Source organism: Gossypium hirsutum, chromosome D09 (genome assembly GCF_007990345.1).
Source record: "Gossypium hirsutum isolate 1008001.06 chromosome D09, Gossypium_hirsutum_v2.1, whole genome shotgun sequence".
Classification (NCBI taxonomy): Eukaryota; Viridiplantae; Streptophyta; class Magnoliopsida; order Malvales; family Malvaceae; genus Gossypium; species Gossypium hirsutum.
In genome coordinates, this window is record NC_053445.1 from 6478485 (window position 1) to 6550573 (window position 72089).

The following is a 72089-nucleotide window of genomic DNA, read 5'->3' on the forward strand; positions in this document are numbered from 1 at the left end:
GTCTAATAATATAATAAAATACTTATTTATTTTATATATATATTACAATAGTTAGATATATAATCTAGAAAAATGAGGAAAAGTTCATGTAAACATTTTCAAAATAAGTAAAAAAAAAAAAAATTCTTTCTCTTTTCCTAAAACGAGTCATGTGAGTAATTAAAAATTATCGATTGAAATTAATTTGTTACTAACTCATATACTAAAATAAATAATACTCTTACTAAACGTAGCATAAGTATATTTATATGCTTTCATATTTTTTAATAATTAATATTTTATTGATTTGATTGTTAAAGTTATTTATATGATTGTATTTATCATATATGTAAATTTTTTACTTGATACGATATCTATGTCATCCGTTCAAAATACTATTTTTAATATATATTTAATAGTTGAAATTATTTTTATGTATCTTTCAAAAAAGAGTATTTTTATGGGAAACAAATAAATAAATATGTTTAATTTGAGAAAATGTTTGGTACACTATCAGTAGAATTTAAAAATTATAAAGATATAGATTGTTAAAATAGTGAAATTACATTTTTACTATCATAAAAATATATAATTTAATTTCGCCCCCAAATTTTCTAACTCTGCCACAGCATGAATATGACATCAAATATGATGACTGACTCTTTAAAATATTAATCAAAAGTTATAGAAGTAAAGTTATGAAAGTGTATGTTTCAAATATATATATATATAATTCAATGAACAAAATATATGCAACTAGTTTTTTTTTCATTCGATACACGAATTAATTGTATGTATTAATTAATTATTTTTTATTTTTAAAAAATTAAAACACAATAATACATATATTTAAGGGTTAATATTTGATACACTGGCAGTATGCTTTTTTTTTATTTCACAAACAACCTTAAAAAATTAACACGTGTCTATTTTTTAAAATATTAATTTTTAATATTTTAGTTAAGTAAAAAAAAAAGATAGTACAGCTAATATTAAAAACCTGGAAAGTAGAAAAGTTGTAAGTGAAAATGAAAGATACATTTAACCTAATGGCTAATAAGAAGATTGAAAACTTTGCAATCACTTTTAATAGGTAATCATTTATTAAATTTAATGATAATAATAAACATTAATAGCACCAATGTCGTATGATTTAATTAACAAACATTAAACAAAATCAATCTAAAATATAAGACAATTTTACTAAAAAAAATGAAATTTCAACTCCCCATATTATAATAGTTTATATTAAATCAATTTCCATGATTTTTCGATACAATATTAAGGGTGGGATGGAGGTAATTAGGGATGAGCAAAACTTAATTCGATTCGAAAAAATCGAAAAAGATTTCGAATTTCGAGTTAATCGAATCAAATTATTCTAATTATTTGAGTCAACTCGAATAAGAAATTCGAGTTTCGAGTTCGAATCGAGTTAAATTTTACAATTCGAATAACTCGAATAATTCGAATAACAGATTGGTGTAAATACCCTTTTGATCTCTGTCAAGTTTGAAGATGAGCAAATCGGATTCTTTCTCAACAAAAATTACAAAAAAAATTCAAAATAAATTTTATAAAAATTCTAAAACTTATTTTTTTTAAAAAAAATTATAAAAATTTCAAAAAATATATAAAGAAAGTTAAAAAATTAAAAATTTTCTAGAATAATAATTTTGGGACCTAAATAAGTTAATTAATTATTCAAGTTTATCATACTAAAGTATTTTTTATTATTTTGCTTTGATTTTTTTAAAAATATATATGGTTTCAAATTTATATGCTTTAACATGGAATTAATTATCCTGTAACAAGATTTTAATTTGACATGTTTAATATTTTAATTTAACTTGAACAATTTCACTCGACTCGATTTGAAAAAAAATTCAAATCAAGTTAAGATGATAAAATAGTATTCGTCAATTTGATTAACTCGAAATTTTTTTACTCGATCCGATTGAACGCTCACCCTTAAAGGTAACACAATTCCAGTTCATGTCAAATAAATATCTGACAAAAACTTTAATCCCCACTCTATTTAAATCAAGATTAATATTGCTATTCTTAAAAAAGGGAAAGCAAAGTTGGAAATGAGAATCACCTTAATGCGGATTTCATATAAATATAAATTCAACACCTATAATTTAATATTTCTAAATACTATAAGAAAAAACTATTAATTATTAAGTTATACTTATTAATAATTTGATAACTAAAATATTTGATAAATTGGAAAAATAAATAGAATTCAATTTAATAACTAAAAATAAATATTTGATAAATAAAATTAATTATTAATATTTTTATAAAATACATAGATAGAATTCAAAAAATGCGAAGAAAAATTGAACTCAAAATTAAATTGGAAAAACAGAAAAAAAAAACTATTTTAAAATTGTTCTATAAACCACTGTTTTAAATTGTAAAAACAAATTGTTTTACACATATTTTCTTTTAAATAAATATTAAACATTATCTTAGTTGTAAAAGTGTATTAAACTAAAAAAAAATTGACAATACACGTGACATTTATTTAGAGCCTCAAATGTCGTTATTTTAAATTATGCACGTCAGCATTGATCCTAGATCTTGTAATATATAATATATTAATTTACATATTCGTACGATGCACGAGTTAATTGTATGTATTAATTGAATTGCACTTAATTATTTTTATGAACTTATTTAATTTTTCATAATGATTCACTAATAATTTAATTACGAAATTAAACTATGTTGATGTGTCAGCATATAATAGGTTAGAATCGATTTAGAACTAATTGTAATTAAATCATATATTTATAATGGTTTAGAACTTTTTAATTGTTTTTTTTATCAAATAAGTCACATTTCTTCTTTAATCTTGTTGAGATTTGACAAAAAAAAAAACAATTTGGTTCTTTCTTAATCATGTTGTTTTCTATTTGTTTAAAATGTCATTTTTCGAATCCAAGAAAACTCATCATAATTATTTATTCTTCTTGACTTAAAAAGGTAATTTTCTCCATTATAAAATTGAAGAAAAAAGAGAGAAAAAAAAAACACGAGTCAATGGACGAAGTTGTCGTTAGAATTAAAGAGAAAAAAAGAAAAAGGGAAAAAAATAAACTAAAAATTTACCCAGCCCCACACGCCCAGAAGTCGCAAAAAGTTAAATGCAGAGTAGTAAATAGCACACCTACACCGATCGTACATCTCGTACCTATAATAAAACGAAAAATTGATGTATCGGCAGAAAATGATGTGGTAAATTTTAATAATATGTAAATTTTAAAAGTTATTTACGATTTTAGGTTTTTTTAACATTTAGAGAAATAAATCAATCTTACATAAAGAAACAGAAAACATATCTTGTAAAATGTGTTTTCAGCTGACGTTGCAGGGAAAGTAGGATATGTTTTTTTTAACACATTAGCTTTTTTTTTGTAACGAAGTAGTACCGTGAAGGAAGGGTGAAAAGAACCCCCGTCGAATAGTGAAATAGAATATTAAACCGTAAGCTCCCAAGTAGTGGAAGGAGCCCAGGGTTCTGCCCGCGTGCCTGTTGAAGAATGAGCCGATGACTCATAGGTAGTGACTTGGTTAAGGGAATCCATCGGAGCCGTTGCGAAAGTGAGTCTTCATAGGACAATTGTCACTGCTTATGGACCTGAACCTGGGTGATCTATCCATGACCAGGATGAAGCTTGGGTGAAACTAAGTGAAGGTCCGAATTGACTGATGTTGAAGAATCAACGGATGAGTTGTGGTTAAGGGTGAAATGCCACTCGAACCCAGAGCTAGCTGGTTCTCCTCGAAATGCGTTGAGGCGTAGCAGTTGACTAGACATCTACGGGTAAAAGCACTGTTTCAGTGCGGGCCGCGAGAGTGGTACCAAATCGAGGTAAACTCTGAATACTAGATATGACCTCAAAATAACAGGGTCGAGGTCGGCCAGTGAGACAATGGGGGATAAGCTTCATCATGAGAGATGGTTAAATGTTAGTAGTTTTTATCTTTAGAATCCAAATTTGATTCCTCTTCTACCCACATATGTATTTTTTTTATTCCATATTGTTTTAAACTTTTTTAAAATTTTAATTAATTATTTTAATTCGTTAATTTTTTTGGTTAGATAGTTAAATAATAGTGATTTTATCATTGGGTTCCAAGTTCAATTCCTCTTCTAAGAAAATTTGTATTTTTTTTATTCTATATTGTTTCAAGCCTTCTTTTATTTTTAATTAATGTTTTTAATTAATAAATATATTGTTTTCAAGTTTTTTATTTTTAATTCATCTTTTTAATTAATAAATATTTTATTTATAAAATCAAATAATTATTAAAAATATCATTACTTTTAGTAAATATAATTTTTATATGTGCAATATTTATTTTTCAATCCATATCATGAGCGTAGTAAATTTTAGTATTATATATTTTTGTATGTGTATTTCAAATATTTCACATATAAAAATATTTAAAATATCATACCCACAATTTAGATGAAAAAATAATGATATTTGATATATTTTACATATAAAAATAATTATTTCATTTTATAATATTAGAAATCACCACACCCACAATATACATGGAGAAAATAAATATTTGACATATAAATATTATATATAAAGAAAAATATATCAAAAAATTAGTTGATGTTTTAAAAAATAAAATATATTTAACATAATGATAAATATATAAAAATATTTTTTTATTATATAATTATTAATTTATTTATATATATAAAACAGCTTAGCTATAGCAGACCGGAGTTGTTCGGTTACCGACCCACAGCTCCCAGATCTATAATGGGGTCCAGTGACCCTATCCTCAACATGGCTTGGGATAGCGCATCGTCCCCAGCCAAACGACTTTGAGACTCAGTCTCAGTAGAAGGCAAAACCGGCGTCTCACTTGTATCTAAGTTTGGCATACTGCCCAGAGAGGAAGACTTAGCTCAAGCCCCCTACAGCCTCTACCACAGCCACGAATACCACGTCCGCGAATTCCACGAGTGCTCATTGTATAATTTGAATTTTATCTACATTATAAAATTTTATCTATCAGTTCTAGTATTTATTAGCAGATATTTTATCCATAAATTATCAGAAGTTCAAAGATGTTTTCACAAGTTTCAGTATCTAACTATTTCAGAAAGTACTAACTACAGTGTTTTCAGAGTTTTCTAGCTAAGTTCAGAAATACTTACAAGATTGGCGTCAGAGACTCGGTGTACCACATACTTCTTCAAATTATTCAAATTATTTGAAAACCAATTCTTTTTTAAATATAATTTTGGAACCCAAAATCCACAGCTGAGTTTTGTAATCTGACTCTGATACCACTAAATGTAACGTCTCAAACCCAGCCTAGACGCTATGGTCGAATTCGGAGATGTCACAAAGAATGTGTTTTAAAAACAGAGTCGTTACGTAAAATCAATTCAACTTAATAACTCATATTCGTTTATATTCATTGTCGAAAACATTAATTAATTGGTTTATTTGTAAAAGCACTAGTTACAGCGGAAGTCTAACGAAATCATTATGTTTTTAAAACTCCAGTTCACATTTTCAGAAAATCCTTGTTTGAGTAAAACTGTCGTTTTCCTAAAACGTTTTGTCAGACCATGCAAATAAGCAAGCAAACAAAACCAAAACCAACAGGTAAAAACCATACAGTCCAGAGAGTCCCAGAATTTACAAACTCTCAAATAAAACTGGAATTAAAAATAAAAACTATAAATTTACTAAGTAGAATAGTTCTCGATCAAGTGGTCACCGCTGAGCCTAGAGAAATTTTCAGAATTTTAGACCCATATGCCAATGTGGGCCCACACGCCCAGATTAGCCTTGCCCGTGTGGCCCACACGGCCTAGACCAAAACACATACGCGTAATTTGGCCTAGCCCGTGTGGCCCACACGGCCACACTCACACCACCACACGGCTATGTCTTGCACATGGCTGCACTTTCGTCAGACACACGGCTGTGTCTCGTACACAACAGGTCACAGACCCATGTGGCGTCGACAGTGAGTACTTTTAGCCTTCACCAAAACTTAGTTTTTTGAATTTTGGGAACACACCTGTTACAGTTTTGATGCAAAATCACTCCCGAGTCACACAGCACCTGAAATTAACCAATAAACCATCGAATTAGTCACTTAAATCGACACAACCGAACTACATCCAAAATAACAACATTTTAATCCACCAAAGTTCTTACCTTCGAACGAGTAACAGAGATTTCGCACAATTAAAACACTGATTGGAAACCCTCAGCCCCTTAATATTCTCCTAAACACCAAACGTACTCTATTAACCAAAGATTCACTAACAACAACAGTAATCGCACCTACCAAACTTACCAGAAACGTATACTGAGCACCGAAATAGCAAGATATGGAAATTCAATAACATATATTAAAATAACACAAAATCACCGGCAAGAAAAGGGAGGAGAAAACGGTAGAAAGCAAAAAAGAAAAGAAATTAACGTCAGATTCTTTTTGGGGATTTTAGAAGGGAGAGGAATTTTTTTGAAAAAAAAATAAAATTAAAGATAATCATGAATCCATTAAATTCCTCCCCACTATCCCACTAACAACAACTTTCTCAGAATCCCAACTCCACCGAAATTCCATCAATCGACAGAGCAAAAATTAACATCCATGCTAATATAAGGATTTGAACACAGGACCCCCAACACACTAGCTCCCTTATCACTCGAACCAACAGGCTCATTCTAAGATTAGTTTAAAGGTAATTTAATATAAGCCCACTCTACAAGGGTAAGGTTTGGATAAAAAATAACAAAATATGCCAAAAGTGGGATTTGAACCCAATACCTCATACACACACCCAAAACACTAAGCCACTAAAGCAAATACATATTTATCAAATATTTACAGAAATAGAAATAAATTTAACAGGGCGTTAGAGAAAAAACTGCAAATATCAATCCACGTGGCGGTGCGCGAATGGCTGGCGTTGTCATGTTAGTAAAAAAAGTAATGACATTAAGCTCGGATACCAATATAGTGGATGAAAAAAATTTCAGGTTCCAATCCAGGACAAAAAAACCATAATTACCAATATGGGCGAAGTGTACAAGTTCGAATACCAATTTTATATTTAACCCCATTGTATACTACTATAGATTTAATTTTTATGTGTTATAAATTACATAATATAAATAAAAATAACATAACATAAAACATTACTAACTTAAAAATGGGTTTGGGTAGGGTTTGGCTTGAGGCCTTAAATGTTTAAGCTTGAGCCCGACCCATACTTTAAACGGGCCTAATTTTTTTCCCAAGTTCAATTTTTGGGCCTAATATTTTTGCTCAAATCCTACTAAGTTTTGGGTGGGTAGTTCGACGTATGAATAAGTCTATTCGTTGGGTTATCCCTCTTTAATATTTAATATATGCTCTTTATCATCATTTGTTGGTTATTGGTCGAGTTCATCATCATCATCATCTAAATTTGAATTTGCATCATTAAGATTATCAAGATCTTCTTCTTCCATGTGCATTTCAAAGTATAGATCATCTCAACTCCCCATATGATGAAGTTATGAAAGATATAATATGCTAGTTCGATCCAACCTTTTTTTTTATGTTATACTAAGGTGATGTTTTTAATATGAGAAATATTTTTTAGAACAACAAATGTCTTTTCAATCGCATTATTGAAGCCTTGAATATTTCAAATTAAAGAGTTTGTGAGTTGTCTATGTTTCTTGTGTTTGGCACCGTTCTCTCATATGGTATTATACTCCGTGATATGGTGCAATAAAACCTTTCGTCTTTGCATAATTGGTATCGACCTTATAATATTTAGATTCACAATCTAAATAGTCTATGACTTTAATTATAAAAACTTATATAAGCTTAATTTGGAAAAGTCTTATGTTAGATTATATCTATTTTTATAATACTTAATTTAAGTAAAAAATAATATAAATTTTATAATATATACCATTTATAAATAAGTTCTTATAAATTGCCCAATAACTTTCATAGAACTTCTTATAAGTAGTATAATTTTACATTTAGAAAATTATTTTTTTATAAATAAGTTATAATAAAAAAAATTATGGTATTTTTTATAATAAATATATTATTTTTATAATATATAGCATGAACTCGTAAATAAGTTATGCTCATACTTTTTGGTCATATTTTTTTAAATAAATATAATATAACACTTTTTAACATGTAAATGATTTTATATAATAAACATTTTTGCCATAAGTTTAGAAAATTTTTTAAGATTTAAATAATATAATTTTTTGTTATGACTTTATAAAATACATAAAATAATTTTATAAGATAAATTTTTAAAGATTTATAATATAAATTTTTTGTTATAATCATTTCAAACACTCATGCGTGTTTATGCTTATAATATAATAACTTGTATAAAAATAAATTTTTAAAATTAGATTTAAGTGTAATTACATACGTAGTTACTTCAATTCTCATCTTCTTGTAAGAATTGGAAAGTGTAATTGGGCCACTTAATTACACCCAACTCAGTGAGACCCACCAATTACAATGATTACACAAACATGTTATCATTGTATAATTACAAACAATTACTAAGTGATTTTTCAAACACTACCTTATTATTTGTTTACTAAATATTAACTTTTCTCAAGTCTAAACACTCAACATTGCACTCCCAAGTGAAAACCATTTACCACTTATTTTGGATGTAATTTTTTTATTTTGAATTTGTTAAATAATAAATTATATTTGTGAAGTTTATTAGGAAATATTGTATATATTTGACGAGTATATTATATAATTAAGGGTTAAATAATATTTTGGGGTTTGAACTTAGCAAAATTTTCCATATTGAAGTTTGAGCTTTTTTTTATCCAAGATAAGCTCTAGACTTGGCAATTAACTTGACAATTTTTTTCACATTGGGGCGCGATCTTTTTTATTATTATCTAAGTTAAACCTTGAACTTAGCAATTGTTTTCACATTGAGACTTGAACTTTTTATTATTATCTAAGTTAGCCATTGAAAACCCTAAAGTTTATGCTTCAATATGGGAACAATTGCTAGATCCAGACTCTAATGTGGGAACAATTGTCAAGTTCAAGAACTAACTTAGACAAAAAATATTTGAGATCCAATGTGGCAATAGTTGTCTAGTCCAGGCGTCAATGTAGTAAAAATTATTAAATATAAGGCCTACAAATAATTCAAGTTTCAATGTGAAAAAAATTACCAAATTAATACAATAAATAGTGATTTAATCTTGTAATTAATGAGTATTTTATATTTGAAATTAATCAATCTATTCATACCTATGTTAATAGAAAAATGATTATGATACTAACTATCTTGGTTTGATGAATTCCTAATGGCCAGAAAATGTTTCCATGGTGAAATCAGTCCAAGGAAGAGGGCACCACTACAGATGTTGCTTTATCTATTTTAGTTATTGCTTTTTTAAAGAGGATAATGATTAGGTTCTATGTTGAAGAAGAAGAGGACGAGTTTAAAGTTTCAAATCTAGAACAAAGTAATTTTTTTATTAACAATAATATTTTCCTTTTTAAATTTTGAAGAAGAAATTAAGCATATATTCTTATTTAATATATATTTATTATTGAATTAGAATACATTTATTAACTCCTCACGTTGCTTGTAGAGTCTAAAAATTTTGTTGGTAATGTACGAAGTATTTTTCCTTTTATCATTTATAGTTTTTATATTTTTATGCTTTTAGTAATTTTTTAAATATTTTTATAAATTTAACTTTTTATTTCTTAGATTTTTTTGTAAAATTAAATAGTTTTTTTTAGATTTTATATAAATTTTATTTTTTAATTTTTTAGATTTTATTCAAAAAAAGAAAATTAGAATGAGTAAATCCGTATATATTCTTTATTTATTTGGTATTTTGTGTGATCAAATTAATTAATTAATTAATTGATGGTTACATTATTTACACGATTATTTAAAATATAAAATAAATGTGAATATGTAATATTAGTTTAATTGTAAATTTAATTTTCACGAATATATATCAGATGGAATTAAATTGGAAAAAATGATCTTGAAAAAAAATAAAATTAAAAAGATTAAATTCAGTAAAAACGGAGCCTTAATTTGGAAGCGAAACGTGTGGGGCTCTCTTTAAATTCTTTCACCCATTTTACGTTAGAATTCAATTACAACATGTTTATCATTTGGTCAACCTTCAAAATCTTGACGAGTGGAGGCTTAGATGGTCAATTACAACCATTCCCCTTTTCACATCAACTTTCATATCTACCCTTCTATCAAAATCTTTTTTCTTATCCATAATTAAATTTTTTAAAAATATTATACACGTTAATGTCACTTTAATAAAATTAACGTTTCATTCAGACAAAAAATATAAGTTCGAGAATTAAAAAAACAAAAATATAATATTTCTTTTAAAATTAACAAAATAAAAATTTGCTTTGTAATTTAAGTATTGTACAAAAATTTTATAAAAATAGTGTCATGGTCATCTAAAAGAAGGCAAACTTTTTCATATATTCTCTTCACTAATATACACTCCAACAATAACCCATCAATGAACCACATTAAAAGTAAGCAATTACATGTGAGCTGGAGCTGTGAGTTGTAACATGTGACATGTTCATGAAATCAATAAAAAAAAACTATTTATTCATTTATTTATCTACTTGTATTTATAATTTAATTTTGATCCATGTGAAATTCGACCCCTTTTATTTAATATCCTCTATCATCACTATAAATACTTTTATAACCTCAATCTCAAAAAAGGAAAATACAAATTATTTTAAAATATTTCTGAAATAAGGCAGAATTAGGAGTTCAATTAAGTTTTTAGGTTAATTTTTTAAAAAAAATTAAAGAAATAGATCATTTTTAGAGAGAAGGTAAGGAAACACATTTATTTCCTTAATAAAAAAATCAGCATTAACCCACCTTTTTGGAGGGCGCAATTGAGAGTAGGGCCTTGAGGGGTCTTTGCAACCCTAAGGACAGGCGAAGTTTTGATTTTAGATAAAACGAGGAAATGGGTTACACCCATTGGCCCTGCAACATTCAAAAAGTCTTTCAAATTGTTCCTTTTCTTCTCCTGCAACCATTAAACAACGACAAACAATAAATCTAGTTAAAGGGACAACTTATAAAACAACAAAATTTCATTTTTTTTAAACAAAAAAGAGGGAAATGAATTACCTTGAGTTTGAGAGCAGTATAAGGAAGCATCAATTTCTCAAATCCATTTGAAGTTGCCTAAGAGGACCAGGAAGCTTCCCCCTCGAAAACATAAAACTATTCCGGATTTTATTCCCTGTGATATGGTCTACATTCGGTTGCTGTTGCCACAACCTGTTCGAATGGAGTATTGAAAGAGGAGAAGGATTTAGGGCTGGGTTTTTTAAGAAAGGGCAATTTTCTCTGGCAACTGTTGTTGGGATTACTCACAGGCGATCTGAGACGGTGGAGATTTGGTTCGAAGAAAACTGCTGTTGATGTTGGGAGGGAGAGGGTGGGGTGGAGCAGCAGGCTGGGGAGGGTAAAACAGAAACGATTAGCTAATCTTTACTTTTGGAACGGAATGGCTAATCGTTGTTGAAGCAGAGAAAATGAGTATTACATCCGTGTTGTAATAGGCCTGTAATAGGCAAAACATCAAACTAAACACGAGATTAAGTGGGGATTAGTGGGGCCCACGGATTAGGGGTGTATTGGCTAATCCAATACACCCAACCAAACATGCTCTTAGATTTTTGTTAGGTCACCCACTTGTCGAAAGATTTGAAGTTGCGCCAACCATTTTTTAAGGATAATGTTTTGGGTAGTAATAAAATAGTAGTTTATGGAAAATGACACACACAGCACCAAATTTGTTACTTGTCAGCTGATGTGTAAAAAATAAATTTCCAGAACTAAAATCTCCAATATAAAAGCATGGAATCAATAAAAAACAAAAAACCTTTTAACTTTACACGTCCCCTTCAGTTTCCTAAAGCAAAATCATGATCCACTTGCATATTCCAGAATCCAAAATCTCTTGTTCCCAAACATCCCCCAATAACATATATATTTTTTAATTTAAATAAATAAATAAAACAAATATGGAAAATAAAATCCGCTGATTTTTATTCATGTTTGGCTCCAAAACCGTTCCATTTCGTTTTCATCTCTAGTATTTCTCGTGACTCATACTCACCGCCTTGTTTGCTTTCTTCTTAGCTGAACCGCGTTCTCTGTTTTTTTTTGGTTAAAAAAAAGCCTTCTAGCTCTTGCATACGTATTCGTATACGTATTTCGTATAGAATACACGTATCTGGAGAAACTTCCGGTTCCGGTTGGAGTTGTGGCGGTGATTGGAAGCTGAGGATATTCGTTTGGTGTTTTCGCATCGTTTTCTGAGCGAAAAAGAAAAAAAAAAGAAGAAAGGGAAGAGATGGGAGGAGGAGATGAAGAAGAAATTAGAGGAAATAAGAAGATTACTGTTGGAGTTTGCGTCATGGAAAAGAAGGTGAAATGCGGAAGCGAGGTTTTTTAACCATCTTTTGTTCGCTCAAGTTTTCTACTAAATATATGAAAACTATACTTTTTTTAATGAAAACTTATTAAGAGAATGTATGATTTATTTAGTATTGCTCTGTTTTACTGCTTAAATTTAGAGCTTTTGAAAGTTTTCGTGTTTCTATTTGCAGGTTTTTTCTGCTCCAATGGGACAGATTCTGGACAGGCTTAAGGCTTTTGGCGAATTTGAGGTAGATCGTATATATTTTTTAAAGCCTAAATTTAAATGCATCTGCTTTATTTTATTTTATTTTTAAAATGAGGTAAATTTATGGAATTTGAATTAGTTGAGGAGAAATATAACTGCTGACTTGTGCGATATATGTATTTTTAGTTTTTATGAGGATAATCATGATTTATTGAAAAAAAAATTTAGTGTAAATTCTCTAGTTTTTCTTGAATACTATGGGGGGGGGGAATTTGTTAGTCCGTGTAGGCATGGAAGTGCGCGCGTTAAATGTTATGTTGTTTTATTCCTATAGATTCCTTGCACTGCAATGTTTCTTTTCTTTTTGTTGTAGGTTATATATTTTGGCGATAAAGTTATTCTTGAAGAACCAATAGAAAGGTACGTTTTCAGAAAATTAGTTGAAACACAATGACCCTGATTTACATTATGGTATTGCTGATAATATTGGTTATAATTAGTATTATCTTTGTTATTGGGACTCTTTACTTTCCCTAAATCATTCCTGTTCGGCACCTGTGTGTCTGACTTTGAGACATGATTTTAAGGGGTATGATCTCCAAACTGTGTGGATATATACTTGTATCCAAACTTCTCTAGACTTCAAGTCCGGTAACATATGTATTTTTAATTTTCTTGTGAATTTCAATAATTTGAACGTTAATGTTGATAAAAAAGAAGGAAAATATAGAAGAGGTGTGGAGGAGGGCCAACATTTGCAAATTAAATGTCCTGTTGAAGTCAGCACAAACTGGTTGCATTTATCTTGAAAATTTTGAAGTCTTCCGTTTAGCAGTTCCATCTCCCCATTGATTAACTGTTTTGACATTTGTTATTCTTTCAAAGAGTTTGAGTGGAGCAACTATGTCACTGAACATTAGTCCCTTGTTTGACATTTTACCTTCTCCCCCCCCCCACTCTCTCTCGTCTTCTAGGAGGACTGTCTGAGTTTTAGGAGGGAATTAAGGTAGAGGATTAGACAGAGAACCATGTATATTTGCATAACTGATGAATATAATTCTTGATATTATGGTTGCAATTCATGTTACTTCTCTGCCGTATTTGGGTTGAGAGGTTCTTTGTCATTAAATTGTCTAATGTATGATAGTTTTGCATATTTCAGCTGGCCAATCTGTGATTGTTTGATTGCATTCTACTCCTCTGGGTACCCCCTTGAGAAAGCTGAAGCATATGCTGCTTTAAGGAAGTAAGTTCTTTTAATATATATATTGTTTATTTTTATGCATGTATTCTATTTGCAAGTTCAAAATGAGTTATCATTCCATTTCAAATTGCAGGAAATTTTACCTAAATTTATATTTTAATATGATTACTTATTCTAATTCTTAACATGGAAAACTTGATATAATGATTTCAAAACTTTGGGATCAAACCTTCTGAGTAGACTTTATGGATATTTGAGCTGTTAATTAGGCCTCCTTATTAACAAGGAACATGCTAAATGTTCACCAAATTAAAATTGAAAAGTTAGGGAAGATTTCTGAGACAGGATACTAGGGGGAATATCTGGTAATTTGTTTTAAAAGCTTAATACAGGTCTTAAATGAGAATCTGTAATTAATGTAAGAAAAGAAATTATTTATAATAATTCTGATTGGATCTTGGATCTAAATTGCCAAGCATCAGCATGCAAAGTTTGCCTCATCAGTCCATCCATATGGAGAAGATTTAGGTCTTTGCAGTTGTAATATATTTTGGACTCTAAGGAGATTGACAATTAGAGGATGCTCAAGAGCAGCGGATAGGTGATGATTCAGTTATTTTCTCTCTAATTGAGGTAGGAAAATTAAAATTTGGGTCATGCATGACTGCAACAGGAACCACCTTTATATATTTAGTGGCATGTTTTCTACTAGTATACTATCATTTGAGTCGTCAGTTAGAGTGTAGACCTGCACTAAGTTTGGCCTTCTTATATTGAAGTATAATCTAAATGGTGTCTTCATCTGATTGTTCATCTTAAATATGTTCAACCAATATTTTGAAGATTGTAGAAATTTGATTTCTATTATAGTTTCTAATTAATTATTTTTGCAACTGTTTCTTCTCTATGATTCAGACCATTCCTTGTGAATGAGTTGGATCCACAACACCTTCTCCATGATCGACGGAAGGTTTATGAGGTATACATTCTAAACTTCCATCTTCACGTCAAGGTTTTTGATCCATAATCAAGTTCAGAAAACCAAGACCACTTTCCACCTTAGTTAGGGACATCAGGGCAGTTACTTTTACATAGCCCTTGACCTTTGGGAGAGGAGACCTTAATAGGGGGTTTCTTCTTCTGCCCCTTCTGTAATATCTTAACTTTGGAACCAAATGACAGTGTGGTTAAGTCTTGTACCATAGTTGGTCAAAACTTATATTCTTTGAGGGGGAAAAAAATTGTCCTTCCAGCTCTGCTGAGAACTAATTATATATATGGTTGAAATGTATAATGTTAATATAGCAATTGATTGACTAAAACTAACCTATTTATTTTTGGATTCTAGCGACTAGAAGAATTTGGAATTCCTGTTCCTAGATATGCCCTTGTAAATAGAGAAGAACCATACCAAGACCTGGATTATTTTATTGAAGAAGAAGATTATGTTGAGGTCCATGGAAATCGATTTTGGAAGCCATTTGTGGAGAAGCCTGTTGATGGTGAGTTTGGTCTTTATATTTCCTTTATCTTCTTGCATATATTTACTTCTCGCCAATATCCAGAGAATGAATTTAATATGGTTCTGTCATTCTTCTTGTTTCCATAAAGCTTGAACTTCCTTGCAAAGCATGTTAAAACATCTTTTCTTTTTGGTCGTGAAAAAGATAAACTAGTGGACATTTCATATATTGCTCATTTCTGCAAGCAGTTGAGTTTGAAACCTAATTCATGGTGCTCAGGAAGGATTCTTGTTCTTTTGTACTTCATAATTGCATCAGCAACAACTGCAGCTCTAGTTTGATTGGTTGACCCTTTTTCCAGTTTACACATAAGCTAACAACTTTATTTTGTTCTTCTTTGAAGGGGATAATCATAGTATAATGATATATTACCCAAGCTCAGCAGGTGGAGGCATGAAGAAATTGTTTAGGAAGGTCTGAATACCTACTTGAACTTATGGCTACAATTTTTCTGTAATTTTTCAGCTCTGATATGAGTTTTATAGCATCAGGGTTATTTTGGAAAATGCTTTTTTTGCTCATTTTCTTTTCAAATGCGGCTGCCAATATCCAAATAGCTGTCCCATGATCAATTTAATATTTAAATTGTAATATGGTATTATTTTTTTCTTTATTTTTTTTATTATCGTTTTTTAGGTTGGGAACAGATCAAGTGAGTTCCATCCTGAAGTTAGAAGAGTAAGACGTGAAGGTTCTTACATATATGAGGAGTTTATGCCGACCGGAGGAACAGATGTCAAGGTTGTGCATTTTGGTGAAAAGAAATTTCTAGTTAATTTATTGTTTTTTAAAATTATACTTGTATGAAACTAAATTCTTGTAAACTTTTTGCACTAAAGAAGAATACTATTTATGCTGAGCTGTGTTTGATTGGGAGAGAGTGGAGGGAAATAGATTATCAAGGGTACCTCACATTTGCAGTTTCTTTGAATTTGATACTATTAATTCAGAACTTAATTTGGCATTGACTTTTGTATCAATAAGAAATAGCTATCCTACTTGCAAGTTGCAATCACATATTGGTTTCTTGTGTTGTTGCTGGTTTTGTTTTGTTTCGGTTTTTTTTTTTGAGGTTTTGTTTAAGCATTAGCCAATACTCTTGCCTCTGCTTTCCCTCTCTTTTGCAAGTTTGTCTGATTATCTTGTCAAATGAATGTAGGTCTATACGGTTGGCCCTGAATATGCTCATGCAGAGGCTAGGAAATCTCCTGTCGTTGATGGTGTTGTTATGAGAAACACTGATGGCAAAGAAGTAAGTATTTGGTAATATATTATCCAAAGCATTTTCTTTATTTCTTTTCTTTGATGCATGCATATGAGTGCACATCAGAAATCCCTATATTTGTATCTTTTCAACACTTGATTCCAAACAATCTTTATCAATTATCAGGAGATTGTACCAATTAGATTGTTATGTGAAAGAAATTAAAGTCAGGTCATTAACTTTTAAGTTGAAACTCGGTATACATAAGGCATATGCCAGAGGAGGTAAACATGTCGTGCTCTATGATGCGCATATTGCTTTAGATGTTTTAATCGTTTGAATGACTTAAACCATTGCCCATACCTTCACAGTCCTGCATGGTGGAAAATGGCCAATAGGATACATTGTTAAATCAATAGTTTAGCAGAAAATCATATTTAAAATGATAGTTTGCAGGATATCAAATGCAAAAGCCTCTAATTTGGTTGTATCTTACTCAAGTAATGGTTTAAATTATTTGCTTGGATTTGTGGCTAATCATTTGCCATTAAATGCACGGTGAAAATTTATGGAAAGGTTAGTTATAATTGATGAAACATGTAGTACTAGTTTCTAATCACTTAGCGCTTTTGCTCCCATAATTGATTCAGTGCTATTACACTTGCACATGAAGGTTGGAAATACATGATGTTTGAAACATATCTTTATTACCTATATGACAGGTGAGGTATCCTGTGCTGCTGACACCTAATGAGAAGCAAATGGCAAGGGATGTCTGCATTGCATTTAGGCAAGCGGTACGTTGATTGAATCTCCTTTGCAACAGATGCCTTAGTGTTTGACCATTGTGGATACATGACCACATATGTTCTGCAAATATTACTTGAAAAGACTCACATTTGTTTTTCTTTCCACTATGCCTTTTCTTCCCTCCTCATTCTAACTTCTGATCCTTTGAAATGTGAAGTTTGCTATAATTATGTTCTCATAGTAATTTCTTTTGCACTGAGAGCGCGCCTTTTCTGAAAAGATTGATCACAAGCTCATATTAGCTTCTTGAGATGTTATTTGCACTTCTTGAGGTCTGTTTTAGGAGTTAGTCTCATAAGGCAATAAAGATCTTTGTATCGTGTTGGAGTTACTATCAATTTGGTTTACAAAGAATGGTTTTGTTCAATGGAAGAAAATTAATGTATATCTTTTTTCGAGGTTGTCTACGTGTTGCAGCAATATTTGCACATATCTTCTTTTATAATCGAACATAGAAAGGGTATACTAAGAAGTATGTGCTTTCCTTATTTTGACAGAACTGTCCATTTGATAACAACTTTGTTTTCTTGCAGGTTTGTGGGTTTGATCTTTTGCGTTCTGATGGGTGTTCGTATGTTTGTGATGTGAATGGATGGAGTTTTGTTAAAAATTCTCACAAGTAATGCTAATAAACTTCTCTTTGCTCTCGTGATTATTCATGGTGTTTTTAGCATGGGTCTTTTTCATTTGACTATACTACATATTGTCTTGAGTTGATGTGTTTATTTTCCCCTGTTCTAAACTGGTCATATTTTGTCTTGTTTAATTGTTTTGAAAAGACTTACAGGCTCTATTGTTATACAGGTACTACGATGATGCTGCTTGTGTTCTAAGGAAAATGTTCTTAGATGCAAAAGCGCCTCATCTTTCCTCAGCAATACCACCAACTTTACCATGGAAGGTAAACGAACCAGTGCAGCCTTCTGAAGGACTTACTCGTCAAGGAAGTGGAATCATTGGCACATTCGGGCAGTCTGAGGAGCTACGATGTGTTATAGTTGTTATTCGCCAGTATGTTACTCCATTTTCCTTACTGTTTTCCCTTAGTTTGTTGGAAATCCCTGCATTTTATTCATAAACTATCCTGAATGTGCAGTGGTGATAGAACTCCCAAGCAGAAGGTGAAATTGAAGGTTACTGAGGAAAAATTGCTAAACCTGATGCTAAAGTACAATGGGGGAAGACCCAGATCTGAGGTGATTGTTTCACTTCTTTATTGCGTACTTCTTTTCTACAAATAGATTCTGTTGCCTAAGCAACTGTTTGTTGTTTATACCACATATTAGACAAAACTTAAGAGTGCTGTTCAATTGCAAGATTTGTTGGATGCAACAAGAATGCTTGTACCCCGTTACAGGTAGCTCTTCGTTTTTCGTAAATTTTCTTATCTAGCAAAAACAATTTATAACATCCCCTTCATGACAACTTAAAACATCAAAAGGAATGAAAGCAAAAGTTTGTAACAGCGGATGTTATCGGACAGGAAAAAGGAATTGCAAAAAAATTAGTAGGATAGGAATTGAGATTTGTTTTAATGAGGCTATATTGTAATCACTAGTTGGTTAGTTGAATGAGAGAAGCTAAGAAGGTACCTAATGCTTGTTGGTTAGTTTACAAGAGGAAAGATGTGATTTTGACAGCTGAAGCAAAAGGAAAAAAAAGGGGGGGGGAATTTGAGCTGCCTTCTGGTACTTAACAGAACTTTGAAGGCCATTTTTCTTTCTTTATTTTCTTTTAATTATTTTTTGGGGGGTGGGGATGGGAGGGTGTTTACTACCTGTAGCCATATCTGCATATGATTTTTAGTTTTCCTTTCCCTATAAAGTACTTTATCACTTGGAATTTTGAATTTATTGAAAGATCAATAATGATTTATCTTTTGAATATTTATGTGATATAGACCAGGTCGTGGCAGTGACAGTGAAGCAGAAGATATTGAGCATGCTGAAAAGCTTCGTCAAGTTAAGGCAGTACTTGAGGAGGTAATATATCTTATCTTGAAATGACTTGCTTTTTCAGTCTACTAGTTTTGCTGCATTCATTGTACCATCGCACTCGGGAGACCTCTTTGTGTGGATGTAGAAGTTCATGATTCCTCATTCCTCCTTTATCATAAATTATCATTTCTTGATTATATAATATCCTTTTTTTAATTGTTAATGTGGGCTGGCTGTCTCATACTAAATGCTTTTGATTCCAGGGAGGGCATTTTTCTGGTATTTATAGAAAGGTTCAGTTAAAGCCTCTTAAGTGGGTTAAAGTTCCAAAAAGTAATGGTGAAGGTGAAGAAGAACGGCCTGTTGAAGCACTAATGGTTCTTAAATATGGGGGTGTCCTTACACATGCTGGGAGGAAGCAGGTAATAAATATGAACCTCCCTTTCTTAATTCCTACATTACTAGTTCAAGTACTTGTTCAATTAGCCGATAGTTTGTAAAGAGAATCACTTTTCACTTGAGAAGCCAAGCCATTCCATAAATTTAGAAAACTATTTGAATTTGAATTAAAAGTAAGGGATAGCATTGAAAAGTTAAACATGAGAAGGGTTTATTGAATTTAAAGTGGAAATTCACTTCAAGACATCTAAGGTTGGAACTTGGAAGGAAAGAAATTCATTTTGGACACAGCAATAAAAATTTAGCTAAATACCCGTTGCTTCATTTGTTTGTTTTCCTTTTTCTTTTCTCTTCCTTGATTTTTGTCTCTCAATCTCATGCAGGCAGAAGAACTGGGTAGATATTTCCGAAATAACATGTATCCAGGTTTCCAACAATAGACCCTTTTATCTTTGTTAGCAGTCTTCACCTTGTATGGCAGGAATGTGCTCGTTATAGATATGTTGACATTTTTTGTAGTTGTTCAAGTTAATCTTGACTCTTAAGATTTATTTTTATTTGTTTGGTAGATAAAATAGTGATGAATTCAGGCGTATGCAGCTTTTTCTTGATGGATTTTTATAAAATTACAGGTGAAGGTACTGGCCTGCTTCGCCTTCATAGTACATATCGTCATGATCTAAAAATTTACAGTTCTGATGAGGGCCGTGTGCAGGTATGCCTTAAGTCATAGATGAATGAGTATAGATTTTGATCTTTACCTGTTTGTGATTCATATCTGAACTAAGTTGCTATAACCTTATTGTCATTGTTGTTTGGCATTATTAATAGGTTTGTAAATTAAATCATTTAACAGATGTCTGCTGCTGCTTTCGCTAAAGGCCTGCTTGACCTTGAAGGGCAACTAACACCAATCCTGGTATGTAATGTTCCCTTAATGAGTGCATTCTTCCTTTTAACATTGAATTTGCTTGACTGAGTTGGTTATCCTTTTAGGTCTCCCTTGTTAGCAAGGACTCCTCAATGTTGGACGGACTTGACAATGCCAGCATTGAGATGGAAGAAGCCAAGGTTTATATCTCTTCTTGCCCTTGATTTTGCAAGCTGTTTTTGCATCATTCGGCAACTCATTAAACTAGAATTCTTGGCTTGGTAATTGATTTGATTTATCTATCCATTGGTGTGCTTTATGAAATTTTGACTACAAATGGCTTGATTATTTAATTGGGCCAAGAGCGGAGCTCTGAAAATGCTTATTTATGACCTTGAATGACCTGGATATAATCTGGAGAATCAAATAAGTTAACTCATGGATCCATATGAACATTTTCGACCTTGCATCAACCCATCAATTACCTGAATAAGGGAACTCTGGATCACTTGACTAAAGAGACTCTGATATAGTGTTCAGGAACAATCTAAAATCTTAAGCTCTAGGTGCCTGCTTAATAATGGGTTTATATTTCTGTGGACATGTTATTTAGTTGTGCGGTCATTAGTTATTGCCTTCTGCAATGTTGTTCTCCATCTATTTCCATAAGTTACCATTGTACCCTTCCCACCTAGAACAGGGTATAAGGACAGATCATTCAAGGTAAAATCGTTCTTTCACATTTTTGAGTGCTGTCTTAGACTTCCTCTGGATTTTGCAGGCTAGGCTGAATGAAATTATAACATCTGGTGCAAGGAAAATTCATAGTAACGGAACATCTAAATGTCCTTGGATGACTGATGGAGCTGGATTGCCTTCTAATGCTTCTGAACTGCTTCCGAAACTGGTAATTTCATCATACCAAGTGAATATGCAACACTGTTGTCACTCCTCTCCTCCCTTTGTTACCAAGTGAATATGCAATAGAAGATTCTATTGCAAGTATTTCCAATTTTTGTTGCCTCCTTTTCATTTTGCACCTCTTATATACCAGGTAACCTTGACTAAGAAGGTTACTGAACAAGTGAGACTACTTGCCAAGGATGAAGACGAGACTCTTACAGAAGCAAGCCCATACGATGTGATTCCTCCATACGATCAAGCAAAAGCTCTTGGTAAGACAAATATTGACGTCGATCGTATTGCTGCTGGATTGCCTTGTGGTAGTGAGGGATTCCTGTTGATGTATGCTCGGTGGAGAAAACTTGAAAGAGATTTGTATAATGAACGTAAAGAGTAAGTATCTACCATTCATTCTTCCTTGTACTTGTGCATTAGGTATCTGAATATTATGCCGGTTATGTTAAATTGTCATTCATGTACATTGTATGAAGAGCATTATCCATCTTTAAGCTAGCTATAAATTTCCATTTAGTGTCTTGAAACTAGAATTCTTAATTAATATGTTATTCTAGCATTATTGTTTTTACTAACATTGGACTTTCCTGCAGACGCTTTGATATAACTCAAATTCCTGATGTTTATGACTCTTGCAAGTGAGTAGCTATTTTAATTCTATAAGCATTTTCTTTTCTAGATAATAGGCACTCTATGCACAACGAATTCTATAGTTCAGAAAGTGTGTGGAAATCCTTTCTTCTTGGTTTAGAATTTCTCTTTGCATCCTAAATTTTCTCCCAATTTAGTTTTCTTATTTATTTTCATTGATCCTTTTAATTTTTTAAACAGAAATTTGAAAATCGTCTATTTGTCTCAAGGAGATTGTTGCATGATTGCATTCCAGCACCACACGTTATTGCTGAAGTGAATATCTCTTTGAATTTTAGAAAATGAACCCATCTATGATGATGGTGTAGGTAGATTGAGGAACTGGAGATTGCATCTCACCGTAGTATTGGATTTAGGGTTGAACATTTGCTTCTTTTAAGGAGATATCTGCATATTTAGCGTTTGTTTAGATTAGGAAAAATAGTGCATTGATAAAATGCATAGTATGGCATCGCCATAATTTTGATGTCCATAAACCTATTATACAAATCTCCTAAAACTCAAGCAATTTGCTCTGTCTTGATTTTTAAATTTTAGAACTTTCACAATACATTAAGTTCTTGGCCTTTACAAATTTAAACGCTTCGTTTCTTTCTGAACACTTTTATATGTTTGATTAACCTACTATTGCAGATATGATCTTCTGCACAATGCTCATCTTAATCTGAAAGGTCTGGATGAGCTCTTTAAAGTTGCCCAGGTAAACATCTTTACCACCATAGAGTTGATTTTTTACAATGGTTATATTAGCAGTTCGCCCCTATTTAATCTTAATCAGCCATACGTACTGATCTGCAATCTCTTCATTTACTTTTTTCTTTTCTTCTTTTGGTGACTACATCCTATTGCTTTCCAAAGTTTTCTAGGCTGCTTATTGACCTTTGCATCTGTTTTTGTCCTAACTAGTCTGTGTGATCTTGTCGCAGCTTCTTGCAGATGGTGTCATCCCTAATGAATATGGCATTAATCCGAAGCAAAAACTAAAAATTGGTTCAAAGGTGATTACTTTCTGCATTTCTTATTCAATTAGAAATGTTCGGACAAAAGATCATACTTAGTATTTTTACTTAATTTATTAATGTTAGAAGGTCCTTAATGCTTCCCACTTTAACGATGTACATTTAACCTTCATTAATGCAAATGAACTACTTGCAATTCTCCCCACCCCCCTAATTTTTATTCTGTTCCTTTAGATTGCGCGCCGTTTGTTGGGTAAAGTTTTGATCGATCTGAGGAATACTCGTGAAGAAGCCCTTAATGTTGCTGAGTTAAAAAGTAACCAAGACAAGTGCTCAAAATCAACTAAGAATGGGAAGGATGATAAAGATTGTGCACCAAAGTTTTTCATCAATGGGGATGACACAAGGCGATCTAGCACCACAAGTGAAATTTCAATGGATCAAGAAGATGACGATGATAAAGAAACCAAATACCGTTTGGACCCAAAGTCGTATATAAAATCTTTAACTCATGCATTATTCCCTGTATTTTACTTTTATCATCTTATATTTGACTCTTTGTCCATTCAGGTATGCAAATGTCAGGACACCTGAGCGGCATGTGAGAACACGCCTTTACTTCACATCAGTAAGTGCAAATCACGAAAGAACTAACCATTCTCTTTTCTCGTGTTCAACCTAACAGGCAGACTTCCAAATTTGCTATATATGTACTTCCAATTATTTTTGCTAAAAATAATTTGGCTTGATTTGTCTGACAGGAATCCCATATCCATTCCCTCATGAACGTGCTTCGTTACTGTAACCTGGATGAATCTCTTCAGGGAGAAGATAGTCTTATTTGCCAGACTGCCTTGAAACGTTTGTATAAAACCAAGGAGCTTGACTACATGAGTTACATTGTGATAAGGATGTTTGAGAATACAGAGGTAGGGGCCTTACTTTATTATAGGTCCTTCTTAGAGAGAGATGGTCAAGTCATTAAGCTAAATGCTGCCATATCCAGCCATTGGTAACAAGTGGCATTCCTAACAAGTCGACCTTTATATTAACTGATTTCTCATACTGTGTGTATGTATGTATGGAATTGAAATTACAGGTAGCGTTAGAAGACCCAAAAAGGTTCCGCATCGAGTTGACATTTAGCCGTGGTGCAGATTTATCCCCATTGGAGGTAATACTGTCAAATATACAAAGAGAAACTCTAATGGAAGAAACGATCAAAATCTGAAGTTAATTCCAATATTTTTTCAATTTTATATAGATATGAACCATTTTTATACTTCTTGTTGGCTGCATGAAACTACACTAATGCAATGTGCGTTGACAGATGAATGACAGCAAGGCTGCTTCACTTCACCAAGAGCATACATTGCCGATAATGGGTCCAGAAAGACTGCAAGAACTGGGATCCTATCTGACATTAGAGAAAATGGAAAAGATGATTCGTCCGTTTGCAATGCCCGCGGAAGACTTCCCTCCTCCAGCAACTCCTGCCGGATTTTCGGGTTACTTTTCCAAAAGTGCGGGGGTGCTTGAGCGTCTGGTAAATCTTTGGCCTTTCCATAAGAATGCTGCTCATACCAATGGAAAATAACAAATTCGTTCTTCATTTTCCCTTTTCTTTTTGTTGTGCTAATGATGCATCTCACTTTTTTGTTTCTACTTCTGCTCAATATAACAACCAAGAAATGTTTGACTAAAACAGTTTTCTCCTGACGACTTTCAACAACTGAGTTTTGTTGGAAGATTTAAAATTGTATAAAATTTCCCTCTCGTTAAAGCAATTTTGAAAAGAAAATAGGGAGGTTTGGTTTATAGAGTAGGTGGCTGGGTGTTCAAGTTATTTGGTTTAATTTAGAAAAAAAATGGGTGAATTATTTGAGGTCCAGTAATTTGAGTATGGAGAAAGTTGTATTTAAATATCCTAGTATTCCGCTTGAGACATTTTTGGGATAATATTTGGATGTTTAAATGATTATCCGTGGATCCGTAATTTTAATACGCTTTTGAATTTTTTAGTTACAACATATTTAAATTTTGTAGATAAAATCATATTTTAATCCTCAATACTTTTTTGAATTATAATTATAATTTGCACAAATTAACATATAATGCATAAAAAATATTTAAAAAAAATAATATTCAAAATAAGATAATTATTTTAAATCTCTCCACATTTTTTTTTATCAGAGAAATACATTTTTTAACATCTTTTCTTAAATTATATAATTTTAATTAAATCATTGGAATCTTTAAATTTGTCACTATTTGGGAAAATATTTGGTCTTTTAGGAGTGAAGATTTTAGACTTCACAAACAAGATTAACTCGAATATTAAAAAATAGAGACATGGTAATTTTTTAAGAATGTTTATAGAATAAAATATATATATTGTCAGTGTAACAAATATTAAATTTTATTTTTATTGTTTTATTTATTCAATTAATTAAATTATTTTAAACATAAATCTAATTAATATTTATAGAATTAAAATAAATATTATTATATGAATTTATTTTAAAAGATTATAAACAACCTAATCAACGGTTAAATTGTACCGTGCTTTTGTTTTAGCATCCAGCCATAAAATTTTTTATTTTAATTATTAAACTATTTGAATTGGACTTTTTAATTGCTGTTTCGTTAAGTTTGAAATGGTTGGCACATTTAATTCTCTGACAAATAACTTGAATGGCCAATTAACTATGTTTCATTTTAATCCATTTGTAATATCCAATTTTAGTCCGGGCTCACAAAAAAAAAACCTAAAGTAATATCATTTGGTCTAATCGGAATTGCCCATTACTTGAAAAGGTTGAAAGTCCATCTACAAGCTTATGGAAACATAATCTTCAGGGATATGCAATCTTAGATATGATATGCAATCTTAGATATAATATTTAATCTTAGATATGATATGCAATCTTAGAAAATATGATTTTGTAAACTTAGAGATTTAATTTGTAGATACCCTTTAATCTCAACCGTTGATGTAATTGATCTGTACCGTTGGATTTGGGGGAGCTCAACTATAAATAGAGGCCTCTCCCTTCATTGTAAAAAAAAAAGGAAAAAAGAGGAATTATATATTTTTTTAAAGGTGGCTTACTATTTTTTTCGATTATTTTTTTACTTATTTACGATTTTAAAAAAGAGAGAAGGTGATACCACTGCGAATTTTATTTATTTATTTTATTTAGCCCCTCCGCCTTTTAATGTTTTTGTAATTAAGTTTTTTTTTTTTAATTTACCCTTTTATTTATTTTAAATTCCAATTTAATTCTTTTGAACGGCGCCATTTTAGAGGAGAAGGGAAAATTTCCCTTCCAGCCCCTCTATGTAATTCGAGCGTTCAATTAAGTCCTCCAGACTTTATTTATTTGTGAATTTACCCCGGATCTTTACTGGCGATCCAATTTAATCCATTTTCATATTTTCTTTAAAAATCAATATTTTTGATAATGTAATTGTATTCTTTTATTTTTATTTTATAATTCTCATATGCAATTATTATTATTTTTTTATATATGTATATTTTTAAGCATGTATTTATGTTTTTTTAATACTAAAATTTTCGCGTACTTATATTTTATATACACATGTTTAATTTGTTTAATTAATTTTAATATTATATTAATTGTTTAAAACTTATGTATTTTTTTATGTGTACAGGTATGTTTTTTTATCATTCGCTTATTAATTTATGTTTGCATATTTTTATTATTATCTTGCCTATTTATTTGATATTTTGCACGTCATTATTTTATATTCATTTGTTTATATAATTTCTATGCTATTGTTGTATTTGTTATCACGATATTTGCACATATAATATAACGTTACATCATCTTTTACTCAAATTTAAAAATAGAAAATTTTCAAAATTGAGATAATGCTCGTATTTAGGATTTTCAAGGAAATTGAGCCTTAACGTATTGGGTTTCAATTTTCTTCGTTAAATCTAACAATCGAGCATTTCTCTTTAATCAAAAAATAAGAACTCATTATTGGGAATTCAACACGTTGTGTCCTAACGTATTGGATGTGATGCAATGATTTCTCGAAATGAAGATTTTTTCTAAAAAATAATAAGGGAAATATTCCGAGTTTGGGATTTTAAAGGAATTGTGCCCTAACGTATTGGGCCGCGATTTCTTAAATCTTGAATAAATGGATATTCTTTTACATTTTTTATTGCACTAGTATTTTGCCCTAATTCATTTTTGGGGAAAATTAGAATGTCGTGCCCTAATGTATTGGGTGTGGTATTTTCTTTCTCTGAAATGATAAGGGTCTTAATACGTAACGTTTTTAAGTTTTGCTAAGGATTACGTTTTTTTTAATTTTCGACATTAAGACATTAATCAATTAACTAGGTACCAATTTTTGGGCGTAATGAGGATACTAATCCTTCCTCATACGTAACCGACTCCCGGACCCGTTTTTCTAAAATTTGTAGACCAAAGTCATTTTTAGGTGACCCAATCACACCTTAATAAAATATTGGTGGCGACTCCCAATTTTTATTTTTTTAGTCGACAACTTAAAAAAATTTTGTTTTCAAAAAAATAGTTTCGACACAATTAATTATAAAAGATTTTTGATTTAATCATTAAAGTTTTTAAAATATTAGCCACCATGCAGATAATAGAAGTTTGATGTGGCTATTTTAATAACTAGTTTTATCCTTCAATATTCATACATTCTATTAATTTAGTTCTAATTCTAAAAAAAATCAATAAATTTAACCTTAAACTGTTTTTTTTTAGTATTTGGTGTTAAGGCTGTTTTTAAAATAATCTTTTATAAAAGAACTTTTCTCAACTTATGATCTTTTTGGAGCTGAAAATTAAAAACATTTAAATTTTTCAGTGTCGAAAAAGTATTATTTAATCTAAAACGTTAAAAGAAAATTTCACCAACTTGTCATCTTTTTGGTAGAGAAAACTAAAACCTTCAAGTTTTCCTGCACTAAATAACACCAATTTGTGTATGGAGTAGGTTGTATTTAAAGATTTTATTAGTTTCTTGGAATTAGGAGTCACAATTTGGATTGTGACTTATATATGACAAAAATAAGAAGATAGAAATGAACTGTCATAGAATAGTCAAGAAAACAACTCGAAAAACACCATCACAGTCATGATTTTGGTAAGTTTCTAGGTACCTCATCATCGCAACTTTTTCTTGGTTTAAGGCTTTAGCCTATTCATGAAAAAGAAAAAGCCTCTTTCTCACCCACGTCGAATATTTGGAGGATTAATTCACTAGACTTCCACACATCTTCTCGAACAATGCCTTGTTGCGTAAACCGTCACAACTTGGCCCGAGCCTTATCCTTAACATAATTAGGGTAAAACTATTACTTGGATTCTGTTTATAACTACAACCTTGTCCCAATAACGACACCACCTCATTTCTCATATGTACACTTACAACTCCACTCTTAGCATGGGTATTGTTGCTGATAAGCCATAAAAGTAACATGTTTTTAATCCTATTCTTGATGCATTTTTGGATGATTTATTATGTAAATTAGTGAATTTGATGCTCCTAATTTTTTAAATTCATGTTTCTATACTTAGGTGAGTATAGGGGAGCGAAAGGAGCGAAAAACAAGCCAAAATCTAGCAAAAAGAGCTATTTTCAGCATTTACACGGCCTGAGCATTTCCACATGGGCTAGCCACACGCCCATGTGTTAGCCCGTGTCGATTTCGTACCCTGTTTCCCAAACACATAGAAAAACCCAATTTTTAGGCTTTCTGAGCATTCTAAAGTCTATAAATAACAATTAGAAGAAGACCTAAGGGGGACGCAGAGAAGATTGAAGAAATTACTCGAAAAACACCATCAGAGCCAACTCAGAAACGGATCTCCTTCAAGATTGAAGATCTCCTTTTAACTTCTTTCGAAGTTTATTTGAATTTCTTTATGTCTTGTAGTTTTTCTGACTTCGAGATGTTTTCTTTTCAGATTATGAACTAAATTCCTTAGATACCTAGGGAAGATGAAACCTATGATGAATCTTATTATTTGATTTCTGAATTACATGATAAATACTTGATTCTTGTTCTCAGTTATGTATGCTTATTTCGTACTTTAATATTTTAGGGATATTAATTCATGTTTAATGTTCTTATTTCAGTGGAGCAAAAGTCCCTGTTTAAGAGTAGATCTAGCATAATTGAGTGGAGTTGCATGCAATCCTAGAAATAGAACGACATAAATCTACCAAATTAGAGTCAAATCTAATAAGGGAATCCATAGATTGAGTTAATGTGACAATAGAGGTTTTAATTAGAAAGAGATTTCGATTAATCAACTTAGAGTCGTTGTTCTTACACTCGAAAGAGATATTAACATAATTTAGGGATTTTTACGGATCAAGACACAAGTGAATAAAATATTTAATTCAGATTCGGAATAATAAGTGAAGTCTAGGTGGATTCTTTCCTGGGTATTGTCTTTATCTTTGGTTATCTTCAAATATTTTCCTAATTCATTCTCTGTAGCGTTCTTAGTTCATTTAGATTAGTAAATTTAGATTAAAATAATAATCCTAATTTATCGACTAAATAATAGAAAAATAGTAATTACTAGTACTTTTAGTCCTCGTGGATACGATATTCCCTACTCACCATAGCTATACTATTGTTCGATAGGTGTGCTTGCCTTTGTCGTAATTATAGTTAGTTTAGTGACTATCAGTTGCCAATACAGGAGGATGTGGGTTCGAGTGCGCTAAAGTCCATTATCCTCCTATTTATGGGTTGAGGAGGGGCTATGGGTAGTTCTAGGTATTGTGTCAAAAAAAATATAATCAGAACTTATAAAAGATTGTTAAAAAAAATTCATGTTCATTTTATACACTTGATTTTTTTAAAAAATTTAAAATCGTCCAAGTTAAAGTTAAAAAAAGGAGTAATTATAGGGATTGGAAATCCAATCTTGATCTTATATATAACCCAAGTTGGTTTCGTTTGGTACAACTTTATATAAAATATTAAAAATTAAAAGATGTGAGGAATTACAAATTTGGGAAAACGAATCTCAATCTTTATATATTAAATCCCCATGTGAAGCAATAAGATTGTGACAAAATCTTCCAAGTTTTGAGGCCTTAGAGGGGAGATTTTGTCAAGGAGTTGCTGTTAGTGCCTTAACACTACACATTTCATTATGCATAAAAACAACAATAATTCAAAAAAAGTCCCTATCATTTAAAATGTCGAATCCACTTTGTGGATACCTCCATTTTGCTAATAAGAATATTATATACACTATGAATCACTTTAATTTTATCCTGTTAGTTAGGGATAGGTTATATTTTTTTAAGGATGGTCCCTGCTTTTATCATTTTCTTTTAAAATTGGTCCATAATAGATATTTTTCATCGTCGGTTTAAAAATTAGGTATAATAATTTAGCAGTCAATCTCTATAAAATTTGTCAATTTGGCTCTACTCCACTCCCTTGTGATTTATTTTTTATTTAAATATTTAAAGTTGACACGTTTTTTTTTTGGTGATAAACAAGAAACAATAATTTCATCAAATTAAATTGAACAAAAACAACCTTAACTTTGTCCAGTTGCAGAAAACCCAAAACTTCATTTGGTGCATCATAATAACATACCTAATTCATTCCTGTCATTCAACTTTCATAATCCGTTGAATCCTCCTAAGCACTGTAGTTCCTGGGCCCATCATCACATTGTCTTGTAAAACTCTGAAATGTTTGAATTTGAAATTGAATTTGACTGTGATTCTTAAGCACTATGATTCAAATATTTGAATTTGATATGTTTTTAATCATTTATTAAAAACTAAAAATCAGTAACTATGAGATGTACTGTGGTGATTGTTCACTTTATCCTTTAACCATAAAATTTGGGGTTCAATCCCCACCCATGATTAGTTGTTTACCTCTTTATAAACAACCATGGTAATGAAATCCTAAAACGTGAATTTGTTGATGTTATTGTGTATATGTTACATTCTTTTCTTTTTTGCTATTAATTTCATTTATTAATTTCAAACAATCAAAATTATAAAAAAATTCTTAGTTTATACTATGATATTGAAAAAGTGATTACTAATTTAAATATTTCATGAGAAATAATGAAGTTATATATATTTATTTAGTACTCGAGTCATTTAAAAAATAATAGCTAATTTTTATAACAACAGTTGGATTAATAAATAATTTGGTATTTAAGTTTTACACATTCTTCTAATGTGATATTTGTGTTATTTTTTTATTTAATTTGATACTTATATTTGGCAAAAGTTATATATTTTGGTACCCAAAGACAACGATGTTAATTTTGTGTGTGTTTAATTCAGGTTTTAGGATTGATTTAATAAAAGTTAGTTACTAATATTATTAGGTTTGAATTTTTTATGATTTTATTAATGCAATAAATTTAGGGCTGAATTATAGAAATATGCTGAAAAACAATTGAGCAAATGTGTTGATTGTTTTTTTTTTTTTGAAATTTACCAATTTAGACTGTTTTTGGAGAGAGAAAGAAAAATGTGTCCTATAGGGCGCATTCTCTTTCCAGTGGAAACTTTTTCAATGGCTATAATACCCCAACAACCATAATTATCTTATATAAACCCCTCCAAACTTTATTCTTTTCAACTCAATAGACAATCCGCAATCCTCAATCCCAAATTCTCGATTCTCAATTCTCGGTTCTCGATTCTCAATTCTCGCTTCTTGATTCTCAATTCTCAAATCTCAATTATTTTTTTAAAACTCTTTCTTTGAATCTTATTCTTTTCAATTTTGTTTTATTCCTTATAATTTGTAAAATGGCAAATCAATTTATTCGTTTGGATGAGAAACATATATTCAACGTTCAATTACAAAAGGTAGGAAAATATTATTAAATTATTTAATTCTAAATAGTTAATTATTATGTTGTTTACATGATTAATTATCTAATTTTATATACTCAGGCCGAAGTGTAACTAAGGCTTTCAAGTTTACAAATGTTATGCTGTTAATGGATGGAGCATAACTGGGGCCCTAGTTAACGGTCGTTATGCGGGTACGACAACGAGTTTCTCCTCGTTAGAGGAGTATTGTAACACCCCAAACCCGGCCTAGACGTTATGGTCGAATCTGGCGATGCCACATGGAAAGGGATTTGAAGACAAGATTGTCGAGTTTAAAAATCGTTACAGTAAGTTAGCTTTTATTAATTCAAAAAAAAACTTGTTGATTTGCTTTAAAATTTGTCTCTTAGCGGAAGCTTTTGTAACCAATTAATTTATGGAAAATTGTTTCTATTTACGAAAACTTTAGTTTTTAGAAAAATCATATTTTGTTGAGTTGCAGTTTAAAAAAATCCATAAAAACAGTATAAAGTCCCAAATTTAAAGCCAACTAGTTCATAGTCCAAAAGTTACATAAAAAACCCCAAATAAGTAATAAATTCTAGACATTAACGGGAAACAGTCCAAAATTTATGTGTGGCCACCGTTGAGTCCTCCGCTGCACCGACCCGTCAAGTCTGGGGATTACTTGTACAGATTAAACAGAGAAAAGGTGAGTTTTCGCAAACTCAGTGTGTAATCCCCACAAAAAACATGCATACAAATAATCAACAGAATTCAGTTAGATACAGTCAGGGGTCTGTCCCCATCACAGAACCAGTTTGGGCCTTAGCCCATTCAGATACAGTCTTAGAAATACATTAGGGCCTTGGCCCATATCAGATACAGAATGCAGATACAGTAAATCAGAATCTTACCCACTAGCCTCTACACATCATCTTCGTCCAACCCTACACATCATGTGGGGATTAAATCAACTCACCCATCCCTACACACCATGCTGTACCCACATAATCAGAAGGTTACAGGTGAGTTGCTAGATAACAAACTTAATAGCCTTTCAGACACTTCCTCCAAATATCATCAACCCACCCCGATGCAATGTAACATACAAAATATGTCATGCCATTATGCAATTAATAGTACATACATTTAGATATCATAAGTCATGCTTGGTATAGAAATCAGACAGACAAGTCACATATATAGGGGTCTAAGTAAAGCTTACCGACCCTACAGTAGGTCCATAGTCGACTTGGGCAACCCTTGCAACCTTATAGAACTTTTCAGAAAAATGGGCTCACACGCCCATGTGGCCCACTCGGCCCAAATTAGCCTTGGCCACGTGATCCATTTTTAATGTAACTCGTGCTAGTTAATTATTCATATATATTTTCACTATTTACTTATATGTTCCTTCAAAGCTGTCTACTTGAGTCACTATTACTAAATTATTTATATCTTGAGCTATAGAATTTTGAATTAAGATCTGCTTGATGTTTTTAAAACTAGACTCAAATACTTTTCTACCATAAAATTTTCAGAATTTTTGGTTCAGCCAATAAGTACAGTAAAATCCTCAAATTTATCCCCATTCTGCTGTCTGACAACTTCGTCCCTTCTTTGCTAAAAATTAATTATCTCTTAGTAAAAATTTTTGATGATGTTTTCATTTGTTTCTATTGAAAATAGACTCATTAATAATTTAAACATGTAAATTTTAACCCCTAATTATTTTTCTCTATTTTTTTATGATTTTCCAAAATTAGAACAGGGGAACCCGAATTCATTCTGACCTTGTCTCACAAAACTTATTATATCTCACGATTTACAATTCCATTACTTACACCATTTCTTTTATAAGAAATTAGACTCAATAAGCTTTAATTCCATATTTTATTCATCCTCTAATTAAATTTCCATAATTTATGACGATTTTTCAAAATTAGCCTACTGCTGCTGTCCAAACAACAAGAAATTTCAGCTTTTCGCCGAATCTTTTTTTTTCTTTTTCAGGTACACACCTAGTTCTGTTTGATGCACACCTTGTTCTGTTTGATGCTAAAAAAGTCCTTGAGCACTCCAAAGCCTAAAATCAAGATACTCAAAATCAATTTAACGGATTTATAAGCGAATTGACAACCAAGAACGAACAGAAACCTAACTTGCCACCAACGATAACCCTCCGTTTAACTATTGTTAAGGCGAGAACACTAATTCACCAATCCGAGCCTCCTCCTACGTCCAAATCGCAGAGAAAAAATATTACCACTTTAGTCGTTAAGAGATTCATGATGGAAACGAAGAGAAACACTTACTGAAACTACGTGAGCACTAACCGCGTACGAAAACGAAGGAAAATAAATGAATTAGGGAAAAATCAAGAAGAAGAAAAAAAAAAGAGAAATATGGAACAACTCAGAGAATTTCAGCAAGTGGAGAGGGAGAAGAATAGATAACATAATTTTTTTGGGAAAAGAGAGTCAAAATTCGGTTATGGGAAACAAAATAAAATAAAATAAAATCTCGATAACCCCCAAAATCCCTTAATATTCTCCCCTAATTCCCACTACACATCCACTACTCAGAATCCCCCTATTATCTAACTCTATCCTGAAATCTAAGTAAAAAAATAATATCCTTACCTGCATAGAGATTCGAACACAAGACCTCTACCATAATAGCACACAATTTAACCACCAAACTAGCAAGCTCATTCTAATGTAATTTACCCAACAATCAAATAAAAGCCTACTGAACAAGAGTAAGGCCTAATTCATTCAAAATACCAAAATTTTCCCAAGCGAATGCTTGAACTTGGGACCTCCCAAACACTCCCAGAACACATAACCATTAAAGCTAACAGTTATTTGTGTTATATTTTCACAATAACGAAATTAGAAATTTTGGGGCGTTACAGTATGCTTTATAAATCCCATACAGAAGTACAAGGAAGAAAAACATAGGGGTCTTCCAGTATAATCAAATAATTCGTGTTATCCATCTCCACCAAAGACAATGACCTTATTAGTAAAACCTGTTACATCCCAATTCTATCACAAGTTATAGTAACGGGGTCACCACCTTTGGTGGACATGGATAGAATGAATTACTTGATTATACTAAAATGGCACTATGTTTTTCTTCCTCGTACTTTTGTTTGGGTTTTATAAAACATCCTCTTCTAACGAGGAAAAACTCGTTGTCGTGCCCGCATAACCACTGTCAATTGGGGCCCCATCTATACTCCATCCATTGACAGCATAATCTTTGTAAACTTGAAACCCTAGTTACACTTTAACCCGAAACAGTATTAATCACCGTCAACTAGAGCTTTGAGTTGCAACGTGATTCGACTTCTCGATTGATGGCTCCATACTCACATAGTAGATGAAATTTGCAGGTCACCTAGCTCCATGGAACCACCGTAAATTCAAACATACCTTAAAACTATAACTATGTCTATCTCAAACACATACAAAAATAAATCTATAAAATTCTAATTTCTAACTGAAAGAAAGAAAACGAAAAACAATTTTTAGCAAAGTGAAGACCCCTATAGGACGCGTTTTTAGGAAAGAGAGGAAAACGCGTTCTACAGGGCACATTTTCATTGCAACATCAAAAATAATGTGCCAAAAACAAAATAAACTAATCTTTTTGAATCTACTGTGCATCTTCAAATAACCCGATAGATCAAATAACTCGGTAGAATAGATCCAGCAATCTCACAGTTGTTTGAGTGCCAATCTTAAGAAATCATTAAAAATCAAAAGCAAGAATCACATTTTCTCCAATACTTGACTGTTAGAAAGAAGGTTATTAAAAACAAAAAAAAGAGCAATTTAGATTCAGATATGGTTATTCTGATATATAAATAGAGTATGCTCTAGGACAGAAGGATTCAAACCTCCGCATAACAGGACCAAAACCCGTTGCCTTACCACTTGGCCATGCCCCATTTAGATTTCTATTTGAAACTACTAAACACTAATATGGGTATTCCTTGTTCGTCAATTCCAGTTCCAAATAGCTATAGCTATGGAATAAATTAGATTCTTGCTACGATTTTTGCACGTATGGATAGAGAATTAAATCGAATTTATTGATCATTACATAGAATTCAATGCCCAAATCTCTTTCTATGGGGAATTCAAGAAGTTTTTTTGTACGCCAAATAAATTTGGAGTAATTTGAATTGGTTTAACTCGAATAAGATATAAAGGTTTGACTTTTTTGAATTTTTGAATATCTTTTTTTTCATTTCCAGGGGGGATTCTTATTTTCCCCATCACCCATTTGTATTTGTTATGTTAGTGTTATAATAATTTTTTATTTTTATAATATTCAATTTATAATAATAAATAATTAAATAATAGAATAATTTTTTTTCTATTTATACTATAGCGGATCGCGGAACACATATATATAAGAGCTTTAACTGGGTTGTCGAAACTAACCCATTAAGTTTCAATTTTGTAACATTATGAATCATTATTTCTCTGAATTACTATATCTCCTTCCCCTGTTTTCAACCCAATGGAGAAAACCCCTTTTCTAATTTAGTGGATATACAAATAATGTATCAATTTGAAGTGATCTAAAGAAATCCTATGTTTGTATAAGAAAATGTAAGAAAATAAATCAATACATATTTTTAGAATTCGAAATTCGAAATACTTTTTTGAAGTATGGTACAATTATGACAGGAATCGAAACACTTTTTATATAACGTAAAACAATTACGTTCCCAAAGGTGTAAAATAATTACTTGGGAGTTGTTTCAAGCAAATGTACATTCCCCCTTTTTTTTGGGCAGAGTGGACAAACTACTCTTTTTTTTCTTTTGATATTTCTGGACCACTGAAACGAATATCTCGAAATTGAATATGTAAAAACAAAGAATCAAAAATTTCTGATTATACAGAAAAAAAGATCGAGAAAAAAGACGAGGCCAAAAGAGAAAAATACAAAAGAGAAGAGAAAATGAGGATAGAAATAGCAGAATCTTGGGATAGTCTTCTACTTGCTCAAGTAATAAGGGGCTTCGTGTTAATAACCTAATCAATTCTTAGAAAATATATTATATTACCTTCACTGATAATAGTTAAAAACATTGCCCGTATGTTATTATTTCAATTTCCTGAGTGGTCTGAGGATTTAACTGATTGGAATCGAGAAATGCATGTTAAATGCACTTATAATGGTGTTCAATTATCCGAAATAGAATTTCCAAAAAAACTAGTTAACAGACGATATTCAGATAAAGATCCTATTTCCTTTTTGCCTGAAACCTTAGCACAAATTTAAATTACAACCCTTTCATAAAGATCCAATGAAAAAAATAGAAAGGTCAAAAGAATGGTTTTTGCTTTTTAACAATTTGGGGAATGAAAACTGAATTACCTTTCGGCTCTTCTTGAGAACGGCGTTCGTTTTTTAAGCCTATTTTTAAAGAACTAAAAAAAATTGAAAACGAAATGTTTTATAGCTTTAACAATTTTAAAAGAAAAAGAAAACTAAATTGTTTCAAAAAGCTTCAAAAGAAACAAAAAAATGGATCACCCAAAGCATTTTATTTCTAAAGGGGATAATAAAAAAACTTTCAAAAATAAATCCAATTCCATTTTTTGGGTTGAGAGAACCATATGAATTGGGCGAAACTAAAAAGGATTCGATAATCAGTAATAAGATGATTCACAAATCATCTCTTCAAATTCAATCTATGGCGTGGACAAATTATTCATTAACAGAAAAAAAAAGATCTGACTAAGAGAACAAACACAATAAAAAATCAAATACAAAAAATTCTAATTATAAAAGACAAGAAAAACGAATTTCTAACTCAAGAAATAAATAGTAGTTCTAACAAAATAAGTTATCAAGATAAAATATTAGAATCAGCAAAAACTTTTTGGCAAATAGTAAAAAGAAGAAATATTCGATTAATCTGGAAATTCTATTTTTTTATAAAATTTTTTATTGAAAAGATATACATGGATATTCTTCTATATATCATTAATAACTCAACTTTTTCGGGAATGGGCCCGATATTTTATTAAAATATACCCTATTTTTTTCGGCAAAATACACATAAAAGCCCTATTTTTTTAAAATTTACCGAAATGGGCCCGATATTTTATTATTTACCGGAATGAGCCATTTTCCCCGAAATCGCGTCCACGTCAGCGCGATGTCAGGAGATGTGTCAGCAAATCGCGTCCACGTCAGCGCGATTACTTACGTGGCAACAAATCACGTCCACGTAAGCGCGATTTGCTGACGTGGAAGCAAATCGTGCTTACGTGGACGCGATTTTGCGCCGCACAGTACCCACTGGTCAAAAAATTGACCGTTTATGTTTTTTAGCTTGGAAAACTTTGAAAGGCCATAACTTTTGGCTCGGTTGTCCGATTGAGACGATTTTTTTTATTTCGAATAACTTTTCGAGGTCTACGTGCTGGCAAACTGAAGGCGGTTTGCCGTAGTTTTCGTCGAAAAAGATCCTTTTTTACCTCTAAATTTTGATTTTTTCGGTTTAAAATTAAATTTTGAAACATTCAAATCATTAGTTTCCTTATTTATTTGAAGTAAACACCGGATTTTTTTTACAGAATTGTTGTATTATTTTTTCTGATTTGACACGTGTATGGAATAGGTCCGATAAATCGTTAGAACGTAAGTAACATAATTAAGATAATAACAGTATTTTTTTAATAAGTCAATTAATTAGTTTAGCTTAGTTGGTTAAGATGCTTGCTCTTTTCCCTTAGTCCTTGGTTCAAATCTTGTTGGTAATAATTTTGAATCTTTTTTGTACTTGTTGCATTTATTTTTTTAATCAATTAACTCTTTAATATTACATTAATATATATTATTAGTACAATAGTATAGACGGATTGACAATTTGAGCTACAATATTATGAATATTAACTACAATACATAATTTGAGCTACATATTATAGTAATACATATTGGGGCAAAATACCAGAAAAAGCCCTATTTTTTAAAAATTTACCGAAATGGGCCCGATATTTTATTATTTACCGGAATAGGCCATTTTTCCCGAAATCGCATCCACGTCAGCGCGACGTGTCAGCAAATCGCGTCCTCGTAGGCGCGATTTGTGTCCATGTAAGCAAAGCGCTCTGACGTGAACGCGGTTTGCTGACACGTCCCCTGACATCGCGCTGACGTGGACGCGATTTCGGGAAAAATGACCCATTCCGATAAATAATAAAATACTGGGCCCATTTCGATAAATTTTAAAAAAATAGGGTTTTTTTGGTATTTTACCCAACTTTTTCTTGAATCAACAAAAAAAAAAAAGATTGAGAACGTGCATCGATAGGTTTCAAAAAATTCAGCACATTTTCTCAAAAAAATAATTTCAAACATATTTTTATAATTCAGCCATAGATTTAGTGTTAATTGTGAATCTGTTTAGTTTTACCTTTAATTTGTCAAATACATTATGATGGATTTGATTTAATTCGGGTTTTAAAAATAATTTGATGAAAGTTAATTACTAATATTATTAGCAAATTATGTATTTTCATCAAAATCAACTCTAAAGCCCGAATTAAACATTAAATAGTGAACACTTTTACTTTTTGAATACCAAAATATATAAATTTTGTCAAATATAAATACATGATTAGACCAAAAATAATAAAAGTACGATATTAAAAAGTGTATAACTTTTGTCAAATATAAATACTTGTTTGAACCAAAAAAATAACAAAAGTATCACATTAAAAAAAAGGTGAAAGCTCAAATTCTAAATTATGTATTAAACGTAAACTTAATCAGCAATTGTTTATTTTTTGAGTGAAATTAACTTATTTAGGCAAAATAAAATATAGAGGGAAAAAAGAAAGGATTTTTATCAAACTTTTCTATTGATCTTTTGGGTTAAAAAGGATTACTTTTTTGGTTGTTTATGATTTGCTTCTCTCTCTCTCTCTCTCTCGTTTGAGTCCATTGATTTCAGTCCAATTCTTTTTCTCCTTTTCTAATATGCCTTTCTTTTTCCCCCTTTTCTTTGAAAGCTTGTGTTTACTATTTTTAGCGAATTTTAATTTTTTTAAATTCAATGACGTGGTATTTGCATATATCAATCTGTACACCCACATAATACTCAAATAATTAAATGTAAAATAAAAAAAAGGGTAAAAAATTGGTTAAAAGGATTGAAAAAAATGAGGAATTTGAATTGTAGGGAGAAAATTTCTATGTAATTTTACCTTTTTTTGTTTAATATTTTTAATTTTTAAGAGTTCATTTTCATAATTTGTAATTTTTTTATAATTTTTTATATTTTTTTATAAATTTTAAATTGTTTACGTGACATATAACAATTAATCATAAAAGACTTGTGGATTTATATTGTGTAATTTTTTTACAGTTCCACTAAATTGTAACAAAATCACCAATTTCAAATAAATAAAAAATAAAAGGATTAAATCCGAATAAATACAAGGACCATTTTTGGAATTTAACCTTAGTGATGGTTAGTAAAAATAAGGATATTATATTTGAGGCCTTGAAGACACAAGTTTTCTCCACCTGATTGGAATCACACCAAATACACTCTTAGGCTCTTTGCATTGTGAAGAACATCAATGGAGAAGAACCCTTGTGATCAAATAAAACATGGTGAAGAAGAGAAGCATCTCACCACCAAACTGGGTGGCCTTAAGACCTTGGCTTTTGTTATATGTAAGCCTTAAATTCATCTCTTTCTTATTTTTTTAAGATATATATATATAGATTGAAGGATTGTTGATTCACTCCTTAACGTGGGATTAAATTGTTTTTGTTTATGCAGCAACCGAGACATTTGAGAAAGTTGCAAGCTTCGGTCTTCATGCAAATATGATTTTGTACTTAATAAATGAATATCACATGTCCAATGCCAAGGGAGCTAACGTTCTATTCCTTTGGTCTGCAATTTCCAATTTCATGCCAATCCTTGGTGCGTTTCTCTCTGATTCTTTCCTCGGCCGCTTTCGTGTTATCGCGCTCGGAACATTCGTCAGCCTTCTTGTAAGCAAAAATATTTTCTTAAAACGGTTAATCCGTAAGGAGAAAACGGATAAATTAATGTATGGTGTATGGTTATTCTGGCAGGGAATGAGCTTGTTATGGTTAACTGCTGCCCTTCCGCAAGCAACGCCTCCTCAATGCAACGGTCTGGCGACAGAAAGTTGTGCATCTCCAAAAGCAGCTCAGCTGGCGCTTCTCTTCTCATCTCTTGCTTTAATGTCAACCGGAGACGGTGGCATTAGGCCATGTGCCTTGGCCTTCGGTGCTGATCAGTTGTACAATCCTAGCAACCCTGAAAACAAGAGGGTGTTGCAAAGCTTCTTCAACTGGTATTATGCTTCAGTTGGACTTTCACTCATGGTTTCCATAACTGTTATTGTGTATATTCAAGATGCAGCCGGGTGGGTCATAGGCTTTTGAGTTCCAGCAGGGCTCATGTTCCTCTCCACAGTCATGTTCTTATTGGGTTCACCACTTTACATTAAATTGATGCCTGATAAGAGCTTGTTTACAAGCTTTGCCCAAGTCATGGTGGCAGCTTGGCAAAACAAACACTTGGCTTTGCCACCAATGGAATCTGATCCAGGCTTATGGTACTATCACAAAGGTTCCAAGCTTATTGCACCAACACAAAAATTGAGGTAATTAATATCTAATTATGACCTCCAATTGATTAGGTGGAACGGATATGAACACATAATACAAACATGGGTAAAAGTAATACAGAGGCTTTTATATTAAAAGTCGGATTGTATTTGACCTCTTTTGCTAAAAAAAATAGACAAATTAGTCATTGTACATTAAATTAAAGAGCAAACTAGTCTTTGTGTTAAAAATTCTATCTATTTCTACGGTTAAAAACTGATCCAGTATATCAGAATGAGGTACATATGGCACGCCATGTGTAACTTTTTAGTTATTCTGTTAGCCATGCCAGTTTTTAATAGTAGAATCGAATGAAATTTTTAATAGAAAGAATCAATTTGCTCTTTAACCTAATGTATAATTTTTAATTTGCTCATATTTTGAATGTAAGGGATAAAATGCGATCTAACTCCTAATTAAGGGGTTTCCATGATATTTTTACCTATTGATATAATACAACATAGACATAGTGATACGATAATTTTAGAAAGTTAGAATACAGGTGTTGATAATAAAAAAATTATATTTTATATAGTAATAGACAATAAAAATGTAAAATGAATGGGTTCAAAACAAATAATGTAAGGTGAATAATTATCAATTAATTATTAATATTTAAATTACTTTTAAAGATGTAAAAATAAATTTTGAAGTAAAAAGAGTTAACTTTTAGAAAACCATTAAAAGTAAAAAAAGAAAAACATTCTTGATCCGTGGTCGGGCACGTTCAAACATCTCCAATTATATCTTCTTCTTGTTTTGATTGTGTCTAATTTTATTTTTACATTTTGACGTGTCCTTGAGTGTCCCATGTATATTTTTTTCCTGCTGAAGCTATATTTGTGTCAGACATATGCTTAACATTTGAATGTTCTCGCTAAAAACTTAACTATAGTATATGTTAAGATTTAAACCTAAAACGATAAGGCACTCGAACCAAAATAAAGTTGAAGTCCACACAATAACGTCATGTATTATGTCAAATTTCTTATCAGGTTTCTTAACAAAGCTTGTATGATCGGAAATCCGGAGAAGGATATAGACATGGATGGCAGGGCTATAAATCCATGGAACCTATGCACTGTGAAACAAGTGGAAGAATTGAAAGCATTAATCAAAGTGCTCCCTATTTGGTCTAGTGGGATCATGATCGCCGTATCCATAAGCCAACACTCCTTTCAGGTGCTCCAAGCCAGGGTCATGGACCGTCACTTAATTCCCGGAGGACTAAAAATCCCTGTTGGTTCCTTTGGCGTCTTCGCAATGATTACACTCACGATATGGGTCGCTACCTATGATCAAATCATAGTCCCCTTGCTATCTAAGTTCACCAAACGATCACGAGGGTTCAGCTTGAAAGAACGAATGGGAATAGGCTTAGCGATATCTTGTGTGGCAATGGCGGTGGCAGCAATGGTGGAGAGCAAGCGGCGAGCCACCGCAATCAGACAAGGATTGGGTGACGAACCCCATGGGATGGTGCACATGAGTGCAATGTGGTTAGTGCCACAATACAGCTTGATTGGATTAGCCGAGGGACTCAATGCAATTGGACAAATAGAGTTCTACTACTCTCAGTTCCCTAAGAGCATGGCTAGCATTGGAGTGGCACTTTTTGCCCTTGGGATGGCGGTGGGGAACTTGGTTAGTAGCCTTATAGTTGGAACAGTAGATAAGTTGACCTCAAAAGGTGGAAAACAGAGTTGGGTGTCAAACAACCTTAATATGGGTCATTATGACTATTATTATTGGATTCTTACAATTTTAAGTGTGATTAATGTGTTTTATTACTTGATCTGTTGCTGGGATTTTGGATCTAGTGACAACAAAAACAAAATAGTATGGGATGAAGAGGAAGGCACTGAAGATGAACTAGAACTAGAACTAGGTGACCGTGCCAAGGGAGTGGCATCTCCCATTGTTTTTACTCATTGATCTTTCAATGCTATGTTTTTACCTAGAATTTGTGTAGCACAATTTATTTTCTCTTTTCTTTTGTTTTTTTTATTATATAAATAAATATAAGTAGCTATGTTTTTCCATGTAAAATAAAGGCAACTAACAATATTACCATGTCTCAAGATGGTTATAAGCATCAAGGACTTTGTTACGAGTCCAAAACACATGGAATATATCTTCCCATCCCTCCACTGGCCACAAAGAATGCATCTACCATCAACATTCAGACCTCTGTTTTGTATATTGCATTTAGTTGGCAGTAGGTTGTGTAATAGCCTCCACTTGAAAATAGTAGTAAGTTCAAGCTTTGAGCTCAGTTCAATAATTGTCAGACTTAATTCGAATATTTTTAAATAAATTTAAATAATTTGAGAGCATTAATATCTTTATCTATACTCCTAAATGTAATTCTTTAAAAAAAATCAATGATTTTAATTTAAAACTATAGCAATTAACCTTATATCTTTTAATATCTTTATCCCAAAATTACATTGTCAATTAATATTGATTTAAGAAAAAGTTATGGATTTTTCATTAGTATTTCATAAAATACTACAACCATAGTTAAATCATGTGACATATGTTAGAATGAAAACAAAAACCAAAATTAAGTTGATATCAAGAGGTTGATAACTTACAAGTATTTTCAGACAATCAATCCTATGGGAGTATGGCTTGACATAAGTTTACCAAGGTTGAGTTACACAATCAACCTATCCTTTGATAACTTCTTTGATGAGTTCTTTGAGTTGATCAACAACGACGACTTGATTGTTTTTGAATTAAAGTTTTTTAGCAACATGCGCATTGGGTTGTTCAACAGCCTCCTGTTGCAAATTCTCATGTTGCACTTCTTCGTTGGCTAGCTTCTTCTCGGTAAGATAAAAATCACTTTCCATCATGAAATCAATTTAGTCATTCTTTTCCATGAGACTTACAGCAGGACTCTCCACCGTTTTTGCTAGAGACATCATTTTCGTCCAAGGATGTGGTGCCAATTGTCATGACATTCATCACTTTAGAATTTAATTTTGGGGGAGAGACTAGGACAAAACTGTCGCTTGATTTACTTTCTTTTTGAATGACAATCGACGGGCTACACTTTAGATCCACGAATAGAAAATTCTTCTGATTCATTATTTGTCAAAGATGCATGATAGGGTGGATTGCCACTTAACATTGAAGAAATTTGACCAAATAACTCTAATAGAGCTTCCATCTTTTGCCTAGTGCCATGGGGATAAGCAAGAACATTGATGCTTGGCAGTGAAGTAGAAAAGTCATTGCAACTTTAAACTTTGACTTTTGGAAAGGAGATGAAAGGCAAAGATAGCCCCATTGGACGTGCCAGAAATTTATACACATAAATATCGAGTCGAAAATTGACTTTGAAAATTTGGCAACAAATTTTAATTATCAACTTTGAAAGAATCACAACTTACAAACTCTAAATTTCTTGATTATAAAGAAATTTCTTTTGATTCTTTTCTTTGGTGGAGTTTCAATCCAATTTTTATTTAGGTTTGATCTTGAAAGGATGTGGTTTGCTTCACATGTTGTGGCAACTTGCTCTTGAAATGAATTTTTGACCTGCTTTCTTTAGCTGAACAAGATCAGAAGGTGAATTTCTTCAAACCTGATATGTTGTTCTTCAAGATTTCTTCAAGTTCTTTAGAAATTTCTTGAGATTTTGAAGAGAGATCTGAATTTAAAAAATCTTTCCTTCAAAGAACTTTTGAATATTTAAACTTATGAATGTGTAGAATAGTTTGGAGGTGACCTCTTTTATAGTGCCACTCATTCGAATAAAAGAGAATTTTTGGAATGTACACTCTTCATTGGAGTGATCCACAAAATGTAAACTCTTTTATTTATTATTTGTATCACATTAATTTAATTAATTAAAAATAAAATAATAATTTAATATTATCATTTAATTAATTTAATTTTAATTAGTGAAAATATAAATTTTTATTATTTACCTCAAAATTAATTTAAAATAATTATGACATAGTATGTGATGCCATCAATTTAACACATGTTATTTTGTAATTGATTTGAAAAAAAATCGTCTACAATTGTCTTTTAATTTTTTTTCCAAAAGGGGGAGTAGTTGTGGTTGGGGATGATTTTTTAATTTTTAAAATTCTATTTTGTGGTTATTTTTAGAGTAGGGATGAAGCCATAAGTTTATCTTTGAGGGGTCAAATTAAATTATGAAATTTAAAGATGTCAAAGTACAATTTTTCTTTATATATGCTTGTTAGTTTAGAATTTTAAAAGGATTAAATTGAAACTTTTTTCATCTCTGAGGGGTCAAAGTTTATTTTTACCATTAAACTAATTTATAGGCTCTAATTATATTTGTTCTTTTTGACACGATATCTAAAACTATCCATAGCCCCTCTCCAACCCATAAATAGGAGGATAATGTGCTTCAGCGCACTCAAACTCATATATTTCTGTATTAACAATAGTGCCCATGCCAATCGAACTAAAACTCAATCCACATTCAAACTTGTTATTTAACCAACAACATATTGTAGATAGCTTCTTGAGAGAGGATTATAGAATTGGGAAATTAGAAAAAATTATTTATTTTTAGAGTTGTTTTATTTTGAGAATGTGATTATTGAATTATTTAAATACAATTACTAAGTAATAATAAATAATAGATAGCAAAAATAAATTGCAATTTAAGCAATGGCGAATTTAGGGGGTTGGCAGGTCCCGCCCCCCCTAAAATGAAAAAAATTTCCATTTTGGTCTTTTAAAATTTTAAAAAATTTAAATTAGTAAAGATAAAATTACACTTTAACTCCCCTTAAAAATAATAAAATTTTGATTTAATCCTTTAAAAATTATATTTATAAAAATTACCCCTCAACATATTTTCTGACATCCCCAGAAATTATAATTTGTATTGGTACAATTATTTTCGTTGTTGTTTTATTAGATGTGCCGCAACTCTTATCATCATATAGTGACACATAGTTTCATATTAGTTTAATAAATTTAAATAAAAAGCTTGTGTTCCAAACTCAAACTTTAAAAGCAATATAATTTAAATATTTATTAGTGGGCAAACATCAGATTGTTGTTATCCACGTCCTCCTTATCATTAATCCTCAACAATCTTATCTCCATCATGTGAAGTTGGATCACTTGAGTACTACTATCATCTATTTTAATCCCTTTAAATCTTATACAAATATATGAATGTTTAATAAATTCAAAAATAATATATATAAGCCGATTGAGTCATAGTTCAGTTGGCATCGATATTATTACTGGTACAGAGTACATAAGTTTGAGTGCGCTGAAATACATTATTCTCCTATTTAAGGATTGGGGAGGGGTTATGAGTAATTCTAAACATTGTATCAAAAAATAAAAACCAAAAGTCATGATGCTACACTATATAAAAAGAAGTAAATAATATATATATACCATATCACATCCCGGATTTGATGAAATAGGATGAGTTGAGATAGTATTTTGTAAATATGTAATTATCTTGAATATATTAACTTTTTCTATATTTTCCGATCACCTAGAAGGGACAAAAGAAACGTCTTGTTCTTTCTTCAACAAATTCTGATCTTTAGTGAATCTCTCAGTAGGATTCAAACTCCGATAAAGTTCTGACCATCTATTATAGAAAAAAGAATGAATGGATCTTGTAAGATTCCCATTTCTTTTTTTATTTTTTCTAAAAATAAATGATTATTCATCCGATTCTCACGTTCCGTGAATAGCTGGGATAAATTAGTTAATATATAAAAAATCCTCAGACTACTATCTCCTATTTAAACATCTAATTTATTATTTTTACCCGTTAAATATGAAAATTAAAAAAAGTTTTAATCTTATATATTTGAATTTGAGTGTTTAGTAAATAAATTAAATTAAATCTTTGCAATTAATAAAATTACAACATGATACAGAAATTTTAAGAAAAATTACTGCAATTGAGTTGTGGAGGGTAAAAGTAATAGATTAACTTACAAAGTACAACAACTTTGTACTTGATTGATAGAGTATTTAAAAATTTTAAATTTATTGAAAATTGATATTTTGGATGATTTAATATTTTATATATATTTGATAATTCAAAATAAAAATAATTTGATATTTTTTTTATAAAAAGATGTGGAAAATAATTAAATAAGAGCTTTCAATTAATTTTATTTATTTAATAATATATTATCCTATAAAAATTTTATGTTTAAAATTTCATTTTTGTTTAGAACAAAGTGAAATGCCTACAAATTAAGGAAAATGTAAAATTTATTTTTTTATAATTTAATATCTATATTTATCAAAAAATATAATCATAATTCGTAATTAATTTGAAGTAATATATCAAACATTTTTATAACTTAAATTTAGTACTTAAAATTTCAATGCTTAATTTTTCAACTCTTATTGTTTCAGTATTTAATTTTTCAGTTTATCAAACAACACGTTATTTAAATATTATTTAATAATATAATATTTTTGATATATTAATCATAAAAATTTAAGGCAACAAGACTTCTTAAGTCCCTGTTAATTTTAAATTTTAGTAAATTAATTTCTATCAAAGAAGGATGAGTAATTTAATTTCTGTAAATTTCAAAACTGAGCAAGTACGGACAATTAATAATGCAGTTATTAATTTTTGTCAGATTTACTCACATGGTAATAAGGAAAAAAAAGTTGATTTTAAATAAAAACACGTTTAAAATGTTTATTGATAAACATGACTTACTTTTTACACTTGATTTCCACCTAGTCCAAAGAAAAGAAAAGTTATAATTTAACCCATAATCTAACCCATGAGAAACCCTCATCTTCACCCTCTTATAACCCTGAACTATAGAGAGATAAAAGCAAAAGGTTAAATTATGCTATTAGTCTCTATACTTTGAACGTTATGAATTTAGTCTTTATACTTTAATTTAGTCATTTTTAGTCCCTGTACATTTCAAATTTTAGAATTTTCAATCCTCATCAAATGGTAACTATTAAATTCATAAGTTGATTTTTGCTATTCCCAAAAATTGATGCGTCAAATGTATTATAATACATGTAATGCCATATCAACTTGTTATTTGCATCAAAATTGAAATTTCAAAATTCCCGACTCAGAATGATCTAATTAAAAAATATGGACTAAATCTACAATTGTACGTATAGTACAAGACTAGTAATTAAATTTAAACAACACATTTAAGAACTATTGTTTGAATCAAGACCAAAATTCAAAATTCAAAAAGTATAGGGACCAAAATTGACCAATTAAAAAAGTATAATGACTAAAATTAACCAATTCAAAAAGTACAAGGACTAAATCCATAACTTTTGCAAAGTATAGGAACTAATAACAGAAATTAAGCAAACCAAAACTAAGTCTGCAATGTAGGCAGGGTAAGGCTGGTATTGAAGAATTGGACAATATATGAATAAAGGGTTCGGAAGTTGGAAATAGTACCCTTGAGATTTGAGAATCCAAGTTTCATTTGCTTTTCACCCTTTAATCAATGGCACTGCTTAATTTTATCTGCAAAATTTCTTAGATCATCATCACTTCCTATACAACTCCAAGTTCTCATGAAATTCTAAAGCATAAATTCTTTCCCTTTATTTTTGTTGTGATGGGATTTCATGTTCCCATATGAGATGGAAGTGAATGATAATTGTTCACACCTCAATTTATCTATAATTCCAACTTGTGCTATTAAAGTGTTAATCCTTCATTTTTCATCTTCCAATACATATATTGTGATGAATATTTAGAATTATTCCATAATAGTTGCATCTATTTTCATTTAAAAACTAAAGGGTAGTTGATTGAGTATTAGCTCGATTGATATGAGCATTGTTGTCAATGTAGGAAGATGTGGATGCAAGTGCGCTGAAGCGCATTATCTTCCTATTTATAGGTTAGAAAGAGACCATAAATAGTTCTAGGTATTATGTCAAAAAAATAGAGATAATCAAAACATATAATCAAATTATTAATAAAAAAAGGTAAATAGCAAAAGGCCCATTTTTTTGATTAGCCTCCCCACCCTTTAAGGTCACCCTGCAACACAATGAAACTAAAAAAAAAAGAGAAGAAGATAATAAAGTGGTTGAGTTTTCAATTTGATACATATAATTCTCATCTTTTTATTATTGATTGATGGGATTTTCGATATATTGATTTTTTGTTAAAAATTTTATTCATTTGTAGATAAAAGTATCATGAAGGCCCTTATATTAAGAATTAGATTGCATTTTGTCCCATCTACTAAAAAATAAGCAAATTAATCCTTTTACATTAGAGTAACGAGCAAACTGATCATTTATATTGCTAAAAATTGGTGTGGCTGATGAAATAATTAAACAGTAACACGTGGTATGCCACCTTATGCTTATGTATATGGATCATTTTTTAACAGTGAAAATTGATAGATTTTGTAACCGAATGACCAGTTTGCTCTTTAATCTAGCATACTTGGACTAATTTTCCAGTTTTTGGTAAAAGGGGTAAAAGGCAATCCGACTTCTACTATAGGAACCTTCATAATACTTTTCCCTCCATTTGTGTTAAGTGATTATTTGGCTTTTTCAATTTCTTTTAGGTAAGTGGCGTAGAATTAAGTGATGTAGGAGTTTGTTTGCATTTTACCTCATGTAGGCTAGATTAAAGAACAAATTGGTCATTTTGTTAAAAATTTCATCCATTTTTGTAGATAAGTGATGATGTGGTTAACGGCACAACCAAACAATCATATGTGGTGTTCCATATGTACCTTTTCATGTTTGCAAATATTTAAAAAATTAAAAATCCAAAACAAATAAATAAAATTTTCTAATAATTATTTAAAAAACCACGTTTAGGATGAACCTAGACAACCTTGTATATATTTAAATTATAAGAAATTAATAAAAAAAGACTCACCAACTTGATTAACTAAAAATATAAACTTAATTGTCGATTAAGTCTTAACTTGATTAGCATGGCATTGTTGTCAATGCAGAAGGACATGGGTTTGAGTGCGCTGAAGCACATTATCCTCCTAGTTATGGGTTGGGGAGGGTTATGGGTAGTTCTAGGCATTGTGTCAAAAAGAACAGATATGATCAGAACAAATAACGAGATTGTTCAAAAAAAATCTATACGGGTATATATATATAGTTTTAATAATTTTTAAAAAATTTAATGATTTTTTATAATTTTTTATAATTCTTAATAAATTTTGAATAATTTTATATAATTTTATATTTATTTAAAAAATCATGTTTAGGATGAACCTGAACAGATAGTTGTCCAGGTTTATTTGAACATGAACAACCATTTGTCTAGTTTCATCCTGAGGTGGTTTTTTAAAATAATTATGAAAATATTTATTTTAAATTTTTTTAAAATATTACTATACAAGCATGATGCACACATGGTATGTTACATGTCACTATTCGATTGCTTCGACACCACGTCGGCACTTAATAGTTGAAATGAATGTAATTTTTAACACAATGACCAATTTGCTCTTTGATCAAGCATACACGGACTAATTGCCCATTTTTTGAGTAAAAGAGGTAAAATGCAATTTGACTCCTAGTACATGGGCCTATATGGTACTTTTACTCTTTTGTTTAAATAAAAAATTAATTCCACCTTAAATATTAGCTTTCATGTCATCATTTAACAATAAATTTTTAATAAAAAGATTAATTTAGAGTATTTTTCTAACGTGAAGGGGCTAATTTATCCTTTTAAGAAGAGGAAGTAAAATATAATTCAACTCGACCTTTCATAGTACTTTTAAGTGGCATGCACCAAAAACATTTGAACCTTGTTTTCTTTGTTTAAAATTAATATTCCTTTCCTTTTTTTTTCTTATCATTGCGTAGTATAAATATGATGGGAACGGAAAATCATCAGCATCATTGTTTATTTTCGAAATTAACAATGATTAAATTATTATAATTTTAAAGGATCAATTAACTTAATTTTAAAATCGAGAATTTAGTAAATATTTTTATCAAAATTTACTCAATTGAGATGTATGAGTCTTCGTACCACCTTTTGCGTGTATCAAATGTGAGTTTTGTCCAATTCTTTTTAATTTTATCTGGTTATTTTCGATTCTTCATTTGTTGTGATTTGTACTATTTTAGTTCTACATTATAGCATCAAACATATATTTATATTTTATACAATATTCATAATTGTAATTATATTGAATTTATAATTATACTATACTTCTAATTATATTATATTTGTAATCACAAATCTTAAACTTTTTTTTTTGAGTAATATCATTATACGTTCGGTTCATATCTATTCTTTAATTTTGACACAGTTTAGAACTACCCATAGCTCATTCCCAACTCATAAGTAGGAGAATAATGCGTTTTAGCGCACTTGAACCCACGTCCTCCTGTATTAATAACAATATTTATACCAATCGAGATAAGGCTCAATCAAACTTTAGAAATTCTTTTTACATTAAAAAATAATTAAAAGAAAAAAGAAGAAACGTGAAGATCTGGAATACTTTGATTCCGAATTTCTAAAGATAATGTGTTTCTAACATAAAGTTGTGCTATATATTATTATAAGATCTCTCTTTATACGAATTTCTTGCCCTTTTTAGCTCACTTTTTCTTCATCTTAGCATAAAATAATTTCCCTTTGTCCACGATTTTATGTTTCTATGTTTGCATGCAAAGAAGAAACTACTAGTACTACTGTGAATCGGCTTTTCATACTTTTTCTTTTAAGAAAATAAAAACTTTATATTACTTTTATAAAAAAAAGATATTCGAGATATATTGTTTAAAAGATATTATATAATTTAGACTTCAAATATAAAATAGTATCTAAATTACATTTCTTTCTTAAGTTAGGTATTTTTTTTGTCTTAAGTAGTACCTAAATTATACTTCATTACTTAAATGGTACTTAAACTATACTACGTTATTCAAATTATTTCCATTCGTTAAAAGAATCTTTTAATCAATCATTTTGTGACGTGATAATTTTTAATTAAAATTTTTTTTAAAAATAAATATTATTTTCTTAAATTTTTTATAAACATATTCATCTCTTTTGTTTTTTACCCAAGATTTCGGTAACGAAAAATTTAAGAATTTGTCAAAAAACTCATCAAAACCCCATTTTTGGTGACAGAACCCAGGTTCTAGTGAGCTTTTTTTTTTAAACCTCAATTTCAATTCCATTTTCACCCTATCCAAAATTCATGTATTATTTTTCTTAAAAATGACTTCTTCGTTCTTTTCTATATATTTTGCATAAAATAATTACTGTTGGGTGAATCTCTATAATGAAAAAAAAAATAAAGCATGAAATCCAAATACTAAAAAGAAGTTGAGTAGAAAAAAAATAGTAAGAGAATTGCTAATAAAAGTTATCTAATAGTTAAAAAAGGTGCAGTGAAAGAGAAGAATGTGAGGTAAAAAATTGAAATAGTTTAATTTATTTATATTTTATTTTTTATAATTCAATTTAATTTTAACTTAAAAGCATCATGTGTCACAAAAAATATTTGTCAAGAGGTTTTTCTAATGAATGAGACAATTTAGATAATGAAGAATAGTTTAAGTACTGCTTTGAGTAATGGAGAATGGTTTAAATATCATTTGTGACAAAAAAAAAAGTACTAACTTGAGAAAAAGTTATTTAGGTACCATTTTGTGATTTAAGCTTATAAATTATAGGCTTAATAGAACAGGAGGTAACTAAACTATTGGATTTGTTTGAGTAAAGTAGCTAAACTATTTTTTGGTCAATTTAGGTACCTAAACGTAGATTTAGTTACTAAAGTTGGTAATTACTGTTAGTGCCGTTGAAAAAATTTCAGCTAATAAGATTGAGCCATGTCATATCCCATTTAAAATAATCTTATATTAATATTTATATTAAAAAAATTACCACTCCTCCACCATCCCAATCCCCTCGTCCCTGTTATTTTCATATTCACTGCAAAAAAGACTTAGAATTTGTTGTTTGTCTCATTACCAGTTGACTCCTATTGGGCATAGTTTCCTCAACTCCTTTTCCTCCAAAATAGCCCCTACCAAGAGGATTGTATGCCACTATCCTAATTCCAAGCTCTTTGTGGGAATTCATGGCAATGAATGATTTAAAGATATATATATATATAGGTTGTTAGAACCATTATTAGTTTGTGGGAATAACTCTTAAGTTTTGCTACTCATTCTCACTTTTGATGTCCTCAACTTCCACATCTTTGTATATGAGATAGTGGTATGTGTAGTTGGTGATTTTTTATGGGAAACCACCACTATAAATATCAACTAGCATAAGGTCCCTAAGCATTAAAAAATAAATAAAAATTTCATTTACTGAGGTTTTCAAGTGCTTAGAAGACTTTGGCCATTTTAGTCTTTCGTATGGCTAAATTCGAATACATCGTCGGTGTTTTGACATGCTTGACAGTGGTGTTGCAATATTTAGATTTTTGCATTTGGTTCAGGCAATGACTGGAGATATTTATGTTCGATCTTTTCCATTGCACTATACTGCAAATCGTTATTTATGCTAACATTTGGTATCAGAGCAGGTTTATCGCTGTCTTGTCCGATTTTAAAAGTTTGTAAATTTCTCAAAATAATGATGTCATGTTTATTTGAATTATTATTTTTAAAAATTTTTGAGAAATTTTTATTGCAAATTTTTGTGCAAAATCATCGGATTTTGTTAAAGTCAAATTTCTAAATAAAATTAATTATATTATAAATAATTTAGTAAAAAAATTTAGAAAATTTTTTGTCATTAGTTACATACATTTTTAGGTGCATAAAAGTTTTAGACTTATCGCATAAGGTATTTAGTAATAAAACTTTAGATTATATTTCTAGGTATCCAAATAATTTTATTTAATTAGAGAATTAGCTACAACAACTTTAATTAAATGAAATCATTTATTGTAGTAAGGATTTTATAATGTTTATAGACATTAGATGTTGCGACTTAACAACAATCTTGAATAAAGTTTAAGGATTAATATCTAGCTAAGTGATTTTCATAATTTTATTTAGTTAAAGACTAGCCACAACATCTTTAGTTAAATAAAATTATTAAAGTTAAAAATCACATATGAAAAGCATGGGTATTAAATCCCATTATATAATTTATTAGCATAAAATTATTAAATGACTTTTCATAGTTACCCACAGGAGTTATGAAAATGAATTTAATAATTTTTTATAAAAAAAAGGATAGTAAATAATTCTATCATAAAATGGATCTAATTGAATTAAAAATTTACCCCCAGGCAATTTTTATGACACTAGATTCATTATTTACATAATTTGCATTGGTAAATTATGATTATTTGCCTCCAATTTTTTGTTAAGCATGTATGTTCATTCATTTTGCAGTTTTACAACTTGTGAATATGTCTGATAATAAAGTAGATATCCCTGAATTAACTAGTGAGAACTTTAAGTTCTGGAAGGAGAGTGTTCTTCTCCAATTGGAGTGTTTGGATATTGATTATGCCATAAGGAAATCTAAGCAACATATTACCAAAACTAGCACTCAAGATGATCTTTTTGTGTATGAAAAATGAGAGTGATCTAATCGCTTAAGTATCATGTTCATAAAGAGTAAGGTTCCTGTAGATGTTAGTGGCTCAATTGAGCATTATGAGAATATCCAAGATTTATTAACGGCTATTGAAAAACAGTTCAAAACTTCTCAAAAGTTATTAGTCAACACCTTAATCATAAAGTTCACATCAGTAAAGCTCACTACTGTGAAAGGTGTATGTGATCACATCAACAAGATTGGAGATTTAACAACTCGACTGAGAGCACTCGAGGTTGAAACGTCTGAATCTTTCCGGGTGCACTTTATATTGAACACCCTTTCACCTCAGTATGGGTCATTTAAGATCTCCTATAACACACATAAGGATAAATGGACTATTGATGAGCTTTTGACCATATGTAATCAGAAAGAGGCTAGACTCATATTGGAGATGGGAGAGAGTGCACTTACGGTTGCTCAGGGAAATAAGATGGTCCAAGTTAAGAAAAAGGATAAGGCCAAAATGCAACCCCAAATTGACATAAAGAAAGAGTCCAAGTGTTTTTTTTTTGTAAAAATAAGGGACACTTAAAGAAAGACTATGTCAAGTTTAAGAGCTGACTTGAAAAGAAAGATAATTCAATCTTACTTGTTTGATTTGAGTCAAATATGGTTGATGTTAGTTATAGCACACAGTGGATTGATTTGGTTCTACAATCCATATATCAAATTCCTTATAGGGATTAAGAAACCTGAGGGAACCAATGGGAGCTGAACAACACATCTATTTAGGAAATAAGATGGAGTTGCATGTGAAAGCAATTGGAACATGTGAATTAGTGCTTATGAGTGGTTTTGTTTTAGTTTTAGAAAAGAATTTTTATATTATCAATTTTTCTAGAAATTTAGTTTCTATTTCAAGACTTGCACCCTTCGGGTATTGTTTTAGTTTTTCAAACACTGGGTACAGTTTATTTTATAAATATAAACTTGTTGGGAATGATGTTTTATCTGATGGTCTTTATTCTCTTAATCTGCAAAATAATGTCACTCATAATGTTATGCACGTTCAAACTGTAACACCCTTAACCCGTATCTGTTGCTGAATTAGAGTTACGGAGCATTACCGTACAATTGGAAACATTTAAACATTATATCGTTCAATAATTTAAATGACATCATAAACTATTTATACACATGCATACTGTTTCTAAATGGAGCCCTCGAGGCCCTAAAAATAGCTTAGAAACAATTCGGGGCTAATTTGAAATAGATTAGAAAGTTTAAGAAAAAGATGCAAAATTTACAAAATAGGGGTCACACGGCCGTGTAACATAGCTCTAGGCCGTGTAACTTTTGAACTAGGGACACACGGCTGTGTCCCAGCCCGTGTCATCATCCGTGCAACTCACTGAGTAGGGTCACACGGTCATGTCACACACCCGTGTGCCAGGTCGTGTGTTAGGCCATGTAACTCACTAACTTGCACCCTAAGAAAATCATCAGATGACACATGACTGTGTCACCAGGCCGTGTGAACCCAAAATTTACCTAAAATCAAACTTTTTCAAAAACCAATTCATGCATAAACATTCAACCGATTTGTACACACCTTAAAGGAACCTAAAACATCATCAAAGAATATATATTTTTTCCATTTCCAAGACCCTAATTCAACTAACCAATATGCTATTCAAAAGCACCACAAATAGCAACTAAACATCACTTACCTAAACATGTTCACATACTTCATTTCATGCATACAAACCTAGTCCATTTAGGTACCAAAATATACTACAGTTAACCATCTCCAAACCATTCAAAACATACCATAAGAACCTTAATTACAAGTATGTTAAAAACTGCCAAGTGACATAATTTGGTAAAGTCTCAAAGTGTACCAAACTAACATATTTAACTATATATATGTATACATGCCATTACCCTAAGAGATACAAAAACTACCAATTTAGATGGATAGGGTGAGCCAGTTGAATGATCCCTCTGAACTGTCAACAACATTTATCTACAAAACAATCCATAAGAACTAATAAGTTTATAAAGCTTAGTAGGGACATAGTACAACATTTAATCTAAGTACAATTAAATACAATTCAGATTTTATTCGATTTAAAGCTATCAGAACATAAACGGGGGCATGAAAGTGCATTCAGGGGTACCGAAGTACAAATAGGGGCACATATGTGCAATTAGGGGTACCGAAGTGTGAATAGGGGGACATATGTGCAATCAGGAGTACCGAAGTACAAATAGGGGCATATATGTGCAATCAGGGGTACTGAAGTACAAACAGGAGCACGTATGTGCAATCAGGGGTATTAAAGTACAAATAGGGACACATATGTGCAATCAGGTGTACCGAAGTACAAACAAGGACACGTATGTGCAATCATACAATAATCTTCTATAAACTTACTAATTAATGAATCATAATATAAGAGAACAAGTAGAAATTCATTTACGTATTGAAATACCATGAACTTACCTACTATTTAATGCCGATCAACATGTAGTGACTAATCTGTTATTTTTCCTTTTCCTCGGTTGTTATCTTTTTGATCTATATAATAATCAAATACAATATATTAATCTCATACAGATTCTATTTAATGTATATGACCTTTAACTTTTCATAAATTAGACATTTGCAACGATTCTAAAAGCATAAAAATCATAAGAAATAAGTTGGAAATTACTTACATGCAAGCTTTGAATATAACCAAACTTTAAGCTTGATAGCAATGGTGGTTCTCCCTTTAATTTTTGGTGAAACAATGCACTAAGGAAGATGATAGCATTATTTTTATCATTTTTCTTAAGTTATATTTATTAATTTACCTTTTTATCATTTAATAAATCTTTCATGTAAGCTAATTTACTATCCAATACCGTCCATTATAAATAATGATGGTCTAATTACCAAATACGTCCTCCATTATTTAAATTAAACTAGTAAATCACTTAAATACAATAATTACTAAGTTTTGCATCTTTTACAATTTAGTCATTTTTCTTTAATTAGCTATCTAAATGATAAAATTTCTTAACCAAAAATTAATACGACTCTAATGAGCTCATAAATATTCTATATATAACATTTACGAGTCGACACGATAAAAATTTATGGTTTCGAAACCACTATTCTATCATCACTGAAAAACGAGTTGTTACAACTCTCTTACCTTAGGAAATTTCATCCTCGAAATTGTTACCTGAGAATAGATTCGGGTATTTTGATTTCATCGATTCCTCAGTTTCCCAAGTAGTCTCCTTAAGACCATATCGATGCCACAAGACTGTCACCAATGGTACTCGTTTATTCTGAAGTTCTTTGACTTCCCGAGCTAAAATTTTCACTGGTTCTTCATAATACGTCAAATCTGGCTGTAATTCTATTTCACTATGAGGAATCACGTGGGATGGACTAGATTTGTACCATCTTAGCATAGAAATGTGAAACACGTTATGAATTTTCTCGAGGTCAGGAGGTAAAGCTAACCTGTAAGCTACATGACCGATTCTTTCGGTAATCTCGTATGGCCTGATAAATCTCGGACTTAACTTTCCTTTCTTGCCTAATCACAACACTTTCTTCCTCGGAAAAACTTTTAGAAATACTCGATCGCCAACAACAAATTCTATATCTTTTCTATTCAAATCCGTGTATGACTTCTGACGATCAAATGCAGCTTTCAAATAATCTCAAATAATTCAAACATTGTCTTCAGTTTCCTGAATCAAATCAATTCCCACCATTTTGGATTCACTCAATTCACACCAATACAACAACATTTTACACTTCTTTCCGTACAAAGCTTCAAATGGTGCCATTTTAATACAGGATTGATAATTGTTATTATAAGTGAACCCCATTAACGGTGGATATTTTTCCCAGCTACCCTCAAACTCGAGCATACAACATCTTAGCATGTCTTCCAAGATTTGTATCACTCGTTCTGATTGCCCATTCGTCTAAGGATGAAACACGATACTGAAGTTGAGTTTAGTGCCCAAAGCCTCGTGAAGTTTACTCCAAAATCTCGATGTAACTTGTGAATCATGATTAGAAATAATAAATGTTGGAACTTCGTATAATCTCACAATCTTTAACACATAATTTCGCTAGCCTCTCAAGTGAGTAATTTGTTCTATCTAGAATAAAATAGGCCGACTTAGTCATTCTGTCAACAATCACCCAGATCGAATCTTTTTTTCTTGGAGTTATAGACAATCGATATATGAAATCTATTGTGACTCGCTCCACTTCCACTCAGGAATCATAACAGACTGTAATAATCTCAATGGCGCCTGATGCTCTACTTTTACCTGCTAACAAATCAAACATTTAGCTACGAACTCACAAATCTCACGTTTCATACTCGACCACCAGTATATCTGTTTCAAATCACAATACATCTTTGTGCTACCCGGATGGATGGAATATGTACTACCATGAGCCTCTGATAGAATATCACGTTTCAAATTTGAACTATTTGGAACACAAATACTATTACAGTAATACAATATACCATAATCACCAATATTGTATTCAATAGTAAAATTATCCCGAACCAAGTTTCATTTCATTATCAACTTCGGATCATCATTTTGCAACTCTTGAATTCGTTGTAGAAACAAAGGTTTCGTCTTCAATTTCGCCAATACAGAACCATCGACATTTAAAGCCAAATGAGCATTTAACGTTCGAAGTGCAAATAATGTTGACTTTTTGCTGAGTGCATATGCAACCACATTAGCCTATCTTGGATGATAATCAATAATCAAATCATAATTTTTCAGCAGCTCCAACCAACATTGTTGTCTCAGATTTAACTCATTCTGGGTCATTAAATATTTTAATCTTTTGTGATCAGTATACACATGACATTTCTCGATGTATAAATAATGTCTCCATATCTTCAAAGCAAAGACAATCGCAGCCAGTTTAAGATCGTGAGTAGGGTAATTTCTTTCATGCGACTTTAACTGTCGAGAAGCATAATCTACCACCTTCTCTGACTGCATTAACACACAACCAAAACCATTGAGAGATGCATCACAGTAAACAACATATGCTGTTCCAGATTCAAGCTGAGTTAACACTGGAGTTTTTGTTAACATGTTTTTCAGCTGATTAAAACTATGTTGACATTTATCAGACCAAACAAATTTGACATTTTTCTGTAGTAACCTGGTTGTATGTGAAGTAATGATTGAGAAGTTTTTAATGAATTGGTTATAGTATTTGGCTAATCTCAAAAAGCTTCGAACGTTAGAAACATTCTTCAGAACTTTCCAATCAACAATCACTCATACTTTATTCGGATCAACCCTGATTCCATCAGTAGATATAACATGACCCAGAAAATCAACCCCTCGTAGCCAGAATTCACATTTACTAAATTATGCATATAATCGTTTTTCACGCAAGGTTTGCATCACAACTCTTAAATGTTCGACATGATCTGACTCGTTCAGTGAATAAATCAAAATGTCATCAATAAATACCACAACAAATCGATCTAAATATGGCTGAAACACCCGATTCATCAAGTCCATGAATGTCGTAGGGGCATTAGTCAAACCAAATGGCATCACGAAAAATTCATAGTGACTATATCTAGTTCTAAATGCAGTTTTTAGTACATCTTGCTCAGTAACTAGCAACTGATAATATTTGAATCCCAGGTCGATCTTCGAAAACAATGTAGCTCCTTTTAATTGATCGAAAAAATAATCAATATGAGGTAATGGGTATTTATTCTTAATGGTCGATAATTTATACATAGCCTCATTGACCCATCTTTCTACTTCATGAACAAAATTGGAGCACCCCAAGTTGATACGCTCGGTCGAATAAATCTGCGATCTAACAACTCTTGCAACTGCACTTTTAACTCTTTCTATTCTGCAAGGGCCATTGTGTACGGCGTTATTGAAATTAGAGTTGTTCCAGGCACACGTTTGATCACAAATTCTACTTCTCGTGTTTGTGGCACCTAGACAGTTCTTTAAAAAAAACATCAGCATACTGCTTGACTATTGGCACTTGCTCGATTTTTGATTCAGCCATTTTTGAATCAATAACGTAGTCTAAATAAGCTTCACAGCCCTTTCTAATCAATTTTAGAGCTGATAATGCTGAAACTATATTTGAAACACAATCAACCCCATCTGCCCTAACACAAACAAATTCACTATTCAGACGTTTCAAACTAACTTGCTTCCTTCAGCAACTCACCATTGAATCATGCTCAGACAACCAATCCATTCCCAGAATGATATCAAAATCATCAAAAGGTAACAACATCAAACTAGTAGGAAAGGTGTAACCTCTAACTTTCAGTGGACACGATTTACATATCTGATTAATTAACACACACTGACCTAGTGGATTCGTAACTTTAACAGTATATACAGTAAACTCAACAGGTAATTTCTTTTTTTTTTCTACTAATGCAGTGCATATATACGAGTAAGTTGATCCAGGATCAATCAATGCATATACGTTAATATCAAAGAGAGAAAAAGTACCCGCAATCATGTCTGGGGTAGTAGCTTCCTCACGAGCTTTGATTGCATAGGCTCTAGCTGGTGTTCTTGCTTCAGATCATCCATTCATCTTACTATTCTTCCCACGACTAGAAGTAGTGTTTCTAGCGTTTCCAGGCTGTCTACCTATTTGTGAGGTTGTTTTAGGCTTGTTTGTTTGATTGCCAAAATCATTCTACCTTTTCAGGTAATCACGAAGGAAGTGGTCAGTAGATCCATAATGAAAACAAGCTCCCGACTTTGATCGACTCTTACCAAAATGCCTTTTATAGCAATCATCACAAACATGAACGGTTCTCTCAACATTTTTTACACTTCCAACACTAGCCACTGGAGAATTAATAGACTGGAAATTGTTTTGCCCCAGTTTATCTCTACCAGTGAACTCTGAAGGGGCAACAGATCGACTTGTTTCATTTCTAAATTTATTTTATGGAGACGTTTGAGCATGCTTAAATGACCCTTTTTGTTAAAATCTTAAAATTTCGAATCTGATTGCCGTTTACTCTTGTAATTTTTTTAAATTTTTTGGGCTCATTTTGAAAGTTCTTCAAATTCTCGTAGCTTTAATGCTGCCACAAACATACGAATATCATCATTCAACCTATCTTTAAATCTAATACATATTTCCTCCTCATTTGACACTATATTACGGGCATACTTGCTTAAATGCACAAATTTCTGTTCATACTCAGCTACATTTCGATTCTCTTGTTTTAACTCAAGAAATTCTTTCTTTTTCTTATCAATAAATATCTTACTAACATACTTCTTCTTAAATTCAGCCTGAAAGAAATCCCAATTGATACGATCGTTTGATGTCATCGTGCTCAAAGTGTCCCACCATAAGTATGCTTCGTCTTTAAGTAACCACTCTGCACATCTCAAACAATCTTCAGTAGCACACATCAATTCTATGAAAACTCTCTTTGTATTCATTAACCAATACTCGACTTTTGCAGGATCATCATCCACCTTGCCTCTGAATTCTTCTGCTCTACATTTCTGGATTTTATCTATAGATACTCGAGTAACTATCACGGGTACAGGATTTTGAGGACCCAGGGGTGTTTAAGGAGGCAAAATAAGGTGCCTAAAGGGGTAAAGATGGTGGAGTTATAATATTTTCTTGTTTGAATTCATTGAACTATTGGTTCATCATTCCGAGAAACACACTTTTCATTTCGTCACCAATGGGTTATGGAATCAACGCACTATTACTTTCTTCAGGGTTCGAAGCTTGAACATTACTTTTAACTTCGTTAACTCCAACTCGATTCTACTCAGTTGACATCTTGAATCTATAAAAAAATACAATATTAGAGCAGATCATAAGCATCACACTATCACAAGGTATATGTGGCATGTATATACTAAACTCTACTCTGCTATGTTAGTTCTAAAACTGGCTAAACCGTAGCTCTAATACCACTAAATGCAACATCCCTAACCCATCTCTGTTGCCAGATTAGGGTTATGAAGCATTTTCATACAATTGAAAACATTTAAACATTATATCGTTCAATAATTTAAATGACATCATAAACTAATTCATACGCATGCATAATATCCCTAAGTCGAGCCCTCGGGGCCTTAAAAATAGCTTAGAAACAATTCAAGACTAATTTGAAATAGATTAGAAAGTTTAAGAAAAAGATGAAAAATTTACAAAATAGGGGGTCATACGACCGTGTGGCCAGGCCATGTGACATAGCTCTAGACCATGTAACTTTCGAACTAGGGACACACAACCATGTCCCGGCCCATGTCCTCACCTGTGTAACTTACTGAGCAGGGTCACACGGCCGTGTCACATTCCCATGTGCCAGGCTGTGTGTTAGGCCATGTAACCTACTGACTTGCACCCTAAGAAAATCATCAGATGAGACACGGTCATGGCACCAGGCCGTGTGCCTCATACGACTGAGTCACACGCCCGTGTCCCAGGCTGTGTGAACCCAAAATTTACCTAAAATAAAACCTTTTCAAAGCCAATTCACGAATAAACATTCAATCCATTTGTACACACCTTAAAGGGACCTAAACCATAACCAAAGCATACATATTTTTCCATTTCCGAGACTTTAATTCAACTAACCAATATGCTATTCAAAAGCACTAAAAATATCAACCAAACATCACTTACCTAAACATATTCACATACTTCGTTTCATGCATAAAAACCTAGACCATTTAGGTACCAAAACATACTACAGTTAACCATCTCCAAACCATTCAAAACATGCCATAAGAACCTTAATTACAAGTATGTTAAAAACAACCAAGTGACATAATTTGGTAAAGTCTCAAAGTGTACCAAACTAACATATTTAACTATATATATATCTGTATACATGCCACTACCCTAGGAGATACAAAAACTACCAACTTAGATGGATAGTATGAGCTGGTTGAATGATCCCTCCAAACTGTCAGTAACATTTATCTACAAAATAATCCATAAGATCTGATAAGCTTATAAAGCTAAGGACATAGTACAATATTTAATCTAAGTACAATTAAATACAATTCATTTTTTATTCGATTGAAAGTTACTGGAGCATAAACGGGTGCACGAAAGTGCATTCAAGTGTACCAAAGTACAAATAGGGGCACATATGTGAAATCAAGGCTACCAAAGTACGAACAGGGGCACGTATGTGCCATCAAGAGTACCGAAGTACAAATAAGGGCATGTATGTGCAATCAGGGGTACCAAAGTACAAACAGGGGCACACATGTGCAATCAAGGGCACTGAAGTACAAACAGGATCACTTATGTGCAATTAAGGGTACCAAAGTACAAACAGGGACACGTATGTGCAATCAAGGGTACCGAAGTATAAACAAGAACACGTATGTACAATCATATAATAATTTTCTATAAACATACTAATTAATGAATCATAATATAAGAACACAAGTAGAAATTCATTGACGTATTGAAAGACCATGAACTTACCTACTATTTAATGTTAATCAACACGTAGGGACTAATTCGTCATTTCCTCTTTTTCTCGGTTATTATCTTTTTTATCTATATAATAATTAAATACAATATATTAATCTCATACATATTTCACATTCTATTCAATGTATATGACCCTTAACTTTTTGTTAATTACACATTTTCCCTAAACCTTTAAATTTTTCATAATTTAGTCCCTAAATTTAAAATATCAAGTTTTAACAAAATTTGTAATTCAATCTTGTTAACCAAATATATATATCCTTATTCCTATTCCTAGTCCACACAACTACCCATGAATTCTAGTATTTAACCAATTCAACCCTTTAATCAAAACTAACAAAAAATTGACATTACAAAACAATCCAAAATCACAAGCAAGACTTCACACTCATCATTATCATAAAAAAAATAAAAATTCAACAATGATAACATTCAAAATTTTAACAGTTTCAAAAACAAAACTATGGGTTAGCTAGACCTAGTTGGAACAATTCCAAAAACATAAAAATCACAAGAAATAAGTTGGAAATTACTTACATGCAAGCTTTAAATATAACCAAACTTCAAGCTTTATAAAAATGGTGGTTCTCCCTTTAATTTTCGGTGAAAAAATGCACTAAGGAAGATGATAGCATTATTTTTATTAGTTTTTTAAGTTGTATTTATTAATTTACCTTTTTGTCCTTTAAATCTTTCATTTAAGCTAATTTACTACCCAATACCGTCCATTATAAATAGTGATGGTCTAATTACAAAATAAGTCCTCCCTCACTTAAATTAAACTAGTAAATCACTTAAATGTATTAATTACTAAGTTTTGCACATTTTACAAGTTAGTCCTTTTTCTTTAATTAGCTATCTAAACGATAAAATTTCTTAACCACAAATTAATAAAGCTCTAATAAGCTCATAAACATTCTATATATAAAATTTACGAGTCGACACGACAGAAATTTGTGGTTCTGAAACCACTGTTTCATCACCACTAAAAAACTGGTCGTTACACAAACTGATACTAAACGTTGTGTTATAAATGAATATTCCTCTATTGTTGGCACTAGAGATTAGGATACATCTCCATTGAAAGGATTAAGAGATTAGTAAATGATGGGGTACTCAATAGTGTAGATTTTACCGATTTCAATACTTGTATAGACTGCATTAAGGGCAACCAGACTAACAAGTCAAAGAAAGGTGCCAAGAGGACTTTGACCATATTAGAAATCATCCATTTTGATATATGTTGCCAATGTATGTTGGTGGTTTTTGATGGGGAACCACCACTATAAATACCAATTAGTATAATGTCCCTAAGCACTAAAAACAAACAAAAAAAATTCCATCTAATGAAGTTTTTGAGTGCTTAGAAGACTTTGGCCATTTTTAGTCTTTCGTACTACTAAATTCGATGACCTCATTGAAGGTTTGACATGCTCGGCAGTGGAGTCGCAATATTTGGATTTTTTCATTTGGTTCAGGTAATGGCTGGAGGTATTTATGTTCGATCTTTTCAGTTGCACTATACTGTAAACCGTTATTTATGCTAACATAGGTATCTTGTAATCATGTTCCATGAACTTACAGGCAAAGTGGGATAATTTCATCTTCGATTTCACGAGTCTAGAGTAAATACGCCATTTGTAAAGCAATGATGGGATGAACTTTATGTGCTCTTTTTATTGTATGAATGCTAGGTTTTTATAATTTGATGTATTTTATCTTTCCTTCTTCCATCAGGTTCTTTAGCTCTCCCATCTTTGCAAGAAAGCAAAGAAATCACCAGAGAGATATGTTGCGTTGCAATTAAGCTAAATGAAAAAGAAATTAAATGAACATGAGGGAAAAGGAGAGGAACGGTGGGTGGGGAGGGGTAAATTCTTCTTATTTTTTAAATATTAATATAATTGTTTTATTTAATATTAATATTAAATTATTTTTAATGGATGGTGACATGACATAATTTCATTGGCTGAAACTTTTTTTTATGGTACCAACGAAAGATACCAACTTCAGTAACGGACTCAAAGTTTAAGTATCCAAATTGATCAAAAATTAGTTTAGGTACTTAACTCAAACAAACCCAATAGTTTAGGTACCTCTTGTTCAATTAACCCCAAATTATAATATAAAAATATTTAGTTTACAGTTATATAATGACATTTTGTGAGATATTGGTAGGTAAAAGTACTATAGAAGCCCCTATATTAGGAGTCCGATTGTGTTTTGTCCTCTTTACTAAAAAAGGGCAAATTAGTCCTTATATGTTAGATTAAAGAGTAAATTAATCATTCAGTTAAAAATTTCATCTATTTCTATTGTTAAAAATTGGTTTATGTATATCAACATGAGGTACATGTGACACACCATGCGTTATTGTCTTGTTATTCCATCAATCGTGTTAGTTTTTAATAATATAAATGGATTAATTTTTTAATAGAAATAATCAATTTGCTCTTTGATTTAACATATAGGAACTAATTTTTCTAATTTTGAATAAAAGAAACAAAACATAATTTGATTCTTAATATAGGACACTCCATATTATTTTTATTGATATTGAGCTTAAAATCTTACTATGACAATCCCTTTTCAATTTGTAAATTGTATTTATTTATTTCTTGTGAGTAATTTGATTTACACACAAATGGATACTTCAAAAATTGTCGCAATTATACGAGGAAAAGTTTGAATTTTTTTGGTGGTCCAAATGGTCCCTTAATTATTTGACTATCCATCAACATGGTCAAAAAAATCCCAATTAATTTCATACATTTTTTAGTATATCTCTTAGTTGACACTTAATTAAGTGCTTCAACAATCTTTTCTGCCCTTTTTATCAATAAAAAGAAATTGGAAATTGTTTATCCTTCCTCATTGGTCATACAGTTTTATCATGTTTCTAGAACAAAGAGGGTTAAAATCTAGAATATAGGTCACACACAATAATTTGGAATTAAGAAGATAGGGGATATATAGAGAGTGGGGTCTATTTAAGTTTTACATCCTCTCATAATTAATATTTTAATAATTTAACTGTTTAATTTATTAAAATATTTATATTTGTCACACATGTAAATTTTTTAATCGATCTGATATCTCGGTCATATCAATCTAAAATATTGTCTATATTAATACATATTTAATGGTTAAATTTTTTTTACATAAAATAAATATTTAGGAATTTTTAATTTACGCTAAACTTAACATGCATAATCTATATGAATAGAGTATGAAATATGACGGTTAGATTATTAAAATATTAATCGTGTAAAAATTTACGAAAAAATATAAAACTACTTAAATTTTACACCGGTGTAAGCGAATTTCTCTCCATGCATATATAAGGTTTAAAATTATATATAAAAAGAGGAATTCATTTACACCAATATAAAACTTAAATGATTTTATACTTTTTCGTATTATATATATCTCATTTCATACTCTTTATATTGAAGAAGCAAAAAGATTATGACAAAATTTTTTATGTTGTTTAAGACTTCAAAGTGGAAAATCTTGCCAAGAGTTATTGTTAGTGTGTTCCCACTATAAACATTTAAATATTATATATATTAGTTTTTTTATCCCCGAGTTTTATTATAAATCTTATCACATCTAAAATTTTGAATGGTTTTATTTAAAAAAATAAAAGGACAAAGGTACCATCGTAATTATATAATTTTTCTAATTATATTTGCTCTCTTTAACATAATACTTAGGATTATCCATAGTCCCTCCCAGGATAATGCGTTTCAGCACACTTGAACTCACGTTCTCCTGCATTGACAACAATACCCATGCCAATCGAGCATAAATATGAACTTATACTAAAATCATAGATATTAAAATGTTTATGTTAATTTCATAAAAGTAAGATTTTGTGAATAAATGGAAAAAGTAAGACATCTTTTTCATAAGTAATTAAAAAATATAGGTAGATAATATTATTAAGTTATTTCTGCAATGTAGTAAATAAAAAAGATGAAAGGTTTTATTAAAAAAAATAAAAGAACTCAGAGGGATTATGTTTTGCAAATAAACCCTCTATTTATCTTCTAGATATAAATGACATCATTTGTCATTTTTTTTAACTAACCCAACAAAGCTTTGTACTTATTATACATATAAATTTTTAAATATTTTGACAATCGGCATAATTGTACTTATCATGCATGTAAAATTTTAAATCAATCATATATTTTTATCATATTGATCCAATATACAATCTTTATTATTATATATTTAACGGTTGAAAATTTTTTTCGTATAAAATACATAGTTAAACAATTTTAATTTACTCAAAACTTGATATGTATAATTTATTTGAATAAAATATAAAATATGAGGACTAGATTATTAAATAATAACCTATAAAAGTTATGGATATCATAAATGTGGAAAATATTTTAAACCAGTGAAAATACTTATTTTTTAATTGTACTAATATGCTTGTGATTTTAAATATTTTTTTATTATCAATAACATTTACTATTTATCACCTTTATAAATAATAATTCCACTTATATTACATAATTTTGATTAAATAAATTATTAAAAATAAGATTATTCACATCAATAAATATAAACTTCACTTGAACTTTATCTACAAAATTATATTTTTTTATTAAATTGAAAAATAAAAAAAAGTTATATTTATTTAATTTTAAATGTCAATGATATAATATGTAAATATATAAAATTATAAAATTAAAATTACATAGCATTTATTTTTAATTAATTTTCTATATTTATATAAATATATAAATATATATACTTTAAATTAGAATTTAATTAGACTTGTTAAATGGTAGGTTTTGACACTTACTCTAGATTTTTCAACAATGGACCCATTCTACCATCATTCTAATATTTTATGTCAAAAAAAATAATATTTTAGTTTTAATCTAAACATAGCTTTCATAGGCGCCTTTAAAATATGTAAAATTCCAGAACAAAGAGACAACGTACATATATTTCTAGCTTTATAATACTCATTTATTTGGAATTGAGTGTCAAATCTTCCCAAATCAACTTCTTCTACTTTTACTATCCTTCTCAATAAAAATTCAAATTAGGTTCACGTTTTTCATTTTAATTAGACGTCAAAGTCACTTACCGAATTAAATTTTTGTTTGAAATATTGGGATCACAAATATACTGTTGATGGGAAATAGATAGAAGAAATATATTTAAAGTGACATTTGTTACTATTTAAAAGGATCTCTCGACGGGTTGGTATTGTCCCTGATGGAAGTTCATCCCTCAACTTAGTGAGAGCCTGAATGCTAACCGTTGAAGGGTCTATTTGTTTGGGGAACTGGGTAATATCTTACACAAATGTAACTTCAATAATGAACACTAAAATCAATGTGGGAACACCAATATCAAATTAAAAATACCAAGTAGAACGAATAAACCCTTTAGAACCAACATCGGATGGTAATTTCACTAATACCAAAAAAAGTTTACAGATGAATGAAATCCCTAATTAAAGGAATTTTCAAAGTATACTAATGTATACACATAAAGAGGGAGAATAAATTTGGGATGCCTTTTAAGTGAAGGCTTTAAGTCTTCTTATATATATAGGGTGAGAAGCAGTTTAATTTTATCCCACGTTAATATGAGATTTCAAACAAGCTAACTTTTAATAAATCTCTACATTTGGCGAGTTTGTCAATCCCACTCAACTTCCAGTGTCTTCCACTCCTCAAATTTGATGAAGTCATTTTCAACGGTGCCTTCAAATGCGTTGTTGAATGTCATACACCCAAAGATGCTCAAACTTGTAGTATGTTAATCAAGTTCAAACAATAACTGAATTTGGTTGTTATTATCACCTTGGTCATCATATCTACAGGATTTTCAGTTGTTGCAATCTTTTGAAGTAAAAACTACAACATCCTTCACCCGGTCTGATCGTAAGACCTGAGCTATGAGATACTACTACTATTACCAGAGCAATCACATATAATTCTCAACAATAATTCATTCAATCATCAATTCTTATCATAAATGCATGAGCAATATAGTATATAATCAAAACCGAAACTCATTCGAACTTACGAAAGCTCTTAAGTTGACCCGAGCATGAAAAAGAACCAATTTGCAAACTTTTCAAAGTTTGAGAATAGGTATCGATACAAATATAAGGTAACGATACCGTTTCCAGCTTTGGTATTTCAAAATTCAAGTAAAATACACAAGTATCGGTACTTGGAATAAGGTATCGATACTCTTATTAGGAAGTATCGATACCAAATTGGGTATTAATACTGTTTTGGCATTATGCCATTTTCAAAATTTTAGACACAAGTCAATTTGTATCGATACCTTTATAAAGTATCAGTACTTGGGAATAACTATCGATGCTTTATACTGGTATCGATACCAAATTGGCATTAATACAAAAAGCTACATTTCACCATTCCTCAATCAACAATTCCAACATGTCTCATTTTGGCATTTATATCACAACAATTAAACTTTTACCTAACAATTCATACCAAGTGAATTATGCACATTTTCAGTACATGACAATTTCATCTACCAATCAAACATATAATTGACCATTCACAAGCCAACCAATCCATTGAACATCAAATAGGTACCTTACCGAACATTTCAACCTATGAAATCATCAACTATTCAAACTTGTGATACTACTTAATTACATCATCCAACTTAACCATTTCATTATCAATGTGATCATTTATATGCTTCAACTATAGATAAACATGTTGCCAAAGTGCACACTTTCATACACAACATATAACCATTCAAGTTAAGCACCAATTAGGGTCCAAAGTCATCATCATTCAAGATAAACACATATATATAACAACGCCTATATACATGCCACATAATCGAGTCCAGAACGATTAAAAGACTATCGAATTGAAGGCTGGATAGTGTGAGATATGAGATGATCCTATCATCACATTTCACAAAAGACAACTACAAGACAATAAAACATAAAAGAGTAAGCATTACGAGTGCTTAGTAAGTTCAGAGGTTTTAAAACATAAAGCTCACCTCAATTCATAATTAACATATTGAATTCGATACTATATAGTTTTTCTTTTATAACATATCACAGTAATAAGGTGAGCTCATCAGACATTCAAATCATATATCATTTCACATTTACATGCTCTTTCGATTTAGTACCATACAATAGAGTAGTCAACTATATACCATTAACATTAATCCATCATCGTATAAACATATCACATCAAAAAACATATTATTATTTAGTCATTTCCCTTTTCTTTAGTTTTATAACCCAATAAACTATAATGAATGGATACACAGGCAA

At 30.8% G+C, this 72089-nt stretch overlaps 3 protein-coding genes and 1 long non-coding RNA gene across 6 annotated transcripts; 3 read left to right on the top strand and 1 right to left on the bottom strand.

The window, feature by feature from the left end:
• Window positions 1–10949: 10949 nt before the first annotated feature.
• LOC107892781 (uncharacterized) lies at window positions 10950–11715 on the bottom strand. 2 transcript variants are annotated; one of them, XR_005918412.1, is made up of 4 exons: window positions 11616–11651; window positions 11444–11525; window positions 11195–11347; window positions 10950–11090 (listed from the first exon to the last, which is right to left on the bottom strand). It is a non-coding gene; the product is annotated as an uncharacterized lncRNA (long non-coding RNA). The 2 variants fall into 2 exon arrangements; XR_005918411.1 differs by having other exon boundaries at window positions 11444–11715.
• A 395-nt stretch (window positions 11716–12110) lies between these two features.
• Window positions 12111–24964, top strand: LOC107892349 (inositol hexakisphosphate and diphosphoinositol-pentakisphosphate kinase VIP2). 2 transcript variants are annotated; one of them, XM_016817414.2, is made up of 30 exons: window positions 12111–12521; window positions 12685–12744; window positions 13075–13121; window positions 13864–13947; window positions 14821–14884; window positions 15254–15407; window positions 15772–15842; window positions 16065–16169; window positions 16588–16680; window positions 17355–17429; window positions 17976–18061; window positions 18247–18453; window positions 18539–18638; window positions 18729–18799; window positions 19343–19424; window positions 19643–19801; window positions 20162–20204; window positions 20411–20493; window positions 20635–20697; window positions 20775–20849; window positions 21431–21556; window positions 21704–21945; window positions 22161–22205; window positions 22852–22918; window positions 23145–23216; window positions 23412–23665; window positions 23748–23805; window positions 23939–24106; window positions 24277–24351; window positions 24508–24964. In XM_016817414.2, the coding sequence occupies exons 1-30, from the start codon at window positions 12429–12431 to the stop codon at window positions 24772–24774; spliced, it is 3189 nt and encodes a 1062-aa protein (XP_016672903.1). In that variant the 5' UTR covers window positions 12111–12428; the 3' UTR covers window positions 24775–24964. The 2 variants fall into 2 exon arrangements, with proteins under 2 accessions (XP_016672903.1, XP_016672904.1); XM_016817415.2 differs by having other exon boundaries at window positions 12138–12503.
• Window positions 24965–40574: 15610 nt separating this feature from the next.
• Window positions 40575–43683, top strand: LOC121203092 (protein NRT1/ PTR FAMILY 1.2-like). Its single transcript, XM_041101625.1, has 4 exons — window positions 40575–40748; window positions 40858–41075; window positions 41160–41716; window positions 42716–43683. The coding sequence occupies exons 3-4, from the start codon at window positions 41511–41513 to the stop codon at window positions 43653–43655; spliced, it is 1146 nt and encodes a 381-aa protein (XP_040957559.1). The 5' UTR covers window positions 40575–40748; window positions 40858–41075; window positions 41160–41510; the 3' UTR covers window positions 43656–43683.
• LOC107892780 (protein NRT1/ PTR FAMILY 1.1) lies at window positions 40652–41495 on the top strand. The gene is made up of 3 exons (XM_016817832.1): window positions 40652–40748; window positions 40858–41075; window positions 41160–41495. Exons 1-3 carry the CDS (start codon window positions 40652–40654, stop codon window positions 41493–41495), a joined length of 651 nt encoding a protein of 216 aa, XP_016673321.1.
• Window positions 43684–72089: the final 28406 nt, after the last annotated feature.

Bases quoted from the DNA above. Each gene is read 5' to 3' on its own strand.
- LOC121203092 (XM_041101625.1), top strand. From the start codon at position 41,511: ATGTTCCTCTCCACAGTCATGTTCTTATTGGGTTCACCACTTTACATT. The intron at 41,717-42,715 runs GTAATTAATATC...ATTTCTTATCAG, and splicing joins GCACCAACACAAAAATTGAG to GTTTCTTAACAAAGCTTGTA.
- LOC107892349 (XM_016817414.2), top strand. From the start codon at position 12,429: ATGGGAGGAGGAGATGAAGAAGAAATTAGAGGAAATAAGAAGATTACT. The intron at 12,745-13,074 runs GTAGATCGTATA...TTTTTGTTGTAG, and splicing joins AGGCTTTTGGCGAATTTGAG to GTTATATATTTTGGCGATAA. The intron at 20,494-20,634 runs GTATGCCTTAAG...ATCATTTAACAG, and splicing joins CTGATGAGGGCCGTGTGCAG to ATGTCTGCTGCTGCTTTCGC.
- LOC107892780 (XM_016817832.1), top strand. From the start codon at position 40,652: ATGGAGAAGAACCCTTGTGATCAAATAAAACATGGTGAAGAAGAGAAG. The intron at 40,749-40,857 runs GTAAGCCTTAAA...TTGTTTATGCAG, and splicing joins GACCTTGGCTTTTGTTATAT to CAACCGAGACATTTGAGAAA. The intron at 41,076-41,159 runs GTAAGCAAAAAT...TTATTCTGGCAG, and splicing joins GAACATTCGTCAGCCTTCTT to GGAATGAGCTTGTTATGGTT.